Below are 72,089 nucleotides of genomic sequence, written 5' to 3'. Positions count from 1 at the left end.
TGTTTTTTTTTTGGAAAAAAAAAGAAATTAATTGTTTTGAAATCTTTTGCTTCTGGATTCTTTAAGATCTAAAAACTTATTAGTTGTCATATTTCCGTAAAAATACACAAAGTTACTTTTTGTATTTGACCAAATTTTGACATTTTTCAATTTTTCCAAATGGTGAAAATTTAACTTTTTCATCAAGTTTTTGAGAGCATGTGATACTAGTATCACGGTATTTTGTGAAATGGGAAAAAATGCCCCAAAATCAAATGGAATATTCCTTATCCTTCCACTTGTGAATGCGAACGTGTTTATTGGTGGCATAAGCGAAACTACAATTCGACCAACATTCGGCCAAAGTTCAAATTGCCGACGAAAGGAACTGGCCACGATGCAATACAAACTCAACATGGGAGAGGAAAAAGTGCACCTCATCTTGTCTAGACACAAGGACAAGATGCGCAAAATGGTTGCCGAAACCCTAGACAATGGCTGGAGGACGTGGTCGGCTCAAGCTGCCAAATTACAACTATTACAAGCCGATCCCGGGAACAGGAAGAAGCAAGGTCAAGACTTCTTCAAAATAGATGACGCGGCTATACGGTTCAAGAAGAGCTGGCCAATGACATATACGATCTTTTAACGCACCACAGGGAAGAGGTCACCAAGCTGATGGAAGAATATGACAACCAACATATGGCAACTGCAATGGAGCTTGACTCTTATGAGAAGGAACGTTGTCAGCAGACAAGAGAATTGGAGGCAAACAATGACGACGAATTGACTTCGGAAGAATCAGTACCAATAAACCACTCACTCACTCTCTGCCCAAACAGTACCAATAAACCACTCACTCACTCTCTAGAATCTCAGGGAGTGGGGAATCTCATTAACTATGTGTCATAGAGTGTAACTCATATGACACATGAGTTATGTTACAAGACACATTAATAATGTGTCATATAATATAACTCCTATGACACATTAGCTATATTACATAGTGGTGGTGTGTAACTCTCTAGTGTGTATACATACACACTAGGATGGGTTGAGGTTGATTCTCAACACAAAAAATAAATAAAATTACCAATCTCTCTATCTGTATCTATGCCTCGGCTTTTGTAGTTCTCTCTCTCTCTCTCTCTCTGTGTATGAACTAGCGATGCTATGATCTACTCACAGTTCCTTCATGGACATTGATTCATACAATGCATGGATACATATTTATACATATTCACATGCATACATTCATTTATATATATATGTACATGCATGCATACATAATGGACGAAATCTTGTATGTATATATTATATGTACACCGGTAACTATTCATGAATCTGAACATGTGCTCAAATGGATTGTTTCCTTCATCATCACTCGAGGACCTTGCATCTCTATTGAACAAATGCAGACTTGTAGACAGAAATTTGAGCAAAGCCCTGCATTTACATACTCATTTGTGCAAAAGAGGACTTGAAAAGCAGACCTTTGGTCATAAGCTTGTGAGAATGTTTGTTGAATGTGACGGGCTCTTCTATGCATGCCAAGTCTTTCAAAAGCTTGAAAACAACAGAGATAGGTCCTCATGGAATTGGCTCATCACCGGTTATATGGAAAAGGGTTACTACATTCATGGCTTTTCCCTCTATAGAGAAATGCAAAGAAACCAATATTTGAAACTTAGCCCTTACACGTACGTTGCCATGCTTAAGGCTTGCATAGCCCTCAAAGATGTGCAAATGGGTTCTTCTATTCATGCTGAGATATGCAGAATAAGTCTCTCAGAATGTGATATTTTCATTGCTACCACTTTAGTTGATATGTATAGTAAATGTGGTTGTCCTTTGAAAGCAGAAGAGGTGTTCTCTACTCTTCCTTATAGAGATGTGGTCTTATGGACTGTTCTAATAGCAGCACATGTTGAATGTGGTCATGATGAAGAAGCCATTGTTTGTATTCAAACTATGCAAGATGAAGATGTCTCTCCAGATGCTTTTACCTATGTTTGTGGCTTGAGAGCCTGCAGTAGTTTAGGCTCAATAGAGAAAGGGTACGAAATCCATTCACAAATTGTGGTTAAAGGAGTGGAATGTGAACTACTTGTAGCTAATACACTAGTGGACATGTATGTGAAATTTGGATTAATTACCACAGCAAAGGAAATTTTTGACAAGATTCGTGGTAGAAGTGTGGTTTCTTGGAATATACTCCTGGGAGGTTATTTGGACAGTGAATGTGGTGAGAAAGCAATAGATTGTTACAACAAAATGGAAAGTGAAGGAGTTTCGGGGGATGCTATCACCTTTGTTTGTGTCTTGAAAGCTTGTGGAGCAATAGGATCTATGACTGATGCATACCAAACACATGCTGCAATTGTCATTAAAGGGTTAGAAAATGCTTCACTAATTGGGAATACGTTGGTCGATTTCTATGCAAAATGTGGTCTTCTTGCAGATTCAAAACAAGTATTTGAAAAGCTTCCAACCAGAGATAGTGTCTCTTGGAGTGCTTTTTTATCAGGGCTAGCCAATCACGGGTATGGTGAGGATGCTCTCTGCTATCTTGAAACAATGCGATTTCATGGAATCTCTTTGAACTCAGCTACATCGATTTGCATCTTGAAATCTTGTATCAGTGTTGGTGCCACTATCGAGGGCAGAGAAGTTCATGCAAGTATTATCATGAAAGGGCTTGAAAGTGATATTTTAGTTGCTAATGCTTTGGTGGACATGTATTCGAAATTCGGCTGGATGGCAATGGGACAAAAAGTGTTTGATGAAATGGAGAGGAGAGATGTGGTTTCATGGAATGCATTGATTTCAGGCTATGTAGAGCAAGACTGTAGTGAGCAAGTAATGGGTTGCATAGAGGATATGGAGCTCGAGGGCATCTCTGCTGATGCTTTCACACTCGACTGTTGCTTGAAAGCTTGTGGTAGTATTGGAGCCATTGATAATGGCCATAGAATGCATGCTGTAATCGTCAATAAAGGTTTGGATACTGAACACTTTATCCGAACCACATTGGTGGATATGCATGCTAAATGTGGCTTGATATTGGAAGCACAACATTTGTTTGATAGGCTTCCTAATAAGGATATTGTCTCGAGGACTACGCTGTTGGCTGGGTACGCTCAGCTTGGGGATAGTGAAACGGTGTTTGATATCGTTAGGAGCATGATAATTGAACATATCACGCCAAATCTAGTCACATTCCTTAGCATCCTGAATGTATGTAGTCATGGAGGTCTAGTGAACAAGGCTGAGGCATATTTTCAAGCTATCATTGATGTCTATGGTTTTGTTCCAAGCCAAGAACATTATACATGTATGGTTGACGCCCTAGGACGTGCGGGATTGATTGACAAAGCAATAGCAATGATCAGAGATATTCCATCACATCCCGGTATCGTAGCGTGGCACTGTCTCCTAGGTGCTTGTAAAAAGTGGGGTCATCTGGATCATGGGAGGAATGCCTTTGAGGAGGCAGTACGATTGGATGGTAATGCTGGAGCTACTTATGTATGCATGTCTAATATCTATGTGGATACCATTGTAGATGAAAGCAAAGAAGACGGATGAGATCATCCCTGAACCCGAAAAATATGTTCACCTATATGTATGAGATTTGAGAGCAGATGCTCCGATTCCCATGGTGGATAAGGAAATTCCACACGTAAGGTGCAAAAGGCTACCTTACATGTTAATGGAAGGAAGAAGAAGCAAGAGCCCCGCTGTAACTATTTTCCCTAGCAGATGCTGGTTGCTATTAGTCACCCCTCAATGACCGAATTATGGGAACTCCAGGGAAGTTCTGTGTAAGGAGCTGGGTGAATTCATAAGATTAGTTACAAATGCATCTATCTACCCTTTGGAGTTGGGAGTGCTTCTAGGCACTCCCATTTCTGATTCCTTTGCCAAAAGTTCTGACTGACTTTGATCTGCTTCTCGTAGATGGACGCAGGCCCCCCTGACCCCGGCTTGGAAACCAAAAAGTAGCCTGTAATTGAAATCACTCACTAAGCAGTGAATGAAAACGAGATATGATAACCTACATTCACAACATTGGAATGTGTCTACAGGTTTAAGAGAATCACAACTTTTGTTAAAACATCTCGTTTTCTTATTCCTGTTTCATACAAGAGAGTTATCAGAAATATGAATCTTCAGGGATTGGAGGGACAATAACAAGAATTAAGTCCATAATGTTTACTGTAGCATAACATGCATGGCTACACATGTAATTTTTTTATGGGAACTAGATTTTGTGACAATTACTGAGAAGTAATAAATTTCATGAAGCCAATCTTTAAAGAGATTATCTGTTAAAATTCACATGTCGAACGTAATGATTTATAGAATATTGTATTACTAATAAAAGAATAGAGAAGATACAAAGAGCCAGAAACACCAACCCTAATGAAAAACCATGATGCATAAAGATAGATTATACAGGGAAAGAACATAAAGCCTAAAGCATATTAAAAAATACATTTTGTCTCTAGTGTTTATCCTGAAAAGCACGGTTTGTCATTAGGGTTTCTCTAGCTCGCCTTTTGTCTGATTAAAAAGAGATTCCGGACTAACATCAATGTGGCTTGCTATTCTTAACACTCCCCTTTTAAGCATAAATTGATATCATGAAATCATATATAACAGAAATGTTTAACAAGAGCTTTCGTAAAAATGCCAACTACTTGATCTTTGAGTCTTCTTGAAAAACAGCTTCACATGATGGCCTTCAATGATCTTTTGACAAACATGGTGAGAATGAACTTCAATAAGCTCTGTTCTTGCATGAAAAGTAGGATTCTGGGAAAGCCACATTGAGTGAGACAAACGCTTACTTGTAATTCTTTCATTAGTGCAACTTGAGACAAACTTTACTTTGTATTCGTGAGGTTCTTTGATCACCTCACCACCTACCCAATGCGCATCACAAATCATATGAGAATGATCATTGGTACGTAAAAAGCCAACAATTGTATTGTTTGGGGTTCCAGTTTGATGTATCACAAAAACTCTCTTGATTGCCATCAATGTGTTGCTTTAATTTTTAATGGTTTGAGCATGGATGCTGTAGAGTGGCTGTGAAATCCTAAACCCTTGCTTAGTATATTATGGTGGTGACACCCCATGATGCCGCCATCATAGTCACTTCTCTCGGGCCTCGTTTCTTTCTTTCTTTGCATCAGTGATGACACGATTGCAATGGTGGTGGTGTCACACCTTACCCTCACGTACTTCACACACAATAGGGTGCTTGTTACACATGATGGGGTCAAACATTAAATTATGCCTCCGACACAATAATGGTAGAAACTTGCATATAAATGTGATAGGGTGGTTGAAACTTGATGCATATGCATACCGGGGGTTGAACCCCTCACCATTTAGGAATGATTGTATTAGGCTTAATGAAATTGTCGGGTTGTTTAAAATGAAATACAAGTCTCTCTCTCTCTCTCTCTCTTAAACTTTACGAGATTAATGTTTACAAGTCTCCCACAAATTTATCCAAAAATTGATGTATCCAAATTTGGTAATGTTAAGGTGACACTCGGATCAAATAGTACATTAGATTAAATAGAAGACAATAATATGATAATATAGGAACGGAGAAATAAATAACACGAGTATTTACGTGGTTCGGCTAAATTAGCCTACATCCATGGAAAGGAGAGTGATTCCACTATAAGAAAATGTAAGAGAGAGTTCACAACAATTAGAGAAATTGTTCTCTAATTAAACCCAACACCCAAGAAAATAACCTCACAATTCTCTCTAAAATGGTGTTCCCAACTCTCTAATTCTCTCAAATCTCACAAGCCTACAACTCTTGCTGGTCTCTCTCTATCAAATGACTAAGGCTGCCTATATTTATAGCCCTCACTTCACTAACTTTTACATGATAATGATGCATGCATGGACCTTTATATATATTTCATGTAGTTGAGAGACGTGACTTTTCATATACCACAAAAAATAATTCAAGTCATTTAACAAATCTCCACCTTGACTTGAATTTCATAGTAGTTTCACTCCACCTTCAAATAACTTAATTATGGGCAACACCAATCAAATTCAAGCAATGCTTGAACTTGATTCTTGGAAGAGGCTTCGTCAACATGTCTGCGGGATTTTCATGAGTTGAAATATTTTTCACTAAGATATCACCCCGCGAAATAACATCACGAACAAAGTGATACTTGATATCGATGTGCTTAGTTCTTTCATGGAACATCTGATCTTTAGTCAAATGAATGGCACTTTGACTATCACATAAAATGTCGATCTTGTAAAAACAAGAATTGAGCTCCCCAAGTAAGCCTCTTAACCAGATCCCTTCTTTAATCACCTTTGTCATTGCAATGTACTCTGTCTCTGTCGTTGATAACGCAACCACGGGCTGCAACGAAGCTTTCCAGCTAACTGCACTTCCACCCAGAGTGAATACATACCCTGTCAGTGATCTTCTATTATCAAGATCACCAACATAGTCAGAGACAACATAGCCAACTAGAGAACTACTACTCTTGCCAAACTCCAGATAAGCGTCTGAAGTCCCACGCAAATATCTTAGAATCCATTTCACTGCATTCCAATGTGATTTTCCAGGACAAGCCATATATCTGCTGACCACATTCATAGCATGTGAAATATCTGGACGTGTGCAAACCATAGCATACATCATGCTACCAACTGCACTGGAGTAGGGAACTCTTGTCATGTATCTCTTTTCATTATCTGACTTTGGTGATAAAGAAGCTGATAACTTAAAATGCGCCGCAAACGGAGTTGATACTGGTTTAGCATTTTTCATACCAAACCTCTCCAAAACTTTCTCAATATAACTCTTCTGAATTAAATACAGCTTTCCACCTTTACGATCTCTTTCGATTTTCATGCCAAGGATCTTTTTTGCTGCACTAAGATCCTTCATTTCGAACACTTTGTTCAACTGCTTCTTTAATTCTTCAATATCCGACATATTTTTAGCTGCAATCAACATATCATCAACATAAAGAAGTAAATAAATAAATAAACCATCATGAGTCTTCCTGAAATAGACACAACTGTCATAAATAACTGCTTCTTGAGTATCCCCTGCCAACCATGAAGGAATCAAATCGCTTGTACCATTGTCTCGAAGACTGTTTTAAACCGTATAACGATTTCTTCAACAGGCAAACATGATCTTCTTTTCCTTCAACAACAAACCCTTCTGGTTGTTGCATGTAAATGTCTTCTTCAAGTTCACCATGCAAAAATGCAGTTTTTACATCAAGTTGTTCTAACTCCAAATCATGCATAGCAACTAATGCAAGCAAGACACGAATAGAACTATGTTTCACAACAGGTGAGAAAATATCATTAAAATCAACACCTAGTACTTGACTATAGCCTTTAGCTACTTATCGTGCCTTGTACCTTGCTTTCTCCACTCCAGGAATTCCTGCCTTTATTTTGAAGATCCATTTACAGCCAACAATCCTTTGTCTAATTGGTGGCTTCACAAGTACCCAAGTTTCGTTTTTATAAAGAGACTCAATTTCTTCTTGCATAGAAAACAACCACTTGGTGGAATCAACAGAAGAAACGACTTCAGAGTAAGAAGCTGGCTCGCCAATAGAATTTGTTTCTTCTCCAACTGATAAAGCATATGCAACAATATCAGCATATCTTTGTGGTGGTCTAATTTCTCTTCTTGGTCTATCTCTTGCGATACTTCGTTCTTCCTTAGGAGGTGCTTCTTCTACGACATCAGGCTCCTCTTCTACAGATTCAGGAGCAGGTGTTTCAGCCATCACTGGTGGACTTGGAACTTCAAGCTCCACCTGCTTTGATGTACTTCCTGTCTTATATGTATTAGAAGAAAACACAGGCTCCTTTCGAGGATTTAGTAGAGCAGATTCATCAAAAGTAACATCTCTACTAATTACGAATTTAGGTGACTTAGGATCAGGACACCACAACCTATATCCTTTCACCCCAGAAGCATAACCAAGAAAAATACATTTTCTAGCTCGAGGCTCCAATTTCCTTCAATAACATGCATATAAGCAGGACATCCAAATATTCTCAAATTTGAATAATTAGCAGGTTTACCGGACCATACCTCTTCAGGAGTTTTAAAATCAATTGTCGTTGACGGTGAATAATTCACTAGGAAACATGTTGTGGAAACTGCTTCAGCCCAAAAGTGTTTGGACAACCCAGCATTGGAAAGCATACAACGAGCCCTCTCCAAAAGAGTTTTGTTCATACGCTTAGCTACGCCATTCTGCTGCGGTGTTTTAACTACTGTGCGATGTCTGGAAATTCCTTCAGCCTCACAAAACTTGTTAAAATCTCCTCCGCAAAATTCCAAACCATTATCAGTTCAAAGTCTTCTAATCTGCTTTCCCTTCTGCTTCTCGATCAGAATTTTCCACTTCTTGAAAGTATCAAACACATCACTTTTGTGTTTAAGAAAATAAACCTAGACTTTTCTTGAAAAATCATCAGTAAAAGTCAAAAGATATCGAGTTCCTCCTTTCGATGGAACTGGTGCTAGTCCCCACAAATTAGAGTGAATATAATCCAAAGAACCTCTAGTCTTATGGATTCCAGTGCCAAAGCTAAGTCTCTTCTGCTTTGCGAATACACAGTGCTCACAAAAAATCCATCTTTCCTGTACTTTGGCCACAAAGTAGTCCTCATTTTCTCAATAAGGTTAAACCTTTCTCGCTCATATGCCCGAGCCTCATGTGCCATAACTTCATAACATCAGAATCTGACATAGACGATGAAGAAACTGCTACAGAAGCCATCACTGTCGAGTCATGTAATACGTACAAGCTTCCTACTTTTCTAGCCTTCATCACAACCAACGCACCTTTGCTAACTTTTAATACTCCACCTTCAGCTGAGAACTTGCACCCGTTGGCATCAAGGGTGCCCAATGAGATGAGATTCTTCTTCAGATCAGGAACATGCCTCACATCAGTCAATGTTCTGACAATCCCATCAACCATCCGGATCCGTATTGTTCCTATTCCAATAGTTTTGCATGGAGCATTATTCCCCATCAAAACTACTCCTCCATCAATAGACTTGTATGATGAAAACCAGTCCTGATTGGGACACATATGATAAGAACAACCAGTATCCATAATCCACTCATCATTCAGCTTGATTGACTTTTCCATCACAATGAGCACATCAACATCGCCTCCCACTTCAGCAACAATAGCCTTACCTGCATCCTCATTTCTATCTAGTGGAGTATTCTTTTTTCTATGCAACTTATCACAATTCTTGTGAACGTTCCCTAGTTCTTTACAGTGCCAACACACAACAGATCTACTTCTGGATTTAGATCTAGATTTAGGCCTATCTCTATTGTTCCCTTTTCGTTTAGATCTACCCCTTACATATAAACCATGTGCCTGACTATCACTAGTTTGTTCAGTGATATCATGATCAATCTTTTCTTTAGTTTCCAAAGAAAATTTAACATCTTTTAGAGAAATAGTATTTTTCCCATACAACATAGTTTCTCTAAAATGTCTATATGAATGGGGTAACGAACACAACAACAACAATGCCTTATCTTCATCATCAATAGTAACATCGAGATTTTGCAAATCCATGATAATAGATTCAAATTTATCAATATGAGAACTGAGAGATGTACCTTCACTCATCCGTAGTGAATACAAGCATTGTTTCTTATAAAGCTTGTTCGTCAGAGTCTTTTTCAGATAGAGAGACTCCAATTTTTCCCATAGTGCCTTCGTTGTCTTCTTAGAGATTACCTCCCGCAAAACTTCATTTGCCAAAAACAGTTGAATCGCTGAGCGGGCCTTCTCGTCTATATCCTCTCACCTAGTGTCCGTCATACCGTTGGGCCTTACATCTAAAGCCTTCTGAACTTCGTTCTGCACAAGGATTGCGCGCATCCTTACTTGCCAAAGAGAGAAGTTGATTTTTCGATCGAACATCTCGACATCAAATTTTGTTGTCGACATCTTGACTTAACAAGAAAATACCAAAACTAATGTACTAATAACCAGGGCTCTGATACCAATTTGTTAAGGTGACACTCGGATCAAATAGTACATTAGATTAAATAGAAGACAATAATATGATAATATAGGAGCGGAGAAATAAATGACACGAGTATTTACGTGGTTCGGCTAAATTAGCCTATGTCCACGGAAAGGAGAGTGATTCCACTATAAGAAAATGTAAGAGAGAGTTTACAACAATTAGAGAAATTCTTCTCTAATTAAACCCAACACCCAAGAGAATAACCTCACAATTCTCTCTAAGGAATTTTCTCTCTAAAATGGTGTTCCCAACTCTCTAATTCTCTCAAATCTCACAAGCCTACAACTCTTGGTGGTCTCTCTCTATCAAATGACTAAGGTTGCCTATATTTATAGCCCTCACTTCACTAACTTTTGCATGATAATGATGCATGCATGGACCTTTATATATATTTCATGTAGTTGAGAGACGTGACTTTTCATATACCACAAAAAATAATTGAAGTCATTTAACAGGTAACCACGGATTTATTGGACCCACCATGAAACAAGGATAACGACAGAATTGGCTGAGCATGGAGCATGGATTTAGCGTTAAATTGTTGTAATTATGGCGAAACACACGGATTCCAGAACTCACATCTTGCGGATTCCAGTAGGTAACGTTCACGAAGAACGAAACCTCCCACTCCATTCGTCTTCTCCTTCTCTGCGTTTGATGAAGCTTCCTCTTCAATCTCCTATCCTCCTGTCCAGCTCGTCGTCGATGGCAGTCGGCCGTCGGACAGAAACCTTTTGTCCGGTAGGGTAGGGTAGGGTAGGGTAGGGTAGGGTAAGGTAGGGTAGGCCTTGTTCGTTGTCTCCTTGTCGGCATCCACCTGTCCCACTGGTTGTCCCTGTTGTTCAGCGGCCGGCCCTATTCAGGTGGTTGTCCCACTGGTCGTCTTTCTGTTTGGCCCTGTCTTTTCCGGCCACATGTCGTGCTTCGGTTGTCTGTCGACCGTCGATCGTTTCTGTCTGTCAGGCTGCCAACTGTCGGACCGTCTGTCCACCAGCAGTAGTTGTCCAGTCCCCCCCCGACTGTTCGCTTTGCATGTCCAATGGCTATCGAACCACCACCATTCGCCATCCACCGTTGTCTCTGTATGTAGGCGCATCCAATTTGACAATCCACTATCTTTTTTTCTATCTATCTACTTATCCTTCCTCTCTTGATCTTCACAGATCATCTCATTCTCGTTCACTGCATGTATTCTTAGGATGCCTCCTTTCCCTCACTTACACATATTCACTTCTTTTAAATGTTCGAATGGAGTATAAATTTCTACATGATTTCCTTTGATGACAATATAGCAAGAACAACAGAACTTATGGCAGAGGGAATTGGCATCAAAGTGGGATGAGTACCCATCTTTCGCAGGATACTCCATTGTTCGTGTTCATCTTGTCCGCAGAAGCAAATGCTATAGCTTCCCCTTAGCAAGGGGGCGGAACGGTCTCCCGAAGTAGACAAATAGGGTTCAGGAAATGATGTGAATAGATACAATAGGAACAAATGATGAAGTCCTATTGAACTAATAACATTATCCCTTATGTAGATAAATATGGTGTAGAAAACATTGTTGAGATAGATATGGAGAATATACTAGCAAAATGAAAACGTTACACTCTCAAACAAGGAAGGAGGAGAAACAACAGAAATAGGTAAGAAGAATAGAACAAATTCTAGATTATTGGGGCCTAGAAAACAATAATACGGAGAGCCAGTGAGAGAGGAACAAAAGGCGAGCCTGATGATCACAGGCTATGGAGACTCTTAAAGAAAGAAGGAGATGGAAAAGACGAAGAAGAAAAATTGAGGGTAGACCGCTAGATAATTAGAGAGGCTAATGAGAATCGGATTGATTGGGATCTGAAGAAGTTACGTGCTGAAGTATAGACACAACCGGGTCAATGAAAGACAGAAATGAAGGTTTAATGGAAGCTTGAGAATACACAATATGCGGGAGAGGCGGAGAGAGCAGAACATAAACTCTATTACAAAATTAACTCAATACTCTATACATTGAATGTGCTTAGAGAGCACTTTTGTACAAGTCCTTAAAAGGACTAACACAAGTACCATGAGTACTTGAATTCTCATAAATGAGCCCCTACACTAACTCCCAAATATACTCCGTCGCAGAATATCTTTCCAATAGCCTTCCGGCTCCCACCGATCCGGCCTCGCTGATCGGTCTTTGTCCAATTTGGCTTCGGGCTTCTTTAGCTGATCTGGGCCTAATCGATCGGTCCAATCCGATCCGGTTCTCAGCTTCTTCAGCCGATCCAGGCCTAACTAATCGGTCAAATCTGATCCGGTTCTCAACTTCTTCAGCCAATTCGGCCCAGGTTGAGCTTGCTCGCTCAACACTCCCCCATCAAGATCAACTTGAAGTTTTCCTTGAGTCAACATTCGATTCTTCCTATCATCTCCATGCCTTGCTCACACTCCTCTTCCTATTCGGTTCTGCGTTTCTCAACCCCTCTGGTCGTTCGCTTTTCGACCCCTCCGGATCCGCACATCTCGACTCTTTCTGTCGGCTTGTCTGCTCGTAGGGCCCTTGTCAACTCCCTTGTTGTCGTGGTACTGGCGCCCCTCGACCCGTCGGCTTCAGTTGCCTTCTCATCCGCCCAAGCTTTATGTGATTTGGTTTGTCGTCCGAATCGAACTCCTCGACCAAATCGGTTGCCTCCGATTTGTTCTGGCTCTTGTCTGAATCGGCTGTCTCCGATTCGTCCTCCTTTAGGCCGTTGAACACATCTGCCCATGTCTTAGTCATGGCCTTCCCTTGCTATTTGTGGTTTATGCACGTAATCTTTACAGGATGCAACACATTTGCTTCATGATGCATCATTAGATTCCTATGTAAATGTCTGTTTCCTTGACTGAATCCACTTGTATCATCCGACTGGGAGTAGAGCATCTGACCATCAGGTGCATTGCTCCTTTGTCAAACGTGGTTTTCTTCCTCCAATAGAATTGATTGTAGGTCGAAAAAGGAGGGGGAATTCTCCCTTGTTAGGATAGTCGATCTGATTGTCCTAAATCATGGTGCTAATCCGTTGAGGCATATTTGCACCATTTCATCATCATTGATGATGACATTGATCTACCTGAGGGTAGTATAGCTAGTGATCGACATATCCCTCTGTTGTATATTGTTTAACTCCTATTAGAGTTGGAGCTTTTGTGCAGCCGTGTTGGTTGCGAAAATCTTCTTGAGATTACCCCAAGCTTCTTTTGGTGTTTTTGCCTCTCTAATATAGTCAAGCATGTGATCATGAATGTATGATGCAAGGCAATTCAACACACGACTTGCGGCTTGTTCCCAGACTGGATAGTTGGCATGTGTTGGGTTGGGTTGCATTTTGTGAGCTCCCTCAATATAGCTCCAATAACCTTGTCCAGCAAGGTATTGATATATCTTGTCTTCCCTAGATGCAAAGTTTGTCCCATCGATCTTCTCCGTAGGAAAGACTCTTCCCATCTGAGTATTCATGATGTCGATTTCTTCTCTGTTGTTGAACCGGTTCTATTTATCGTCGGTGTGTAGCACAACACAGTTGAATAAGCTAGATCAGAAAACCACACGCTCTGATACCATGTAAAGAAATGAGAGGCGTAAGTGATGTTGTGTAGCGGAGATGAATTGTGTGTGTGCAAGTATACATAAGACAAGTAGAGAGAAAGAAAGATATATTAACGTCTTCTAAGGCCAAAATTGGCCCATCAGACAAATGGTTTACAACAAAAAATGGGATATTTACCCATTCATCGAAAATAAAAAGTAAAAATAAAATTGAGTTTTAAGCTAAATATTCTAGTAAAATAAAATAACAAACATGTTCTACAATGAAAATGATGTTATACTAGGCCTAATTTCCTTTCCATCCAAGTCTCTCGAAGAGAAGCGGGAGGTCAAAGGGTTTCAATGTGGATGTGGCCCGTGGCCCCAATGTAAAATGCACCCCAACCATAGCTTCTAGTCGACGTAGCTCACGTTCCCTTATCTTCTTAATCCTTTCTACTCCGTGTCGACTTGTTTTGAAGCCCAACATCCGAGGGCATTTGGTTGTTCTTTGTGTTTCGGCTTCCTCAAGAGAGAGGCCGAGCGGCGTAAGTGTATCCACCCTCATCGTCTCCCCTTGTTCCTGAAAAATTACACTAGTTACAAGTTGATGAATAGTAAAAGGGTTATGGTTAACACTTTGTAATTTATTCTCCCTATGTTTTTTTAGCTCTAAGATATACCTATCTAGTCTCTTTACATCTGGGGTATCTAATAGTTTGGAGAGGGTGGGAGAGGATCCTAATATGTCTTGGTATTCCACTCGTATCTAGGCATAAGTTGGGCACTTGCATGGGAAGTGATACTCATCCTCTATCTCTATGTGGCACAACCTACATAGCCTTTCCTCCCTAGGGACTCTATTAGCCTAACCATTCTCAATCTCACGTTGGTGAGATGATATCCTAAGTTGTCCAATGGCCACCCTTAGTGCATTTGATAAGAATGTATCTAGATATCTTGGTCGTATAATAAAACCTAACTGAGAGAAGTGCAAGAAGTGTTCCTTATAGTACAACATTTTAGATGGGAGTGGCTCTCGTGGGGTGATCCATTTATATCGAGTGTAAATTTGCCATATTTCTTGGCGTATCACTTTATTATGGTCTTCATGAGATATTAGAGTTTGGTCTGTCCCATGGTTGTACCTAGGGGGGGGGGGGGGGGGGGGGGGTAGGTTATTAATGTCTATGCCGTTTGCAAGTAAACAACTCACCACAGTGTTATACCAAGAGCTAGTGTCTCCAGACGCATGTAGGGATCGAGATGCCTCAAAGGCTTGACAGGATATCCTATCTTGATTGGCTATGTATCCGATGAATAAAAACTACCACTTGAAACAGTGCTTCTACTAACATCGGGGGCAGACTGAACTCTGCTCTAATAATGTCATGTGGTATTGTCGATTTGCATTGGAGTTGACGTGATAACATCATCACCAAAGGTTTCTCTAATTGCGTCCACATGAAAGATGGTAGACCTGGAGCCCATACTATTGATGCATACCAGAGGGAAGGGGTCAATAATGAGTTGAAGAGCCATCCCTTAGTCTGTGGATCTTGAAAGTATGCCTGGTGGCATTGTCTCTCTGAGAGTGAGAGGGATACATATCCTCTCGTTAGCCTATCTTTGGCTTCATGGGTCATCGAGAATTTACCTGAGTGAGCACGAAAAGTGACTCCCGGGTATACATATGATCCAACTACCTCAACTAGTTTATGAGAGAGGATTATGAGAGACTATGTATGAAAGATAAGGACTTTAGTTTTCGTTGGATTCACTACCAGTCCTCCTTGTGTACAAGAGTCATGTAGGGCATTAAGAGGCTTTTGCAGGTCGTGTTTCAACTCCATGAGCAAGACAATGTCGTCTGCGTAGAGTAAGAAACTAACTTGCGTATCCCCAATAGCTACTCCCTTGCCTCCCTTACGAGCAATAAAATCGGTGATCTCATCAATGTAGATACCAAAAAGAATCGGTGATAGGGGGCAACCCTGTTTTACACCAATGGTGCTAGTGAAACAATCGGATAGGCCACCTAGGCATCTTACGCACCTAGAGACTTGCTCATATAGGGCATAAATGGCCCAGATCATGTCATTTGGTATCTCCAAGCTCTTAAGTCTATCAAACAACTTCTCCCTAGGAACTGTGTCAAAGGCTTTGCGGAGAGAGAGAGAGAGAGAGAGAGAGAGAGAGAGACTCAACTTTCAATTACCTGCTATTGTCATTACAATGTTTAGTTACCTACTTTTATAGTTAGGTTAACTGAGTGTTCACACTAGAGATACAACATGGGCAGAGTGGGACTTTTATCCCAACAAACTCCCATGTAAAAAGACTACTCTAGTTTACATACAATGTGTTAGGAAACATGTCCCCCTAGATGGGAAGAGCATGAGCTGGATTGGAGTCCGAAGAACATGAACCGGATGGGAAGAGTGTCGGAGCTAGATGAAGATCAACATGGGCTGGATCGGTTGGATCCGGATCTGAGGTCCGATCGGGAGATGTATCCGGAAGAGGACATATTTGTAAATATGTTTTGGTACGCCTAAGACAGGCCATGTATGTAAATAGCCCATAGTATGTATTAGCATAAATACATCTAGGGCAAATCCTTATGTGTATGATGCAATTGTTGTAACTACTGTACTTGAGAGAGGGAAACAGTGTTTGTGTAACCATCATCAGATGAAAAGGAGCTCAAGATTGTTGCCTTAGTGTCTCCTGTTGTATTCCTTCCCACTATAGTGATCTAGTTTGGAGTTTGCATACTGTCGTGGGCTTTCCCATTTAGGGTTTTCCATGTTAAAATACCAGTGTCTCTGTACTTCGTTCTTGTTTGATGTTTCTTGGTTTTCATGGTTCTTGTGTCTCTCATTTTGTACGTGTTGACCGGTTGTGGCCGACCACATATTCATATCACAATGTGATGGGGTTATCTACCCTGTATGCTTAAATTACACTATAGCCAAACTCATCTTCCGAGTATCCCATGAATATGCATGGTTTCGACTTACTGTCAAGCTTTGACATCTGATCCTTAGCTACATGCATGTACACTAGGCATCCGAACACCCTCAAGTGTCGGTAGGAGACTTCCTTTCTTGTCCACACCCTCTGTGGGACATCACCCTTCAATGGCACTAAGGGAGACCTATTGATGAGATAAACATCTGTATACATCGCCTCAGCCCAATAGGATTTCGGCAATTTAGCATGAGAGAGCATGCTCCTTACTCTCTACAGGATTGTTTGATTCATCCTCTCTACAAGCCCATTCAACTCAGGGGTCTTTGGTATGGTGTATTCAATTCAAATACCTTGAGCTTTGCAGTATTCCTCAAACTGCCCTTTATATTCACCACCATTGTTGGTTCGGACAGCCTTCAACTTCCGACCAAACTTCCATTCACTCTTGCTTGGAACTCCTTGAAGAACGACAATACGTGATCTTTTGACTTTAATACGAAAGCCCACAACTTCTGACTGTAGTCATCGATAAAGGTCACAAAGTACTGTTCACCTCGGTGTGACGGAGCATCTACATAGCACACATCCGTGTGTACTAGTTCCAATGGCCCTTCTCTTCTCCTTGGTGGTCTGAAGTGGAATGTTGCTCTGTTCTGCTTTCCAACTAAGTAGTCGACACACTTCTCTAGGTGCACTCCCTTCTAGTCGAGCAACAAATGCAGTCCCTTCTAGTTAGGCAACATATGCAATCCCTTCTCACTCATGTGACCTAGCCTCTAATGCCATATCTATCTCGTTGAGTCGGCTGTCACATTCACTTTCGAGTTGCACAGTCGGGCTTGCATCATATACAATGTGCCTTCCTTCTGTGCTCGGGACTATAAGATTTCCTCGGCAAAACTTCCACTTGCCATTCTGAAAACTACCATTGTAGCCTTTGTCGTCCAGTCTTCCAAGCGATATCAGATTGAATCTGATATCGGGCACGTGTCGAACATCCTTCAGAGTTAGCCAACACCCCGTCGGCGTCGTCAGGTAGACACTTTCAATTCCTGCTACCTTGCTCTCCCCATTGTTACCCATCTTTACATAACCATCGTCACCGGCTATGTAAGACGAGAAATACTCTCTCGACGGAGTTATTTGGAAGGATGCACCGGAGTCAATCACCCAAGTGCATTCTTCGCTCGCAAGGTTTGCACTTGTCTGTTCACAAATGAACAGTAGTTCTTCATTGCTCGTAGCAATGGCTGAAGTGCCATTTTCATCAGGAATCTTCAGGGGTTCGACACCATTACCGACACTTTTGTCCTTCCTCATGTGTCAGCACTCCTTGTGGAAGTGTCCAGGTTTTCCACAATAGAAACACACGAGCTTAGTTCTAGACTTCGACCTGGCTTGAGACTTTTCTCTTCTTGGTGGACTTCTTTGCCAGTTCCTCCCTCTGCCGATGTGTTGAGTCCAATTTGATTCCGACTGGACTAGAACACCCTTGTCCTTCCTTCTTGCTTCCTCATTCAGGATGCTTGTCTTCACCGCTTGTAAAGACAAGTTCTCTTCTTGACAAGAGGTGTTGAGAGTAACCGCCAGGTTCTCCCAGCTATCCGGCAGTGTGCACATCAGCAAGATGGCCTTCATGGCATCATCGAGGGGAAACTTAATTGCAACAAGTTGATTTACATACCCCATGAATGTGCTCATGTGTTCAACGATGCTCTCACCATCTCTGTATTTCAGTCGTACGATCTTTCTCATCGGTGAGGTTTTATTGAGGGAGTTCTTCCTCTCATATAGACTTGACAACTTCTACCACATCTCATGGGCATTTGTGTCGTTCGCCACATGCTGAAGGACACTTACATCGACGCACGGTCAGATGGTGTCCACCGCCTTTCTGTTAACAAGTTTCCATTCCGACTCTAATACCCCTGTGGGTATTTTTGCTCTATCGATCGGCTTGTACAGGTCTTTGACTATGAGAAAGGCCTCCATCTTTATCTTCAAGTTTGCATAGTTCTGAAAGTTTAGAACTATTATTCCTGGGAAGCCGCTCACACCTCCTTCCATGCTTGCACCTCAAGCTCTGATACTAGTTTGTTGGTCAGAAACGAATTGACAATCCACAAGAAAGGAATGCACTTGAATACACAAATCGAAACACAGAAGAAAATGTGCAAAGATTTTAGGTGGAAACCATAAAAGCAGGACAAAACCACGAAGAACAGAACTTCACTATATATATAGTGGATATACAATGACGGGATTAGAGTACAACACTCTCACTCCGAGTGTATCAGCCACGCAGGGCTCTTGGCGTATGCTCTTACAGAACACGGCTATGGCGCCACTCGCTCACAATCTCTCTTCACGTTCTCACTCTACTCTATCGTTGTCTATAACAGAGGATAACCCATTGTTCTGCCTCACTCTCCAATATTACTAACACTACTTGCCCTAGGTGTATTTATACTTATACCTTGTATGGGCTATTTACAAATGTAGCCACTACTACACAACACTACTATTATTATCTATAATAATAAGTGGCCATCAATCGACCAGAGTGTTTGTTGTCTCGCCGGTCCAACTAATCAACCTAGTCATTGACCATCTGGTTGGCCCGACTGGTTGGTCGCTTCTTCGACCTGGATATCCTTTCTGTCGACTCTCACAATCGACTTTCTCGCAGTCGACTCTTCAACTATCGGTACTCGGCCCGAGCAGTTTGCTCCTCCCACTGGAGGGACATATTCCTAACAATTGGGGCATGCCCCATGTAGATCTCGGTCATCACGCATTGTCGTGGAAATCCGCGCCTACGGGTCGGTCGAACGGGACCACTGGGGTCTTTGACCAAGGAGGATGAATCAGGTGATTTGTGCTTGTAAGGAATCGACCGTCGTTAAGGTTTTCAATCGGGTCGTTCTTGTTGTCGAAGATGCTTGTGTGGGTTGACTGAGAGAGAGAGAGAGAGTGTGTGTGTGTGTGTGTGTGTGTGTGTGTGATATTGAGAAAAATTTTACAACACCACAAAGATATTGTGATCACGTTCGCGTTCACAAGTGGAAGGATTGCGCATTCCACTTGTAGAATCTTCTTAAAACAAAGCAAATACACCCTCTCTACAAAAATTGGATGCACTAGTATCACATGTTCCTCAACTTGATGAGAATTTGCAAATATAAAAATACATGATAGATCTACGAGTGGAGATCATTAGAAATCATGCAAGTTTAGACATGTTGATAAGTTAATGTAGGCATAATAAAGTTCAACTATGGCTCAATATGTCACTACTGTGCGACAAGGGAAACACTAACTTAAAGACTTATATTAATTAGGTAAGTTTTACAAAAATATCAGGTGTACTTGTATCCATACTAATCAAATGAGATATAATTTATACTTTGACCCATACGTGCATGTATGTAATTGTGGAAAATGTAGGATAGTGCACATTAGGATAAGTGATTGGAATAACTAACTTATTAAAGTATTCAATACTTGTATTTAAAGTTGATCTGATCTATTCCTCAGTTTGTTCATATGGGATCAAACCATATGTTTATAATTGGGGACAATGTAAGGCAATGAACTTTAGGATAATGTCGTGGAAATAACAAACCTATTAGGCTTTCATACCTGTATTTAAAATTGATCTACTCTATTGCTTAGGTGATTCACACAAGATCAAACTCCGAACGATAACGCAACTAGAACCATTATCAACACACTACACAATCTAAGCAGCAATGGAATAGAAACATAATAGTTTTAACAATAGAAGACAAAGATCCATAATAACAACATGGACAGTCATGGCAACAATTATAGGGCCATGTTCTGTTAAGGTTAGCTTGGACCAAAATCAGCCTCCATTTAAACTAGTTCATGTTTCTCCATAAGTTTGGTAGTCAGCTATGCACGTGGTGAAACCAATGTCATAAATCTACTAATCAAGTATATAAAAATAAAATTGAAACATATAGAAGATTATAAAGAATAGAATCCACTAGGTAAAACCCAAAATTTGTATTAATAATGTGAAATCTTAACAAATCGTCAGTGTCATATTCTTCAGAGAGTCTATTACATAACAATCAATTCATCAACGCCATTTTCTTCATCATCTTGTGTAGAACTGTCTTCGGCTATACGTGCATTGGTTTCCCCTGTTAGCCGAGCCAACGAAATATCTTCTATAAGCTCATCATCAAGCTCTATTAGCTCCCCCGGTTCGCCGGCTAACGGAGGAATAGGCTCTCGCGAAGCAGGTTGAAACCTTTCTGTATTGGCGAGGTTCTTTGCACCGACCTCCTCATCCTGGTCTGGGCACTCCCACAAAGCCTTAATCCGCATATTAATAAATATAACTTGGTCCTCGTCCTTCTCCAATGCAACTGTATTTCTAAAAAGCTTCAATATATCTTCAATGCACATGCAACAGTGAAGCACGTGACGCATGTGCCAAACGTCCAGATGTGCGTGTTACACGTGCACAGACAAGCACTGGCCTCGATCCGCAAGTGGTGATGGAGGATTTGAAAGGATCGTTCAAGACAATGGAACAACGGAAGGACTAGGGCATGCGAGAAGTATTAAAGATATATTGATAGATTGATACGGACGAGACAAATTCCCAGTTTGAACTTTCGACTTCAAAATTGAGATACAAGACACATACCCAATGAGATAACTAAGATTTATTAATTTTTATTGATTGCATACATTGCCTAATTTCCTTTCCTTCTTATATAGATGCCCCCATGCATATGTGCATGTGAGGGTGTAGTACATGCATACAATGCATGATTGGCATTTGGCGCTCATGCATCACATACAATGCATGATGACCATGTACCTCATCCAAGTTCTCATGTACCAGCGGTTCGTGTGAAAAGTACAATGAAGAAAACAAATTTTAAAGGAAATAACCTAGTCTAATGGTATGTCAATTGCCTCCTATCTTAGAGGTGTAAGGCTCAAACCCTTACTTGCACCTCATTGTATGCGTTAGGCTTATTTTATATATTTGTGTAATGAACACCTAAACACACATTACACGTGCACATTCATGTGTTAACATACACGTCTATGTTAGGATTTCGGTTCCTCCGGATGGGATGATGATGAAGGCCTGGTGAGAACTGGATGATGAGTACCTGGTAAGGAAGACCCGGTGAGAACCGGATGACATAGGCCCGGTGAGAACCTCTCACCGGATGAAGGGACATATATGGACATATGTTTTTGAGAGCCCATTGGGGCTATATCTGTAAATAGTCCTAATGTCATATTAGTATAAATATGACCTAGGGAAAACAGTGTGGATGATGATCAGAGTAGTTCTTGTCATTATTGTGTATAGAGTTATTGGTGTAATTTCTGTACAGAGTGTAAGAGAGAGAGTCAGAGCAATACAAAGTGTGTGTCTCTAATGTAACCGCCGCCATGCGAAGGTTGAGAGCAAGAGGTCGTTGCCTATGTGCTCCCTATTGTATTCCTTGACATAGTGATAGTTTGGAGTCTGTGGGCTCCCGTGGTTTTTCCCTCTCAGGGTTTTCCACATTAACATATTGTGTACCCTCTCTCATATTGTCTGTGTACATGTGCATTTATCCTCATTCTCCATTTCTTATGTGGTTGTGATTCTAACGAAGTGATTGAAGTCTCGGTTGTGGCTGAGCATTATTCCGCGTATTCTTTCAAACTGGTATCAGAGCGAAAGGACACAGAAAATGGAAGATTTGTTGGGAGGCATGTTCAAGCTCACCAACTCCAACTACTTAGTGTGGAAGTCGAAGATGAGGGACATGCTCGTGGTTAAAGATCTTTGGTTGTCGGTTCAATTCGGGGACAAGAAACTGGACAAGATCGATGCCACGACATGGGAGGTGATGCACATGAAGAAAACGGCATACATACGGTGCTTCATCGACATGAGCCTGTACAGCAACTTCAATGAAGAGAGCAAGGCTCATGAGCTCTGGGAGAAGATCGGCATTATGTTTCAAAACAAAAATGTTGTAAATCGGGTTTCGGTATTTCAGAAGCTAGTGAGGTTCCGATACCAAGATGGCTCCAACATGGCGGAGCACATGAATGCCTTCCGGGGGCTGATTCACTAGGCAACATCGTTGGAATTACCTCTTGCCGATAAGGTACTACAATTGCTCCTACTCAGTTCCCTCCCAGATAGCTGGGAGAAGTTAGTTGTCACTTTGGGCAACACCGGGCCGGAAGGAAAACAGTTATCCCTAGCAAGAGTCAAGTCGAGCTTGCTAGATGAGGAGGCACGTCGAAAAGACAAGGATACGAGCTCCAACTCCAAAGCTCTCCTTACCGAATCGGAATGCGGAAGACAAAGAAACCGGAGTCCCCAGAACCGGGAAAACTCGAGGACACGATCAAAGTCAAGGGGAAGGCCCATTTGCTTCTACTGTGGGAAGCTGGGGCACTTCCAAAAGAACTGTCGGCATTTCCGAAAAGACAAGGAGACCAACATTACCGATTCAAAGCGGTCACCGGACTGGAACAGTAAAGACCGGAGAGGACCGGACCGGAAGGGAACAACGGCAATCGCGGCAAGTGAAGAAGAGTTGATGCTCATCACCTAGGAGAGTGAGTTGAACCTTGCTGGCGACGAGAGAACGTGGGTTGTCGATTCCGGAGCGTCGTTCCACCTGACCCCGGACCGGAAATGCTTCTAATCCTACACAACCAGTGAGCACGGTTGTGTCCGGACAGGGAATGAAAGTACATGCCGAATTGTCGGCATAGGAGACATGTGGTTGACAACACCAACCGGATGCAAGTTGTTGTTGAAGGATGTTCCACACGTTCCAGAGGTTCGACTGAACCTGATATCAGTCGGTCGGCTAGATGATGAAGGCTACACTAGTAGCAAAGGGAGCCTGATAGTGGCTCAAGCCCAGAAGGTCAACACACTGTACCTGATGAATGCCCAGTTATGCCCGGAAGAAGTTAATGTTGCATCCGACACTGCCGGTGAGCTGTGGCATAAGAGACTGTGTCACATGAGCGAGAAGGGAATGAGGAGGCTTGCCGATGACAACCTCATTCCGATAAAGGACGTGCATCTTGAGAAGTGCACCGACTACCTGGCCGATAAGCAAAACCGGACCTCCTTCCGATCAAGGCCACCGATGAGACGTAATGCACCACTAGAGTTGGTGCATACTGATGTGTGTCAAGTGGACACAAAGTCACATACCGGATCACAGTACTTCGTGAAGTTCATAGATGACCACGACCGGAAGCTGTGGGCCACACCGCTGAAGACGAAGGATCAGGTGTTATCCTTCTTCAAGGAGCTCCACGCAAGAGTGGAAAGAGAAACCGGCTGGAAGCTGAAGGCGGTTCGAGCAGATAACGGAGGAGAATACCGGGGGCAGCTCAAGGAGTACTGCCGCTTGAAGGGAATCCGGCTCGAATTTACTGTGCCGAAGACGCCAGAACTAAACGGATTGGCCGAGAGGATGAACCAGACCATAATGGAGACGGTTCGGAGTATGCTGGCACATGCCAAGTTACCCAAGACGTTTTGGGCTAAGGTGCTGGCGACAGCGACGTACGTGATAAACAGATCACCCTCAGTGCCCTTGGACGGAGACACACCGCAGAGAGTGTGCACCAGTAAGGAAGTGTCTTACCATCATCTAAAGGTGTTCGGGTGTCTCGCTTACGTGCATATCGCAAAGGACCAAAGAGCAAAGTTGGATCCAAAGTCCTGGCTTTGCATATTCCTCGGATACGGCGATGATGAGTTCGGCTACCGAGTGTGGGATGCGGTCGACAAGAAGATTTTCCGGAGTCGAGATATTATCTTCATGGAAGACAAGACCCTTGCCAACTGGAGTCAGAGAAGAAGATAATGAACTCCGAGTCGACCGGTAAGGATCGGTTTGATGAGATTCGAACCTACCTGGCTAAGAGCCGGTTGCCACTTGAGGAACCGGCCGGTTATGGTGAGATACCGAACTGGTAGAAGAAGAAGAGGAAGAGGAAGCTGAAACCTGAACCGGCGAAGACCCCGAATCGGATTCGGATGAAAAACAAATAGAGGAGCCGGTTACCAAAAGCCAAAGACAGAGATATCCTTTCAGAGAGAGAAGGGCCCCCCAAAGATTTCCGGATGAAGAGCGTGTGTTGCTAACCGATGAAGGGGAGCCGGAAAGCTTCGAAGAAGCGAAGGATTACACCCATAGCCGCAAGTGGTTGAGTGACATGCAGGACGAGATGGATTCCCTGCATGAGAACCACACGTATGAATTGGTGGAGCTGCCGAAAGGAAAGAGGGCACTCTGAAATAAGTGGGTGTACAAGTTGAAACCGGGAGATGCCGGCAACCCCCCAAGGTACAAAGCCAGGATCATGGTAAAGGGGTTCCAACAGAAGAAGGGTGTGGACTTCGACGAGATATTTGCCCCGGTAGTAAAGATGACTTCCATCCGGACGGTGCTAAGCATAGCGGCAAGCATGGACCTTGAGGTAGAGTAGTTAGACATGAAGACGGCGTTCCTCCACGGCGACCTCGAACAGCAAATCTGCATGCAGCAACCAGAGGGATTTGTGAAGAAAGGGAAGGAGCACCTGGTATGCCAGTTGAAGAAGAGCCTCTACAGTTTGAAGCAGGCTCCCCGAAAATGGTACCGGAAGTTCGACTCCTTCATGACTGATCAAGGGTACCACAAGACATAGGCCGATCACTACGTATTTGTGAAGAAGTTCGAAGGTGGAGACTTCCTAATACTCCTCTTGTACGTGGACACATGTTGATCGTCGGACGAGACCAAGTCAAGATACGGATGCTGAAGAAGGGTTTAGGGTTTAGTCAACCGAACTTTCTCAATGAAAGACTTGGGTCTGGCAAGACAGATACTGGGGATGCATATCATCCGGGACCGGTCAAAGAAGTAATTGTGGTTGTCACAGGAGAAGTATGTGACAAAGGTGCTTCAGCGGTTCAATATGTCAGATGCTAAACCAGTCGGATCGACACTCCCGGCAAACTGCAGGTTATCCGGTAAGCAAAGCCCAAAGAAGAAGGTAGAGAAGGCGGATATGATAAAGATACCATATGCCTCTGCCGTCGGGAGCCTAATGTACACAATGGTGTGTACCCGACCGAATATCGGATACGCAGTCGGAGTGGTGAGCCGGTTTATGAGCAATCCCAACAAGGACCACTGGAACGCAGTAAAATGGATACTCCGATACTTGAAAGGCACCTCAAGTATGTGTCTCCGATTTGGCTCCAGTAAACCCCAACTTGACGGTTTCACAAATTCGGATATGTCAGCTGATGTGGATACAAGCCGGTCAACATCCGGATATGTCATGACATATGCAGGGGGAGCTATTTCATGGCAGTCGAGGCTGCAAAAGATGGTTGCGTTGTCAACCACGGAGGCGGAGTACATGGCGGTTGTGGAAGCCGGCAAGGAAATACTATGGATGAAGGACTTCATCGAAGAGCTAGGGATCCGGCAAGAGGAATACCGGCTCTATTGCGACAGTCAAAGTGCCATCCACCTTGCAAAGAACGTTGCCTACCATTCCAAGACGAAGCACATCCAGCGGAGGTAGCACTAGATCCGGGAGCGAGTTGAAGATCAAGAGTTCGTGCTGACGAAGATCCACACAGAGGAGAACGGGTCAGATATGCTGATCAAAGTGCTAACACCCGACAAGTTGGACGCATGCTAGAAGTGGATCGGATTGACGAGGCATCCCATGCTAGAGTGAAGGGGGAATTTGTTAGGATTTCGGTCCCTCCGGATGGGATGATGATGAAGGCCCAGTGAGAACCGGATGATGAGTACCCAGTAGGGAAGACCCGGTGAGAACCGGATGACGCAAGCACCGTGAGAACCTCTCACTAGATGAAGGGACAACATATATGGAGATATGTTTTTGAGAGCCCATTGGGGCTATATCTGTAAATAGTCCTAATGTCATATTAGTATAAATATGACCTAGGGCAAACAGTGTGGATGATGATCAAAGTAGTTCTTGTCATTATTGTGTATAGAGTTATTGGTGTAATTTCTGTACAAAGCGTAAGAGAGAGAGTGAGAGCAATATAGAGTGTGTGTCTCTAATGTAACCACCGCCAGGCGAAGGTTGAGAGCAAGAGGTCGTTGCCTATGTGCTCCCTATTGTATTCCTTGACATAGTGATAGTTTGGAGTCTGTGGGCTCCCGTGGTTTTTCCCTCTCAGGGTTTTCCACATTAACATATTGTGTACCCTCTCTCATATTGTCTGTGTACATGTGCATTTATCCTCATTGCCCATTTCTTCTGTGGTTGTTATTCTAACGAAGTGATTCCACATATTCTTTCAGTCTAACCATCACTCCTTTCATACGTGTGCATATTGCATCTTCTCGATTTCCCTCGTTCCACGCGATTTTCACATTGTTACCGAAAATCTTCATGACATCCACCCCCACCAAACTCCACATCCTCTGGTACGGTGTCGTGTTATTCTACATGTGCAGGGTAAACCAAGGCGGGACCGCGAGGGCCACGAACCGGGGAATAACCGGACAGAGGGAGGAGCGACACGAAACCATGACCAAGCCGTGCACAAAAACACGCAGAGAACTCACAATCAAGATCGAACGATGAATAAGGAAATATATATATGTATAATCGAGATTACAGCCGACTAGCCGGTAAGCGTCAACGTTGTCGCGTTATTATACGCGCATGTGTAGAAGGGACGGGACCACGGGGGTCTCAGACGAGGGAGAAGAGGGATGCCAAGAAAACCTGACACCGGACATGACCCGGTTGCAACTGAACACGAGAGGGAGTGAGAGAGACAAAGGAGAGGGAGAGCGTGTGCGCGTCACCAACTCTTATGCACAGGAAGCAAGGGGTTGTGCTTCCGACACCACTAAAATACACCAATGTGCACAGACAGACAAGAGTATGTATATTACAAGCGAAATAATACAACCCCGGCTTCGAGCCGAACCAAGGATGGTTAAAGCCGCAATCGGCTGCCAAGCCACCGGTCGGGGGAGCTCATGGGTTGTCGTGTCGAGCTGGGTCTTGCATAGGAGACCGAGCAAAAGCAACCCTACAAAGGGGAAAGATACAACCGCGACCACGAGCCGGCCTAGAAAAGAAAACACAAAATGGTATACACCCTTATGACTCAAAATGGGCAACCCTTTCACAAAGGGCGCTCCCTCCCTTTTATAGAACAAGGAGAGGGATGCATTAAAATGTGGGATAAATCTCGACTTACATGGGATTCTCTGTCCCGACTTGACTCCTACTATTCACACATTTTTACAAGGGTAAGTGCACATGGTGCACCCCGCCGATTCTTCCGATATTCCCCGGTTTCTCACCATGGCCCGAAATCTTCATGACATCCGCCCCCACCAAACCGCACATCCACCGATACATGCCAAGTTCAGAGAAGGGTGAGAGATTCCGGCTAGTGAGGGACCGGGCTTCCGTAATCCGCATTCCGGCTGCATGTTGCCCTCGCAGGTCTGAACCGTCGGCTCTATTTCCTTCTCAGCGTTTGCCTCCCGTAGGCTCGTTCGACCTGTCGATAGGTCATTCGCCGCGATCCTGTAGTGCGCGTGCTTCCCCGTTGACCCTTCCCTCAACCGCATGCACGCCTCTCGTTCCTTCGGTTATGCGGTATCCCCCGACTGAGGAACACCTATTGGTAGCTCGCTTGGCCACTTTCTTTTTGCGCTGCTACCACCGGTTTGGAGCCTTCCGCTTACCGTCGTCCCCTCGCCGCCACCTTCCTTCTCCGTGGTCTTACATTGCCGCGTCAGCTCGAACTGTCAAGGTCTCCGGGACCCAATGTGGAGGATCCCTCTCCGGCCATCTACCTTGTTCTGATCTCCATTCTACGTAGCCTGTTTACGCGCGCCTGTGTTCTTGTTCCCGACACCATCGTGTGCCGTCTTCCGCCTTCCTTGCTCGGCACCATCTATGTTGAGCACCGTCCCGTACTCGTGCTTTGCTTTGGCCCTCGATGGCCACATGCACGCCTTTCGTTCTGCTTTCGGGTGTGCCCTTTCCGGCTCGGCACACCGCTCCTTTACCGAGTGTCCCGACAGCTTACCGGAAGATCACCCTTGCCGCGTCCTGGCCCGCATGGCCTCCTTCTTTCACGTAACGCCTTGGTTGGTCAGTGCCTCTGCTGTTGTCACCTTTGTCCCCTTCCCGCCACCTTCCATTACCCTTGGTCTCACATTGCCATGTCGGCCGAACAGCAAGGGTCTCCGGGCAGGTGTGAAGGATCCTTCTGGGGCCTCTGTTTTGTTAGGTCACCGACTCGTGTACCAAGCACGTCTGATCTTTGACTTCCCGACTCTACCGATCGAGTACATATCCGGTTCGTGGCCGCCTTCCCGGCCTCATACTTCCTTTCGCTCTGCTTTCCGTCGTCCGATCACGTTCACCTACCGCCACCGATCTTTCCTATAGGACTCATGCCGACACTCGGACCGACCATCGGATCAGTGTGAGGATCTTCGTGGGACCGCCCTTTCTGCCTTCGGTTGCCCGCCTTGCCGCCACCACCGTTCCTTACTCTAGGTTTCACGTGGGCTCTCGGGCCGACCGCCGAAGTCTCTTGAACTGGTGTGTCTAAGGTCGCAGCTAACCGCTTGCCATTTTCCCGATCTTCGTGTCGTCATCTTCTGTTGGTCACGTTCACCTGCCGCCACTGATCTCTCTTATAGGACTCACGCCGGCACTCAGGCCGACCGCCGGATCGGTGTGAGGATCTCCGTAGACCGCCCTTTCCGCCTTCTGTTGCCTTCGTCCCCTCGCCGCCACCGATCGCCATTCTAGGTCTCACGCCAGCTCTCGAGCCGACCGCCGGAGTCTCTAGAACCAGTGTGAAGGATCCTCCTCGGGCTCTTTGGCACTCGAACCCTTATCTCGGGTCATTTCTCTCTGCATGTCGAGAGGGTGGCTCGCTCCACACCCTCTCCCGTGGTACCGACGTACCGTGTTCCCGGCCTCTTCATAGGCCTGTTCTCTTCCTCCCTTCCAGATCGGTTATCCGGAAGTCCGCTCCGCCCGGTTCTCGTCCGTCATTCTCTGGATTGCCAGGTCCCGTTCTCTTGCCGCCACCGTCAGTATCTTGGTCTTACGTCGGATCCGATGTTGACCTCCAAAATCTCTAGATCCGGTGTGAGATGACCCATAGGACCGGACCGGTCTTCGCTCTCCGCTTCCGTCCCTTGTAATTCTCCCAGACTCGTCGTCGCTCTTCTTGTTGCGTTACCGCCTCCATCTTCCATTTCTTTCGGTCTCACATTGCCACACCGGCCGAACTGCCGAAGTCTCCGGTCAAGATGTGGGGACACTGATTTCGTAACGGCTCCCGCCGACTCATCCGGGGCCATCCACCCTTTTAGTGGTGCCGGTGGATAGCATCCGCTCCATGATCGATCAAGCCCGCCTGGGCTTGATTCTCCAATGTCCGGAGTTTTGGTTCCGATGCCAATCCTGTCGGGCTCGTTCCATACCCTCGATCATCTTCTTCCCGATTCCTGACCTTCGCCCGATCAGTCTTTCTCCCCATGTAAAAGAGGGTGGCTCATTCTGCACCCTCTCCCGTATCGGCACAGTCACGCCGATCCTAGCCCCAGTCGAAAAATCCACGACCGGATCGCGCTCCACCCGAATCAGAATGCCGCGCGGATCGGTCCCCAATCGGGTCGTTTCTTTGTCCCTTCGTTGACCTTCTTGCGGGCCACTTCCCATCCATCTTCACTGGCATCATCTCAGGACTCCTCGATACCGTCATCCATCTCCTCGGTCTCACATGGGCGTAAGGGCCCGAATGCCGAGTTCTCCGGATTTGGTCCCGAGGGCTCTTGTTCGTTCCTTCCCCGTATCGTCTTGCCGGTGATTCTTGGTCTCACGCCACCACCTTCCTCCTCTTGGGACTCACGTGGGCACTCGGGCCCGACTGTCATCGTCTCGGGAGCAAGTGTCGGAAGACGCGAAGAATCGCCCGTCCGTTTTTCGCCCTTGTTCGTAGCGACCGGCTCTTCGTGGTTGGTGGTCATCTCCTTAGCGATCGCGCAAGCCCCACCTGGGCTTGCTTCTCCAATGTCCAGAGTTTTGGGCTGATTTGCCTGAAACCGCCGGTCCCAACGTTCCGATTCTGCGATCGGTATCTCGGCCTCCTCCTCAGTCGTTCTATCTCCACAAGTCGAGAGGGCGTTTTGTTCCGCACCCTCTCCCGTGGCACCGTCATACCGATGTCCTGCCATCTCGTGGGGCAAGTCCACCTCCCTAGCGTCGGCTCGCGGTCTCGATCTTTCCTCTTCCTCAAGCATAGCCTCGAGAGCCGCGTACGCCTCCGCAATCCTGGCCCCGAAGCCGAGCCTTTCCGACTCTCTTTGTCGTTCGGCCTCTTCCCGCTCTGATGGCGCGTCATTGCGCGCCTTTCCCCTAGCCTTCTCGGCCCGCTCGTCATCTAGCCGTTGGCATACCCTTCCAACCTTCGACCAGTCCTCCGTAAGGCCATTCGCTCCGTCCTCATCTTTGAGCTCAATCCCGATGGCCTCCCGTTCCGCTCGGTTGATCGACTTAACGAACAACAGGACTTTGTCTGCCCCCACCAAAACTTGTTCCCGCTTCGGGATCCGAGCAAGCCGTCGCTCGAACTCTCGGAACGCCTTCGTTGCACCCTAGTGGGTCTTCACCGATGCAACCCACTAGTTGAAGCCGCGTCGTCCCCGGCTCTTCCATCGTCCTTCATATGCCTTCAGGAGCGCCTCTTCGAAGGCCACCCACGAACTATGAGCTTCTCAGAGCTCCTTCACTTCCGCGTGCATATGCACGATGACGACCCTACAGAAGAACTTCAGCCTCAACGCCTTGTCTACTCCTCACACCTCCATTTCCGCGTTGTAGGCTTCAAAGTAGTATGGGACCTTGTCCCCGTTGAAACGGCCGACTCTTTCAACCACGCATTCAACAGCTTGTTGCGTCGTCTCTCTTCTTCTTGTTGCTCGTCCAAACTCCCTCATCGCTTCGACAAAAAGTTGTGCGAAGTCGTTTTCTTCCAACTCCATCCTCCCTTGCCGCCCTTCACATCGGGTTCACCAAATATGTCGCGTTACTACGTGCGCGCATGTAGAAGGGGCGGGACCACGGGGGTCTCGAACGAGGGAGAAGAGGGATGCCAAGAAAACCCGACACCGGACACGACCTAGTTGCAACCGAACACGAGAGGGAGGGAGAGAGACAAAGGAGAGGGAGAGCGTGTGTGCATCACCAACTCTTATGCACAGGAAGCAAGGGGTTGTGCTTCCGACACCACTAAAATACACCAATGTGCACAGACAGACAAGAGTATGTATATTACAAGCGAAATAATACAACCCCGGCTTCGAGCCGGACCAAGGTAGGTTAAAGCCGCAGTCGGCTGCCAAGCCGCCGGTCGGGGGAGCTCATGGGTTGTCGCGCCGAGCGGGGTCTTGCACAGGAGACCAAGCAGCAGCAACCCTACAAAGGGGAAAGATACAACCCCGGCCATGAGCCGGCCTAGAAAAGAAAACACAAAATGGTATACCCTTATGACTCAAAATGGGCAACCCTTTCACAAAGGGCGCTCCCTCCCTTTTATAGAACAAGGAGAGGGATGCGTTACAATGTGGGATAAATCCCGACTTACATGGGATTCTCTGTCCCGACTTGACTCCCACTATTCACACGTTTTACAAGGGCAAGTGCACATGGTGCACCCCGCCGATTCTTCCGATATTCCCCGGTTTCTCACCATGGCTCGGAATCTTCACGACAACTCGTTGACACCAACTCACATAATGCACACGGACAACGCGAGATGGGGCCTCTGCCGGAAGCACTCGGGCTTTCCACGAAGCAGAGGCAGCCTCCCAAAACCTGTAGAGAACTATGAAAAGACATAGGAGAAGAGCTCAGTCCCAGTCCAACAGCACTTCTTCTTCGACAACGCGATCCCTCTCTCAGCCTTCTCCCCTCCCTTTTATAGGCCCTCGGGGACAGACCGTTATACCCTGGTTAAATCATCTTTATTTCTGTCACTTCAGACAAAGATACACTACGATTTCCTAAACAATAAATGCGTACTACCTAGTATCCTCACATCAACCGAATTGCTCCTAAGTATGTACAAGTTATTAAATAACGTGCCCACACGTAAGGGCTAATTCATGCGCATATTTCCCTGATTCCTCCTAGGGGCAATTTTCTCCACAACAACGGGCCAAGAAGTGAGTGTGAGATTTCGGCTACGGTGATCGATCAATTTCCTCCATGTCCTCATCAACCTCGCTCACATTTGTGGGTCCTGTCATACTATCTTCATTGTTGAGGTCATCTAGGTTAGGACCCTCATCTTGTCTTTTCTTGAATATCTTTGTTGGGATTTCGGTCCCTTTCGGATGGGATGGTCGGATATCGGAGATGAATGCCGACAAGCCCGGTTTCGGTTTCGGATCCGGATGACGAAGACCCCGGCTTCGGTGCCGGATGAAGAATGTACCCGGAGAGCGATCCGGATGTAGGAACATATCCGTGAATATGTTCGCTATGGGCCCCTGAGGCTATAGTTGTAAATAGCCCAAAGTCATATAAGTATAAATATGACTTAGGGCAAACAGTTTTACTGTTGCTTCTCATTTTTCTGTTTTTCCACTCAAGAGGAGTGAAGTGTGAGCAGCCGTGAGAGAGAGAGAGAGAGATAGAGCGCGAGAGAGGAAGAGGTAGACGCCTCTGTGTATTTCCGCCGCCTGTGGCGAGGACAGCGAGCTCAAGGTCGTCGCCTTGTAGCTCGCCATTGTATACTTCTCTGTATAGTGTTGATTTGGAGTCTTGTACTCCCGTGGTTTTTCCCGTCTAGGGTTTTCCACGTTAATCCCTGTGTACCCGCGTTTTGTTTCTCTTTGTGGTTCCTATTTTCTGCTCCATCGATTCGCGCTTACTCGGTTGTGGCCGAGTGGTGAAGGTGAATAGAAGCGTCTATTCCCAATAAACTGGTATCAGAGCGAACTGCTGCAGAAAATGGAAGGCGGCGGCAGCGGGCAGCCGGGGATGATGGTGCTGAATGCACAGAATTACGCCGACTGGAAGATCAAGATGGAGGATCTTCTGATTGTTCGGGACCTGTACGAACCGATTGACAGGTCGGAAATACCGAAGGGGGTACTTGAGTCGGAGTGGAAGCTCCTGAACCGGAAAGCCGTAGCGACGATCCGACAATATGTCGATGTAAGCGTCCTACAACATGTGGCGAACGACACCAACGCATATGAGATGTGGAAGAAGCTGTCGGGCCTCTACGAGAGGAAGAATGCGCTGAACCGGACCTCCCTGATGAGGAAGATTGTGAATCTCAAGTACCGGGACGGCGAGAGTATGGTGGAACACGTAAGCACGTTCATGGGATTCGTGAACTAGCTTGCGGCGATCAAGTTCCCACTGGAGGATGCAATGCAAGCCATCATTCTGATGTGTACATTGCCGGAAAGCTGGGAAAACTTGGTGGTAACTCTCAGCACCTCCTGCACCGAAGATAACTTGTCCCTACAAACGGTAAAGACAAGTATTTTGAACGAAGAAGCGCGTCGGAGAGATAAGGAACCGGCCTCCGACCCGAAGATGTTGTTTACCGAATCGGATCGGGGAAGACAATGGAACCGGAGTCCGCAAAGACGGGAGAAGTCGGGGACCCGGTCGCAGTCAAGAGGAAGGCCCACATGCTTCCACTGTGGGAAGCCGGGGCACTTCCGAAAGAATTGTCGGCATTACCGAAAAGACAATGGAACCGACAACACCGATTCGAAGAAGTCACCGGAGAGAAACGGTGCATACCGGGGAGCCACGGACCGGAATGGTTCGGATCGGCGAGGACAGGACCGGAAAGGAACAACGGCACTCGCGGCAAGTGAAGAGGAGATCATGCTCATCACCGAAGAAGGTGAACTAAACATTGCCGGCGATGAGACGACCTGGGTGGTCGATTCCGGAGCATCGTTCCACCTGACCCCGGAGAGAAGATACTTCTCATCCTACACAGCCGGCGAGCATGGCTGTGTTCGGATGGGAAACGAAGGTACGTGCCGGATTGCCGGTATAGGAGACGTGTGGTTGACAACCCCGACCGGATGCAAAATGCTGCTGAAGAATGTCTGACACGTTCCGGAGGTCCGACTGAACCTGATTTCGGCCGGGAGGCTAGATGATGAAGGCTACACGGGTAGCATCCGGAACGGTGCCATGAAGTTCAGCAAGGGGAGCTTGATAGTGGCTCGGGCCCGGAAGGTCAACACACTGTACCTGATGAATGCCTGGTTATGTCCGGAAGAGCTGAATGTGGCAGCCGACACTGCCGGTGAGCTGTGGCACAAAAGACTGTGCCACATGAGTGAGAAGGGGATGAAGAGGCTTGCAGAAGACAACCTTATTCCAGTGAAGCATGTGCACCTGGAGAAGTGCACTGATTGCCTGGCCGGTAAGCAGAACCGAACCTCCTTCCACTCAAGGCCACCGACGAGACGTAGCGCACCATTGGAGTTGGTGCACACTGATGTGTGTCAGGTAGAAACGAAGTCACATGGCGGAGCCCAGTACTTCGTAACATTCATTGATGATCACAGCCGGAAGCTGTGGACGGCACCGTTGAAGACAAAGGACCAAGTGTTGTGCGTCTTCAAAGAACTCCACGCGAGAGTGGAAAGGGAATCCGGCAAGAAGCTGAAAGCGATACGAGCGGATAACGGAGGGGAATACCGGGGGCAGTTCCAGGAGTACTATCGCTCGAAGGGAATCCGACTCGAGTTTACTGTGCCGAAGACGCCGGAACTGAACGGGCTGGCCGAGAGGATGAACCGGACCATAATGGAGAGGGTTCGGAGTATGCTGGCACATGCGAAATTACCCAAGGGGTTTTGGGCTGAGGCAATGTCGACGGCGACATACGTGATAAACAGATCACCCTCAGTACCTTTGGACGGAGACACGCCGCAGAAAGTGTGGACCGGTAAGGAAGTGTCCTACCGGCATCTGAAGGTGTTCGGGTGTCTCGCATACGTGCATGTGGCAAAGGACCGGAGAGGAAAGCTAGATCCAAAGACCCGGCCATGCATATTCCTCGGTTACGGCGACGACGAGTTCGGCTACCGAGTATGGGACCCGGTCGACAAGAAGATATTCAGGAGTCGAGACATCATCTTCATGGAGGACAAGACACTCGCCGACTGGGAGTCGGAGAAGAAGATGAAGAGCTCCAAGTCGACCGGTGAGGATAAACTCTGCGAGGAGCAGTCCCGACCGGCAAGGGACCGGTTAGCACTCGAGGATCCGGCCGAAGACGGTGAAGAAACCGAACCGGCCGAAGAAGACGAAAATGATACCGGAACCGGCCCCGATCCCGAAATGGATTCGGATGAAGAAGAATCGGAAGAACCGGTTACCGAAGCTCCGGAACGGAGATATCCTCTAAGAGAGAGAAGGGCCCCCCGGAGATTTCCGGAACCAGAGCACGTGCTGCTAACCGACGAGGGGGAGCCGGAGAGCTTTGAAGAAGCAAAGCATGACACCCAGAGCCGCAGGTGGTTGAGTGCCATGCAGGACGAGATGGATTCCCTGCATGAGAACCACACATATGAACTTGTGGAGTTGCCGAAAGGAAAGCGGGCACTTCGAAACAAGTGGGTGTTCAAGCTGAAACCGGGAGATGCCGGAAACCCCCCGAGATACAAAGCCAGGATCGTGGTGAAGGGGTTTCAGCAGAAGAAGGGCGTCGACTTCGACGAGATATTTGCCCCGGTAGTGAAGATGACCTCCATCCGGACGGTGCTGAGCATAGCGGCAAGCATGGACCTCGAGGTAGAACAGATGGACGTGAAGACGGCATTCCTTCACGGTGACCTCGAAGAAGAGATCTACATGCAGCAACCGGAAGGATTCGAGATGAAAGGGAAGGAGCACTTGGTATGCCGGTTGAAGAAGAGCCTTTACGGACTGAAGCAGGCTCCCCGGCAATGGTACCGGAAGTTCGACTCCTTCATGACCGACGAAGGGTACCTCAAAACGCAGTCCGACCACTGCGTGTTTGTGAAGAAATTCGAAGGAGGAGACTTTCTAATACTCCTCCTGTACGTGGACGACATGTTGATCGTCGGACGGAACCAGGTCAAGATACGGATGCTGAAGAAGGCTCTTCACCGAACCTTCTCAATGAAGGACCTGGGTCCGGCGAGGCAAATACGACCCGGAAGAGGATCGGATTGGAGAGACATCCCATGCCGAAGTGAAGGGGGAGTTTGTTGGGATTTCGGTCCCTTTCGGATGGGATGGTCGGATATCGGAGATGAATGCCGACAAGCCCGGTTTCGGTTTCGGATCCGGATGACGAAGACCCCGGCTTCGGTGCCGGATGAAGAATGTACCCGGAGAGCGATCCGGATGCAGGAACATATCCGTGAATATGTTCGCTATGGGCCCCTGAGGCTATAGTTGTAAATAGCCCAAAGTCATATAAGTATAAATATGACTTAGGGCAAACAGTTTTACTGTTGCTTCTCATTTTTCTGTTTTTCCACTCAAGAGGAGTGAAGTGTGAGCAGCCGTGAGAGAGAGAGAGAGAGATAGAGCGCGAGAGAGGAAGAGGTAGACGCCTCTGTGTATTTCCGCCGCCTGTGGCGAGGACAGCGAGCTCAAGGTCGTCGCCTTGTAGCTCGCCATTGTATACTTCTCTGTATAGTGTTGATTTGGAGTCTTGTACTCCCGTGGTTTTTCCCGTCTAGGGTTTTCCACGTTAATCCCTGTGTACCCGCGTTTTGTTTCTCTTTGTGGTTCCTATTTTCTGCTCCATCGATTCGCGCTTACTCGGTTGTGGCCGAGTGGTGAAGGTGAATAGAAGCGTCTATTCCCAACAATCTTTACTCTTTTCCCCGCAATGGGTATGGCCAACCTTGATCCGTCTAGCTCCGCGAGGTGGTAGGTGGCATTGTCATTGGCACTCATCACCACATACAGTCTGAACCACCTTCTTGTGAACTTCCTTGTCGTCCTGTGTTGGTTGTCCAGGCTGTTGTCGTAGACCAATACCCAATCTCCTTCTTCGATCTTCTTGGGATGTAGTCGGTGTGTCTTATCAAACCGAATTTTATTCTTCACGCGGGTTGTCTCCATTATCTTTCGCGCGTTCTCTAGGTCTTCGGGTCTTCTTTCGAGTTGCCTCATTCGTGCCACCAATAATTCTTCCCGGCTCATCTCATTCTCCCATGGTATTGCTACCCATGAGGCGATCGTCCTCTTGATGGGCATTACTGGTTTCTGTCCATACATGAGCTTTGCTAGCATATAGCCTGTCACGGAACTGTGCGTAGTTCTATCGGCCCACAATGCATAGGGCAATAATCGCAGCCAATTCCCAACTTGACCATCGCATGCTCGTATGATGGCTTTGACTATCGGCCGATGACCTCACTCGATCTTCCCATTTGCTTCCGGATTATAGGCAGTTGTGAGGGAGAGGTTTATGCCTAGTCGCTCGAAGAGGTCCATTGCTTCGTGTGCATCTAGCTCCCCTCGGCTAGCCACTATCTTTCCCACACATCTATATCGGCAGACGACCTCTTCGAGTAGAAATTTGCATACAGCTGTCGTCGTCTTATTTGCTAAGGCTCGTCCTTCTACCTGGTTTGTCAAGTCTTCCCTCGCTAGTACCAAGTACTTCATCTGTCCCACTCCCATTGGCATCAAGACCAGATCCGCCATCCATTTAAAGTGTATGGTGAGTGGGTATGTTGGTAGCAACCCATCACGGTGACATACGTTCGAATGTACTTGACAACTTTCGCATGTGGACACGAAATGTAGTACACCTTTATACATGCTCGGCCACCAGTACTTTTCCTTTAGCTTTTCAAATGGTGCCCACGTTCCTCTATGACCTGCCCATGGACTTTCATGGAATTCAGACATCAACGTTGTTTGGTCATCTTTCTTCACCACTACTCATCGTGGCATCCATGTCCTTCTCATTGGATGCCGCAAGAGGAATCCTCCCTTCAGAAAGTACTGGTAAGCTTTCTTTCGTATTTGTAGAGCCACCTCCTTCGTCCATGAAGCATCTGCCATCATCGTTCTCAAGAATCTGTCGATTAGTAACCACTCCCCTTCATACTCATTCTCGTTGAAAGCGTGGAGGGTTGGCGTGTCTCTGTCTTCTGCTGACAGTCGGGCTGCCTTGAAGAAGTCTAGGGCGACGTCTTCATCTTCCGAAACCATGTCACCTTCATCCTCAAATTTTTCTCTTGACAACATGTCGGTCATCGTATTTATCTTCCCAGCAATGTGGCGGATCTCTGGGTTCAAAGACTTGATATACGTGATCCACCTCAGCATAGCTAGATCTGGTGTCGCACATCCGGAGATCATCCCAAGGATTGGGAGGCAATCCGTTTCAATTACCACCTCCGACCCGATCAAGTAGTCGTTGTCTACCTTCACCGCAGACACAATACCCCAGAGTTTCCGCTTTACTTGGGCGTATCCTCGTTGTTGTTCGCTAAGGACCTTTGCTCCGAACCAGATGGCGTACCGTGTGCTATCTTCTCCTTCTTGGTTGATGACCCATCCAATTCCCGTTGGATTCGTATCTACCGTGATGTAGATGGGCATCCCTTCTTTGTAGACGACTTTCCTTAAAGCTGGTGCTGCCACTAATAGCCCTTTTAATCTCTTCATCGCCTCTGTGTGTATCGGTTCCCATTTGAATTTTCTCCCTTTTTTCAGTAAGCTATACAAGGGTTCAGCCAGATGAGCATAGTGCAGAATCCAAATGTGGTAGAACGCACATGCTCCTAAGAATCTTCGGACCTCTGTCTGTGTTCCACATTCCTCTCGCATCTCTTGAATAGCATTCACCTTCTCAAGAGAGGGTTTTCGTCCGTATGGTCCACAAAGATGTCCCACCACTAGGATCTCGCGTTCGCCTCTAGTCTTTCTAGCACTCTTCAACAGTCTTTAATATGGTTTGAGACAAATCTTCGACATCCATCTTGATCTAAAGACTCGTCCTTCTCTTATTTGGGGCACCCCTTTATAGGGATATCATCGAGGAAAGGCATTGTAATATCTGGGATGCAGTCTCTTAGTACTTTGTTCATGGCATTCATCATGTGGGCCACCAAGTTAGTTGCCCCTTGCGGTAATGTACACATCCTTACTAGCCCGATGGGAGTCCGCATCATTGTGATGTCTCTACTATCCAAAGTCAATTTAAATTGGTCGTATCCAGAATACAAGTCTCCAATCGAGTAAATCGACCTTCCTGCAAAAGCTCCAACAAACTCATCAACTCTAGGTCCAATACCAACATTACGAATGGTGACCTTGTTTACCAGTTGCAGATCTTGGATAAATCGAAGCGCTCCATTCTTTTTCGGCACTGTGAACCACCTATTTGAATAAGGTGCATTAGATGGCTCAAGGATTCCCATTCTAATATTTTCTTTTAACAGCACCAACAATCTTGGAATGTGAGCTCTTGGAACGGGAATTGAGGCACATCTAATATAATTGATGCACCCTAGAATGCAATAATCGAACGAATGTGTCCCATTTTTAAGTAATCCTCAAATTCAAAATAGGACATTGGTGGTATTCGGCGAGATGGTGGAGGTGGATTGAATGAAGCAATTTGGTTGTTTTTAGGAGTGATGATGTTGAGGGGGCCGAAGCACATCATGAAGGGAGAGTGAATAAGTTGTGGGGATCGAAGCAAATGGGGTGAGAGGTGGAGATTAGTATAGTACATTTCATTTTCATGGTCTGTTTTTTTTCTCCCCAACAGTTTTTACAAATGTTGGAATCAGTTCAGATCTGTTTGCAACTGTTTATGTTGGGATGGTGAATCTTCTTACAGCTCCACACCTGACACATATGATTGGAAAGAGGGAGGACATGGAATATCATGTGAAATATAAGTTTTCTATGGAGGTCTGTTCTAAGAGCCCGAAATTTTGTTTTCTGCAGCAGATCACTGGAATCAATGTTGTGTTTTATGGTTGTTTTTTTCCCAACAGTTTTTACAAATGCTAGAATCAGTTCAGATATACTGGTGGAGATGAAACAATATTATGTACTATTTGTATACTGCCTCCGGGCTTTTTATTAATACCAATGGAGCATATGTTTTATGGTGAAAAAAAAAACCTCAAATTCAAAATTGATATCATCTTCTTTGGATTGACTAAGTTAGTATGAAGGAATAGAAATAGATGAGATCGACATTATGGTCATCATTACGAGTATACATTTATCTAAGTGGTAGTTCTCTAGAAAAAAACATCCCAAAACATTGATAAGACTACCAAACAATCTTTTGGTCCTATGGAACAAGAATGCATGAGAAAAGTCTTGTACACACTAAAAAGTGTTATCAAAATCAAACATGAATTATAATTAAAACTTAGTGATAAGTTTGCTCAAATGATGCAAATCATTGAACCTTAGTGAGGTTGACAATATTCGAAAGTTACTCAAATGTTTGTATAAACCTCAAGAATTCAAGATTGAACAAAGATCTAGAGACATGGCCTTTTTCTCGTAATGCTTTTGTTAGAGTTTGTGGCATTAATCTCTAGTGTGATCCTTCTTTTCTATATGCACATAGAAGATCAAGTCTCGAGAGTCATTTCGAAGAATTTATTGGGTGTCTTATGTTTCCCAATGAGTCGTGACTAATTAGCCACATGAACTAAGGGCTATTATGGTTCTTCCTCAAAGTTTGTTTATAACCAAGTAAAATCTCAACTTCATCTTCAAGGTTTTTTCAATATCCTTATTGTGTATTGTCCACAAGGCAATTATAGTTCATGTTCAAATGCAATATAATAACAAACAATTTTGGAACTATCAAAATCGGGATGTTGTTCGAAATTAGAATCACATCTAATGAATCCAAGTGCTAAAATCTTCTTCAATTCTTTTCGTCCTATCTCTTGACTAAGGCTTCATAACATTAGACTATTCACCATGCATTTTCCCTACTAAGTGGGTATCATCCACACATGAATCAAATGAAACTCAACAGTTTCCTTGGGTGTTTAAAATGTAGAAACACAACAAATGAGAAATGTATGACATTGCTATATATATGTGAATATGTTGCATCAAGAATAGAAATAGAGGTGCTAACCTATATGCCATCTCCAATCAAGAGGATCTCATGACCAAGTCATTGATGTAAACCATTGTGATGTACTTACACATTAGTTGGCAAATTTTAGGCAATTATTGTAACAAATTAGATAATATTTGAACTATGCCCAACAAACAATATTTAAGATATTATCTCATATTGATACCCCTCTAGACATATGAGACAAGTTTCAAGAATCATGGTACTATGGTAACACTAAAGTGTTTTAACAACCACTGGGGTGACATATAATGTCTTTACCTAATCTCTACATCGAACATTTATGGCAGCTCCTTAAGGCTCAACATGTTGTCTTATGTCCTAGAGTCATTGTTCACACACACAATTACATGAATAAAATGCAATCATTGTGCCCACGAAACTAGTTTCAACTCTTTAACTGATACAACCAAAGGATATGCATATATTTCCAAAGAAATACCTATCGAATACAACATTAGAGTATATTGTTGTGTTACAAATTCCGATCAAGAACATTCTAAGACATGTTCAACAACAGAGTATTATTATATCACAATCACATGTACAATAAAATGTCAAATTCAAATAGAATATCACCATATATACATGAAACTTTTGAAAAAAATCAAATGGCTCACGACAATATGTGCGTGAATAGTTTGCTGCTTGTGTCCTCTTTAATAAAATAAATTTGGGAAATAACAAAATAAATTTGTTTTCCCAGCATCTACGTTTGAGTCATTTGAGCTAGAAAACTGATTTGATTAACCTTGGGTTGGCCAAGTGTGAAACGAGTTTGCCCTTGACTACAAAATACTTGTTTTTCCAAAAAAATCAAATAACATGGGCAAAGACTGAACACAAGATATAAGATCTAAGGAACCTATTTGGTCAACCCCATAGTCACACAAGTGGGAAAGGAAGATTTATGCATGTGTGGTACTCTATTTTATAGTGTCCCGATATTACGCTTATAAACTAGGAAATCACATTTGGAAAATAAGTATTTAAACATTCTTAAATCCATTTATTCTTTATAAAACTATTTTAAATAAGATAATAACCACCACTCCATTGTGTCACAAAACTAATATCGAGTACATCTCGCTCTCCCCTTTGCTATCACGTCTCCGTACCCTTTAGAGCGTATAGAATCCTCCAACATGTCACCAAACAAAATATCGGTCAGGGGCTCTACAAAAATAGGATTACTATTGCTGCTGCTTCTTCCTATAATAAGAGTTAGGGTGTACGTAAAGTTTAGGAAATGTCGGCTTAACGTTTTGCAAACTCAGAGGCGGCTCAAGTAACAAGAGTCAAAGAATGTATATGATACTAACCGTACATTTTTTTTGTTGGTGACTCAGTGCGCGCTGTTAACCGCTTCATCCACGATTGGTCTATGGTTCAAATCCAGCTTCCACAGATGAAGCGGGGAGATTTACCCATTTCCATCTGTTGGTTTTATTTGTTGGCTTTTCTAAAGTATTATTACAAAACACAAGTCATATGAATATTTGGTTCAACCCATAGACGCACTAGTGGAAAACGAAGATTTATGTATGTGCGGTGCTCTATTTTATAACGCCCTCATATTATGTGTATAAAACTAGAAAATCACATATAGAAACTAAATAAGCATTTAAATATTTTTAAATCCATTTATTCCTGATAAACCTATTTAATTAAAACCATAACCACCACTCTATTGGGGCAAAAAACTAACATTCAAGTACTACAAGAAAATATGAAATGTCGGAGAAATGATCAAGGTTCTTTTGCTATTTAAAAATATTGTGAGAGGACCAAGGAGATTGATTTCATTATGACCTGATATCAACCTCGACATTTTAATTGTTTTTTATATCCTCCAGTTTCATCCTTTACATTTATTGGTCTTTCTCAACAAATATATATAAGTAATTTAATATGTTACACACCTCAGAAAGGCGACAATAAAAAGTAACCGAGTATTTTCTAGCAATCCCAACTAAAAATATATACTCAAAAACAGATATACCATGAGAATTTCGTATACCTAAACATCATTGTTAGTTTTGATCAATTGAAACACCAACTTTGACATGGGTTAAACAAAGCCACCACCCATCCATAACCATAATCACCTTGCTTTCAATTGGAGAAGTTCAAGTGTTGTCCTTCTTCGAAAATACCCCATGTCCCTCTGCATGGGTAAATCGATTATAAATTGAGAAAAACTAAAATATGCTATCAAGACAGAAAGAATCATTTGATCAATATTTTATGTTCCTATTCGTCAGTTAATTGTCATCAATATTTATACCATATTACTAATATGTCCTTTAAAAATGTGTCTAAAGCTCGAGTCATCTTCTATATGCAGCAGGTTGTGATTTACATATTATGTTTTTGAATTAAAAATGGACGAAGCATTCATAAAAGATACTAACTAAATAACACGTTGTGTCAAGTTAAAATCAGAATATAGAAAAGAAAAACAACCTTGTGAACTAGAACAACTAGAACGTAAGGGTGCAAAAATAGAAAATATATAAATATGAAAATAATTTCCCAAAACTCGATAGGCTTATAACCAATAGTCCTTCACATATGGAAATGGATACAAACAAAAGTATGTCTAGAGAAGAAGGCTTCAATTTCTTAAGGAGACTAACTTACTTGGCTAAATTTTAACTCGTTGCCCCGGCTATAAAAATCCGCATATTTGATCATGAACATACCACAGTCGCAACTGACAATGGAAATTTAATGAGGAAATTGACTATTGAGTTCAACCACATAAAATTAACATTTAAATAAAATAAAAAATTTATGCTAAGCTAAAAATACTTGCAGAAAGTTATGCTAAGCTTCTTTTCTTTTTCTTCAAGCATACTGCGAGAGAAAGCAAAAATTACCCATTAAATTGTTCGGGTATGTCTGTGGGGCAATCCAGCTCCCAACTGTTTGAATCCAAATCCTCATTTAGTTTGTCTTTTGCTTCATCTTTCAAATACCGGGCCTATGAACATGAGAAATAAAATTGAAGGAAAATTAATAACAATCATAGCAAGCCTTCCCATTCTAGTTATCTTCATGAAAGACGATTTTATTTCAGCCCTGCAAAAATTGTGATAAGATTTTTCAATCACTTAGTACCACATTTCATTACCGACTCTCCACATTAAAAAAGAAAATTAATGAAAGGTGTCCTCATATTTAGAACACAGGCTTAAAAATAATATGATCCTATACCTTAAATTCCTAGTAGAACTTCAAGCTTAAGAGAACAAAAACATGCAAAAAATAAATAATCAAAAATTATCAATTTTGCTTCAAATCTCAAATTCATGAGAAAGAAGTGATGCTCACAAGAACATGTAGAGCATTTGCATCATGCCCCTTGAGGGAGTCAAGATATTGAATTTTCTTTTCACGTAGATTGATAACTGCCAAGCACCAATGGACGTCTTTATGTATGGGAATGAAAATCTGCAAGATAAAGAAGTATTAGCAATCCAAGTAATAACATAAGCAGCCATTAGGAAATTTCTAAAGTAAAAATTCGGCCTTGTAGAAAATCCATGTTGTCGATATACTTCTGAATTGGAGGATGGTTAAAGGTTTAGGGACATGTTATCAAAACCTTGACAAATATCGTGTTGTTCTAAATATCTTAGTGAGAGGATTCCATAACACCAATAACCCCTTCAATTTGAATTGTGGTGTGAAACAATAATTTCTCTAAAATGCAGATCCAAGAATACGTCAACAGTACCACAACAGAAGTCTGTTATTGGTTGAGAAAAAAACATTTGATAATATTCTAAATGCTTAAAAGACCCCAAATTCAATTTCCTTTGTTTCCATTTCAAAATTAAACCCTTTGTATTAGAAGAAGAAATAGAAAAAGAAACCTTGTCACATTGCAGTAGACTGTAACCAAGCCTATTTGTTGTTGTCCACCTTCTAACCGCTTTATAGTTATAAGAGTGTGCATCTTTATAAAGCTGCAGAAAGATTTCATAGCAGTAAGTCAAGATAACGGTTGAACCCACATCCTGTATTTTTCAGTATGGAAGTGTATTAAGGTGCCCAATAACCTTGTTGTAAAAAAATGTGTTGAAAAAGTGGCATTTCATGAATGATTTCGGCTCTCGAAGTTCTCTCTCCTTTAGCAGCTCTAGATACAAATTGATAACCTAGGTAGATCGAAAGTTCAATGAAAACCTACAGTTTTATATAGCTCCTCAAAAACATTTCGATAAAAATATGTTGCTCGCTTTTAATTCTATATACAAATTGAAGACAAATCACAGTTTTGTTTGAACTAATCAAATAAAGTTCCATCAGGGAACATATACTTTCTTTTCAAGTTTAGACATAAATTGATGACCTAAAATATGCTTCTTTTTTTGTCTTCAAAACTGTTTGATGAAAATATATATATTCTTTTCAACACTAGATTTCAACCTTTTCAAATAAAGTTTGATGAAGATCAAATTTTATTTTTATTGTAGATACCAATAAATGATCGAAATTAGGCTCTTCAAACTCTTCAAGTAAAAGTTGGATGAAAAATAATCATGTCTAAGTTTGATTATAAAACTAACTGTCTACACAAACTACACTTAGCCAATTTTGCTAGACTTACGTCATCATTCAGCCAAGCTCCAGGCTGCAAACATTGAATAGCTCCGCTGGTTAGGTCAATGTTCGATCGTTCATGCTGCACAAGCACTTCATGCCTGTAGAAAGAACAAAAAAGGATTCATTCAGCTTAAGTTATTCCAGGCAACAACACGAGATGATCTAATGGATACCATACCTATTGGATCCATTCAATGCATGAGAAACTGTTTCTTCTTCTTCTTTTGTTAGGGGTGTAAAAGCAATAGCCTTCGAATTAGTAAACAAGATAGTTCATACTTGGTGAAATCCAGTGGTTAAAATTAATGAAATATCAATGGTTAGTAAAGTCAATGGTAAAAAATATAAAATACCTCCTCCTCTTTCTCTTTTTCCTTCTCTTCCTCCTTCTTTGTCTCTTCAGAAGGTTTGTCCTTGATCGTAAGCTTCTCCAAGGCAGCCCTTGTCTCTTGAAAAGCTTTAAGCAAATATTCTTCAGACAGAATTTTTGCCTCTATGTTTAAGATAGTTTTGTCTCGGGCTTGAGCCTTTGTAAGCAACTTCTTCCACGTAGGGACACCATCTGTCGTACAAGGAGTGATAATTCCCAGAGCCTTTCGAATGGGAACACATTGTAATGATGATGCTCCTGGATGGTAGTGTTGTTGACCATCATGGCCTTGCTCTTTCTCTTGCCCTTGCCCCTGGCCTTGTTCAGAATGACTTTCACCTTTATCTTGATCATGCCCTTGCTCAGTATGACCATGACCTTGACCTTGACCCTGATCCTGACCCTGTTGTTGACCTTGACCATGTTGATGACCACACTCCTCACTTGATGTTAGGGTTGATGACACTCGCATTGCAGATAATTCTGCTGCCACGCGAGGGGACAACTGCTTCCTCCATGACACGCTCTCCAGTCCTCTATCCAGAGTACCTTTTCTTCCTCTGAAAAGAGCAATCCACTGAGACGGAGAAAAGCACTGTCCTCCCTGCTGCTGATGATTCTTTTTAATGTTCTTTGTCACCGAGAAATTAAAGAAAGGGTTATGGGACCTCTTCCTGCTCTGGGTGCTGTTATTACCACGTTCACAAAGTTGAAGAAGTGATCTCTTCTTTCTCTCACTCTGATGTTCATTTTCAAGAAACCCTATGAGTCCAGGGGAAGACGATTCTACAGCCGTCTGGCGGTGGCCAAAGTCCATGCCATCTACGTCAGGATTTTCACTCAGGGAAATAGAGAGAAATAGAGAGAAGCGATTGCAGATCGATCGCATTCCTCATTGGGTTCCTGCTTAAAAGCCTTAATGAAAGGAGGGAGGTACTTACTCTTACTCTCTCTCTCTCTCTCTCTCTCTCTCTCTCTAGTTCGGATATGGCTTCTTCAAGGTTTCTCTGTCTTCTGTGGAATCCCTTGATGGATGGATGGATGGATGTGTTTCGTGTTACGATGGCTGCTCTCTGCTCACTGCTCTTCAGCTTCAGTGGGTGTTTGTTGTTTCTTGCTCTCCAATTTTAGGTTTAAAGGATCTCTATACATATATCTCTATCTGCCTGCCTGCCTGCCTCTTTCTTCTTCTTTCTTACTAACACACACACACACACACACACACACACAGCCTCTCAACCTCAACCTCCTTGAGAGAGAGAGAGAGAGAGAGTGGATGTAGTACTAGTACTAGTAGCTCATCACTAGTTGGTATGGTTGCCAGGTCGGGTCAGTGTTCTCATGGGTTCAACCCCCCCCCCCCCCCTACATTCCAAGATGTAGCGAAATACGAGATATCTACGAAGTAATAGAGAGGTATGAAAATTGGGTTTTGAACCCAACATACAATGCTAATAATGTAAACGACTTACCACTAGGGTAAGCTAATTATAATTTTGTTTTTTTATTTTAAAAAATACAGGAAGAAAAGCGATGATGTCCCAATGATAGTGTTAAAACATGTTTCTAATGTAACTTTGTCCTCACAACTCTGATTTTGTGATTTTTGGCTCGTTGTGAAGCTCATTCAGAGAGATTTCCAAGTAGTAAAATTGTTGTCGTCTCAAGTTACTTGTGTCAATCTCTATTAGGATGTTTGACATGACAACACGAAGTGGATTGATGACTGTTCGATGGATGTGGTTGTAATGACGGTTGTGAAAGTTACATACAACAAAAACGTATTGATTCTACAGACCATGAGAAAACATCGTATCTTTGTAGTTCTTGGTGAAAGATGTTTTTGGGGATGATTATGATGATGATAGTCGTCGTGATTTTGTTAAGGCTTTGCTTTTTGATTTTATGGAAAAAAAAATGAGAAAGATGTTAAGGATTGTGTAGAAGAGGATGTTGTAGAGGTGATAATGGAGATCATGTCCACGTTAGTAACTTTTGACAGGTTTTATGATCATGGTGTTAATTTGTATTTCTTTGGTATCATGGATTAAGCAGTGGTTGATTTCACTCGTAAGGCCTAATTGTGTTAAGGATGTGTACGTGGGTCCAAGAGATTTTCAATGATGTAGTTTTCCAATCGTCGGAGCACCGTACTGCTTTGATGGCAAAGGTACCAATCTTTTTTAATAGAAGATACTTAGTGCATGTGATGGAATGGGTTATGGCGGTGGACTATAAAGATTTATTAAAACAACAATATCCAATTGGGGTGACTGTTGATTGTAGTAACTCATTCTTTCGGGAATCACTACCAGATTTGATGTCTCAAATTGGTAAAGTTTTGGTTGCTACTCATGCTAATTGTTTGAACAAATGTAGATTTTGTATGTTATGGGACACGAGATGTAAACTTCTAGGATGGATGAGTATAGATACATCTCAATTTGGTGGATCTTTCATTTTAAGCTTTAGTGGGAGACTTTTCGCATGACATTGTTTAAAATATGGTCAATTGGTGGGGCATTATTATGGCTGAATGCCAATATCATGGTGAACCACCCACGGAAATTTATGTCAAAGGGAAAAATAAGGAAGATGTTGAGAAGAATATTGTCATCTCAACGATTGATATGGTCATGGATGAGGGAACATCTTGTGGGTTAAAGCGAGATTCTAAAGTTCATGGTCATGTCCAAGGTGTTTGGGAGGATAATGGAGTATGTTGTTGTGAAGATTTCCAGCCATAAGTAGAAAAGAGAGTCGGACGTGCGTGAACGGATGCAACACGAATGAGGCTTTATGTACATAGAACATTGTAAATAACATAGGACCATAGTATGAACCATACGTACCATATGTGCATTCGCATTCGCGAATGGTTCAATCATTCGCCTAAGAAAAACACCCTCAAAGAATGATAAATACCATACTTTTGTATTAACTATTTTTTATGAAGTAAATAAACCTAAAAAATGGAAAAAAACAAAAAAAAAAACATTAAAAAATGGGAAAAAAACAAAAAAAAAATGCAAGAATGTCTGAATAACATTCACATTCATTTTCCAACGTAGGAAAACGAATGTTATGCTAGACGGACACGATTTTTACGTACTATGCATAGGACTAATAAGTACTAGGCAGTGTGATTTAGATGGGTACTTTAATGTCCCACAAAACTAGAGGAATAAGCATGTGTAGGGAGGAAAATGAGGGGAAGGATCATTGACAAAATCGGTTGTCCTTAGCTGTTGATGTAACACTAACCCCCTCTCCTTGGAACTATAAAAGGGGAGGGGAAAACCGTTAAGAGGGGACCATCGTTTAGGAGGTGGAAGCTCTGTCGGATTGAAGAATCGATTGCTCGTTTCTTGCTTTCGGTCTGTCGCTCGTTGTACTGTGAGGCCTCAGTTCGCGTTGGAAGCCCGTGTGCTCCCGACCAAAGGCTCACTAGGGTCTGCGTGCGTGTGTGTGTGCATGTGGAGAGCTCGAAGCTTTGTTGTCGGCTGAGTCTGGTGGTATTTTCTATTATTTTAAGTTAATCCATTATTTTGTGGTTCCCAGATCCCCTAGGTCTTTCGGTCTCTATTCGTATCCTCATCTCAATTCCCTTCCTCCTGCCCGCATAACTGAGCGTTTGAGCCTGTGTGCTCATCGTCCGGTATCCATCGACGGGTCCGGAACAGCGTATGTGCCTAAGCTCGTGTGCTCATCGTCTGGTATCTAGCAACGGGTCAGGAACAACGTACACGCCTAAGCTCGTGTGCTCATTGTCCAACATTTGGTGACTAGTCCGGATCGTTTACATGTTGACCCATGTACCGATGAAGTTATCCGAATAATCATTTCACACATACACTCTCTCTGTATCTCTACCGGCTCCTTCATTCAAGACCCTGGTGGTCCCGCCCCGTTTCGACACATACACGCGGAAAATTGTGACATCTTTGGTGAACAAGACGTGAAAGGGGGCAACAAAAGAGTCAAGATGAGGGGAACTGAGCTCGTGGAAGCAATGATGGTGGATGTCAACTGCCTAGTGAATGCTTGAGAGAGTGCGAGTGGCCTCGATAGGGCCATAGAGATGATAGTCGGCATGATAGGCCATTTTAATGGAAAGGACATCACAAGCTACCTAGAGTCCTACAAGGCCGAAATGATAATGAGGGACATCCCAGAGGACAAACGACTAGCCAGATTCCCACGGGTCATAATGCCGAGCATCCACACGGAAGTGCTCGAGGTCCAAGTAGTTTGTTGGAATTGGTTGGAGTTCAAGGGATGGCTCCTCGAAAGATACAGATTCAACGACTTGCTTTGGTTGGGCTCCCCGGCAAAGGATGGAACACATCGGTGCTTCTCTAGGAGTTTGAGAAGTGATTTGCATGCCTTTTGGCACTGGACCGGACTGTGCTCGATACGAGCAAGGTCCTGCTATTCATCAAGTTGGTCGAGCTGCTTGATGGGGAAAAGGTAGGTCTTCTATTGGAGATTGTGGAGATTATCAAGAAGAGGTTTGAGGAGATTCTGACTCGGTTAGATGAGACAAGAAGATGCCTCGAGTCAGGCTCGGTTCCAACCAACATGGTCGAGGGACCATCCGGTGGCGTAGCTCTGGAAGAGATGACAAAGATGGTATGAAATCTGAAAATCGCACACGCTCGAAGAGATGGCGAGGGTCAGTTGCGTGATCGGCGCCCGTCGAATGACCTCAGGTGCATGTGGTGCGACGACGTCGGCCATATCTAGAGGGATTGCGCTGACTTCGTAGAGGCGCTTAAGAATAACGCGATGTACCTTGGAATGACCAGGTACACGCGATCGAGATGTTGAGGCCCCTGGAAATAAACACCAATAGGGACGAAATGAAAAGGTTGGTGGAGGAGGCTGTGACGCGGCACGTAGAGACTATCCATTACTCAATGTTGGCTGACATTCAAGTCGGCGAAGAGAATGGCACCGGTTCCGGAACCGATACCGGTTTTTGGTTGGTGGTGCTTGAAGGCTTCTCCGGGAAGAAGCTAAGGAAGAGGGGACCGCGCGGAGAGGCAGGTCCATGAGGTCACCAGATAGGGCGATCCGGTAGAAGAAAGCATCGGCTTCGTGGAGGCCATGCCAGAACTACGAAATTATGGTGGAAGACAAACGGGTTGGAAATGCCAGTCCTTTGAATCGGTACGACACCTCGAGTGGCCCAAGGAAGACTGATGTCGGTTTGGCTGACCGACAGGAGAAGGAGAAGATGAAGTTCCCGAGCTTCCGGGTGAGCTTTGAGATTGAGAAGACAACAAACTTGCAGAAGGTCTTAGAGGAGTGGATCCTCGACAACCAGGTGGAGCTCTCATTATGAGAAGTATTAAGAATTGCGAAGAAAGAGTTCCATGACTCAATCATCGACCTAGTGAAGAGGAAGTGCCTCTCGACGAAGCCTGAAAACGAGAAGTCGGTTGAGGTAAAAGTGGCACATATTGATGAAGTGGATGTAGAAGACGAATATGCCGGCAACCACTACCTAAAGCCACATTGGGCGAGAGCGACAACGGAGACGGTGGTCTAGATCAGTGATGTGCAGGAGCCGGCGGTGGCGCTAATCGACCACGGATTGGAGATCAACATGATATCGATGGAATTTTACAAGAAGGGTAAGTGGCTGATTAACATGAAACACGACTGGAAAATATGTCGGCGACCCGTGCCACAGAGGAGCTTCATGGGGCAATGCCCGAACGTCAGGGTAAGGGTCGGAGACGTCGAGATCGACCAACACTTCTTTGTGTAGGAGTCGTCGTCTTACCCGGTTATACTCAACGAGCCATACATCATAGTGGCTCGGATAGAGACAACGGTGCTAGACAACGGTTTGGCGTACGGGAGGGTAAAGAGCCAGGATGGTTGACACTCCATCCAAATTTTGACGGTTTGGCCGAACCATGAGCAAAATCAAGACTCTCTCGGTAGAGAAGGTTGAGAGGATTTTTAGAGATGGCTATCAAGGTGTGGGGCTGCGATAGTTTGGACAGACACCGGAAACCCCACACTCGTACAATAGGTAGAAATTTTTGTCTCACCGAAAATGGAGGATGTAGAGTAGTCGACGTTGTTGGCCGAGAAAAACGACAAGTCGAAAGGCATTTGAAGGAGTGTGAAGCTGCAAAGAATTGGATATGATTCTGTGCAATGGAAGAGATGTGTGTGTGTGTGTGTGTGTGTGTGTGTGTGTTTGTGCTTGTGGAAAGAGGAGAGGAGAGGAGAGAAACACAAGATAGATGAATGAGAGAAATGAAGTACTCAAGAAGATGTATATTAACAAGGAGAATACCAATTACAAAAAATTTAGCATTACAAGGAGCAACAACCAACTCTCTATGAAATAGGAGGAGGGTGCTTTATATAAGGTCACCCTCTTGTTGCCGAATATTGTTATCCGAGTTGACGACCAACTGTTCCTCGGTCGGTTTGGATGGAGCCGAACTGGGCTCATACCATGATGCCGATTCGTCAAAGACTACGCCACGACTTACCCGAACTGCTCGGATCAAAGGGTTGAAGCACTTGTATCCCTTTTTCTCGGGCGAGTATCCCACGAGGATACATTTCTCCAACTTTGTTGTCATTGTTCGTTCGTGATGCATACATTTGCAATGGTTCCGACAACTTTGAGGTGCGAAAGGATTGGCTTCCTTACAACAAAGAGCTCGTATGGAGTTAGCTCATGCATTCCATTAGTGGTGCATTGATTCATGAGATAGACGGCCGTGGATGCCGCTTCAGCCCAATAGAAAGTCGGCATGTGCTTCTGTAAAAGAATAGCGTGTGCGGAAGCGTATGTGAAACACAGAGTACATAGTTCGGAGGAATAAGATAGTTTGGTAAAACATAGAAAACGCAGAGATGGAGAGGGAGAGGGAGAGACAGAGAGAGAGAGAGAGAGCAGACAACAAGAAACTCGAATTCAAAATAGTGACTCTCTGTGTACATACACCGTGCTCAGTGAGCACCTTTTATATAAGCCCTGACAATCGGGCTGACACAAGTAATGACAGTACTTGACGCTCATAAATGAGCCGCTACACTCACTCCCAAAATTATTCCTTTCGAGGAATATCTTTCTAACGGCCTCACGGTGTTCGCACCGTTACGGTTTACGTTATGTGTAATGTTTTACACACCCAATCTACGCACTGGGTTACGCACCGTGTTACGCACCAACGTTGAGCTTGTCACTCAACACTCCCCCTCAAGCTCAACTTGAGGTTCCGTCTGCTCTTCCAGATCTACGCTCCGGTTCCTTTTGGCTTCACGCCTCGCTCGCGCTCCTTGACCCTTTTGATTCTGTGCGCTTCAACCCTTTGGTTGGCTTGTTTGTTTGTTCGGCCCTTCTCAACTCCCTTTCTGTCGCGGTGTCGGTGCGTCCTTTGCTTCCCTTTTCTCTGCATGACCTTCAATTGATTCAGTGTATCTGAATCGAACATTCCGATTGAATCGAACACTTCCAATTCAATTCCGCTCTCATCCGAATTGGCTGTCTCCAATTCGTCTCCTGTCTTTAGGCCTTTGACAACTTCCGATCACGTCTTCGTCTTGGCCTTATCTCCCGCTGATTCGGCTGTCTTCGACTCTTCCCTACGATTGCGACCCTTGCTCTCTTCTTCGACTTCTTCAGCCGGTCCGAAATCGAATTCTTCATCCGATTCCTCATCACCGTCACTTTCGTTGTGATGAACACCCCCGAGCCTTTCACGCCCTTGTTCCTGTTCTTCCTTTCTCCCCCCCAAGGTCGGTGTGTCGAGGTGACACAACTCTAGCTCACCTGAGAAATGCTGTAACTTGTTGAGACCAAGAGGCTTGGTGAAGATTTCGGCAACCTGCCGATCCGTCGGAACATACGCTAGTTCGACTTCTCCTGAAAGGACCCGATCGCGGACAAAATGGTAATGCACCTCAAATGCTTGGTCTGGGTGTGGAACACGGGGTTTTTCGCAAGGTGGATACTGCTAAGGTTTTCACAAAAGATTGTTGTCAGATCAGACACCTCTACATGTAGATCCCGTAATAGCCGTTTTAGCCAAATGACTTCGCACGTAGCGATAGTCGCCCCTCGATACTCGGCCTCCGTGCTTGACAGTGCTACTATTGGCTGCTTCTTACTGCTCCACGCAATCGCCACACTTCCTAGAGAGAATGCGTATCCGGATGTGGATCTATAATCGTGGGCGTTTCCGGCCCAATCGACATCTGTGTAGCCGACTAACTATTCGGCTATGCCTGCCCGATAAAACAACGCCATGTCTTTCGTGCCGCTGACATAACATAGTATTTGTTGCGCGCACTGAAAGTGTTCGGGCATAGGCTGCAACATGAATTGACTGATTAGGCCGACTGGATAACTAAGATCCGGCCGAGTAATCGTTAGATAGATAAGGCTTTCGACAATCTGTCGGAACCGTTTCGGGTTGCACGCCTTCCCTGAATCTCGGCAAAGCTTTGCGTTTCTATCTAGAGAGGTCAAGATGGGTTTACAGTTTGCCATCCCGAACTTGAAGAACATATTCAGCGCGTAATGACGCTGGCTGAGCAATATGCCCTCGGGGGTACGGATCACTTCGATCCCAAGGAAGTAATGAAGGTCTCCGAGATCCTTCATTTCAAAAGATGCTGCAAGCTGAGACTTCACGCGAAGGATTTTGTCAAGGTCGGCACCGGCGATGACTAAATCATCAACATACAAGAGTAGGCTGACCGGTCCATATTGACCTTGCCGAACAAATAGAGAAGAGTCTGATTTCGACAGCGCAAACCCCATCCTACGCAATTGTTGCGTAATCTTTGCTTTCCAAGCTCGCGTGGCTTGCTTTAGTCCGTATAAGGACTTCTTCAATCGGCAAACTGCCGAGGTGTTTTGTTTGGATAGAAATCTGGGGGGCTATACCATGTACACCTGCTCCTCAAGATCACCATGCAGGAACACGTTCTTTACATCCATCTGATGTAAGTGCCACCCCCTTTGCCGCTGCTACGTCTAGTAGAACTTGCATGGTAGTCATCTTCGCGATAGGCGCGAAGGTCTCATCATAGTCCACACCGTGCTTCTACGCGTAGCCTTTCGCTACTAAACGGGCCTTGTAGCGGCTGACAGAGCCATCGGTGTTGTATTTCACCTTATACACCCATCTGCATCCGATTGGCTTTACACCCTTCGGTGCGTCAACTAGGTCCCATGTTTCATTCTCCGATAATGTGCGCATCTCTTCCTCCACTACGGCACGCCAGGTCGCGTCTTTCACCGCTTCTACGTAGCTCTCCAGCTCACGCACTTCCGCCACTCGCATCATGTACGCGTAATGGTGTGCCATGTACTCATTATACCCGTATCTCTTTACGGGGTTCTTCAGGCGGGTAGATCGGCGTAATTCGTGATTACCCGATTTCACGACCTTTTCGGCTACTGTCGACTTCTTCTGTGGAGGTTCCTTTTCAGTTTGCTCGTAGTCAGACTCGCTCCGATCTTACTCTGAACTACCAAAGTTGTATTCCGGCATTTTCTTCTTGCCCTTCTCCTTGCGTGTAAACCGTCTCCTCGGTTCTTTACGCGGGGACATCATGACTGAGTCTCCACTACTCGCCGTCTCTTCAATAGGTTGGCCATTTTGGCTCAACCCCTCATTCGACCCACTAAGTTGAAATGAGATCGGAGTCTCTCTCTTAGAGCTCTGATTTCCTCATCATGTAGAGGCATCTCAACCACGCTGACTTCTTCCTCAAAATCCGAAATGGAGTCTTGAGGTACTGGAGGTGAAGGCAAGTACCACGAAGCGGACTCGTCGAACACAACGTCGCGGCTTATGCGTACTTCCTTTGTTTGAGGGTTATAACACTTATACCCTTTCTGCTCATCTGAATAGCCGACCAAGATACATTTCTTAGCTTTAGCATCCAGTTTCCTCCTTTTCTCCTTCGGCATGTGCACATACGCGATGCTGCCGAAAATCCTCAAGTGTGCCAAGTTCGGCGTTTTCCCGAAATATAGCTCATGTGGCGACACTCCTCCATTAGCAGAAGTCCGATTCTGCAGGTAGACAGTCGTCTTCACAACTTTAGCCCAATAGAATTTTGGCATATGCTTCTCTTCAAGCATTGCCATGGCCGCTTCTTCAATTGTCCGATTCTTCCGCTCGACCACGTCGTTCTGCTGTGGCGTGTATCTACACGAGAATTCACGTCGAATTCCCTCCTTCTGTAGATAACTTGTGAACTGGTCAGAGAAGTACTCCTTCCCGCAATTGGACTATAGGCATTTGATCTTATGCCGTGTTTCCCTTTCCGCAAGGCTCTTCACCTTCAGGAAACATGCGAAGACTTCGCTCTTCTTCACGATTGTGCATACCCACGTGTGCCGAGTGAAGTCATCGATGAAGGTGACAAAGTAACGGCTTCCACTGAGACTCACGTTTTGTGTCGGACCCCACACATCCGAATGGATCAAATCTAGCGGACTTCGACTACGATTACGTTCATTGGGGAATGGAAGTCGGTGTTGTTTTCCCATCTGACAGGCTTCACAGACTTGGCCATTACGGCCCCGAAATTTCGGCAAGCCGAAAACAATGTTCTTCGTCTTCATCTCACAAAGCTGTGGGAAATTTACGTGGCCAAACCGCTTGTGCCACAGGTCGATATCCGATTCAACCGTTTGTCCTTTCACGTACAACGCGGTGCCGGCTTGATTAGTGTCGAGGATAAACATCCTCCCTTCATGACGCCCTTGTGTGATCACTTTGCCTTCCTCTTCTATCAAGCAGCCGAGGTGCGTGAATCGAAATTGCATACCTTGGTTGACGATCTGTCTGACCGACACAAGGTTCTTGGTTATTGTCGGGACGTGCAATACGTTCATGAGTTTCCCTTTCTGCCCGATGTGGCTGAGGGGAACTTCTCCGACATGTTCGATGGTATGCGGAGTGTCGTCTCCCGTTTCGACCACTCCTTGTGATTCCGGCTTCTCCAAGTACGAGAACCATTCCTCGTGACTCATCATATGATTTGACGCTCCGGAATCAAACTACCACACCTCGCTCAATTTCGAGGTGTTCACGGCCATAGAATTGGCCTCATGCTTCATTACGAAGGCTGGGCCCGATTTGTTTTCAGCTCGTTCAAAGCCTTCTGCGTAGTGTGATCTCTGACGCCTGTCTACATTTTTCCGGCTCGATCTAGCTTTGTCCGAATCGGCTCTCTTTTTCCAGCACTCACTCTCCTTGTGGCCCTTTTTGCCACAGTACCGGCATTCCGACGCGGCCTTCTCTTGCCGGCTTCCGGCGCCGCCAAGACCCCCCCCCCAGCTTGTGGAGGGTTCGGAATTGCTATTGACACATCAATTATGCCGCTTGTTCTGCTCTTGCCGGCTGCCTCCATTGCGCGCCGATCCACCTTGTCCACCACGACCACGGGGCCTATCTTCCTCCGTGTACAACATCTTGCTGTCGGTGTGCATACTCGTCGAAGCACCCGTGTGATTTTCCTCCACGAGCAACATTGACTGAAGCTCGAAGAACGAAGGCGTATTCTCCCTCGTACAAACCGCCGTTCGGAAGGCTCCGAACCTGGACGCTAGCCCACCAAGGCAAACCTGCCCCATTTCATCTTCCTAAATGTTCACATTGACGAAAGCGAGAGCATCGTAGATTTCCTTGATTCGGGATGTGTAATCAGCCACAGACAGATCTTTCTGTCGGACATTGCTGAGCTCCTGCCTGAGTTGCAGCTTCTTGGCTATTGTGCTTGTGGCGAAAATCCTTTTGAGATTCGGCCACGTGTCCTTTGGTGTCTTAGCATCCCGAATATAGCTCAATAGCTGGTCGCTCACACAGGATGCAAAGCAGTAGAGAACTCTGCTTGCCGTTTGTTCCCAAGCCGGAAAATCTATGTGTGTCGAATTGGGTGCTACATCATTAGCTCCTTCGACATAACTCCAGTAGCCATGGCCAAGTAGGTACTGGTGCATCTTGTACGACCAAGACGCGTAGTTGCTCCTGTCCAGCTTCTCGGTCGGTAGCGAGCTTCCCATACCTCTGTCCATATTGCTATCTTTTTCTTTTCCGAACAAAAATGGAAGAACAACTTCAACTCTGTTTTGTCGCAAGCTTTTCTTGTCGACGGCAGAGGACTTCAACCCTCGTGCTCTAATACCATGTAAAAGAATAGCGTGTGTGAAAGCGTATGTGAAACACACAGTACATAGTTCGGAGGAATAAGACAGTTCAGTAAAACACAGAAAACGCAGAGATGGAGATGGAGATGGAGAGGGAGAGATAGAGAGAGAGAGAGCAGACAACAAGAAACTCGAATTCAAAATAGTGACTCTCTGTGTACATACATCGTGCTCAGTGAGCACCTTTTATACAAGCCCTAACAATCGGGCTGACACAAGTACTGACAATACTTGACGCTCATAAATGAGCCGCTACACTCACACCCAAAAATATTCCTTTCGAAGAATATCTTTCTAACGGCCTCGCGGTGTTCGCACCGTTACGGCTTACATTATGCGTAATGTTTTACGCATCCAGTCTACGCACTGGGTTACGCACCGTGTTACGCACAAACATTGAGCTTGTCACTCAACAGCTTCTCATGCATCATGGCACGTGCTACCTCGAGTATGTGTCGATTCTTTCTTTCGGCTACTCCATTTTGTTGTGGTGTGTGTCGGCACAAAAATTCTCTCCAAATGGATTCACCTTGGAGGTAGGAGATGAATTCATCAGAGAAGTACTCATTTCCTCTATCCATTCGTAGGCATCGAATATGCCAACCCGTTTCTTTCTCCACTTGGCCCTTGAGCTTATGGAAGTGGGAGAGCACTTCACTCTTCTTCTTCATCGGGAAGATCCACATGTAGCGGGAGTAGTCATCGATAAAGTTGACTTGGCCCTTGAGGTTTTGGAAGTGGGAGAGCACTTCACTCTTCTTCTTCATCGGGAAGATCCACATGTAGCGGGAGTAGTCATCGATAAAGTTGACTTGGCCCTTGAGGTTTTGGAAGTGGGAGAGCACTTCACTCTTCTTCTTCATCGGGAAGATCCACGTGTAGCGGGAGTAGTCATCGATAAAGTTGACTTGGCCCTTGAGGTTTTGGAAGTGGGAGAGCACTTCACTCTTCTTCTTCATCGGGAAGATCCACGTGTAGCGGGAGTAGTCATCGATAAAGTTGACTTGGCCCTTGGAGGTTTTGGAAGTGGGAGAGCACTTCACTCTTCTTCTTCATCGGGAAGATCCACGTGTAGCGGGAGTAGTCATCGATAAAGTTGACTTGGCCCTTGAGGTTTTGGAAGTGGGAGAGCACTTCACTCTTCTTCTTCATCGGGAAGATCCACGTGTAGCGGGAGTAGTCATCAATAAAGGTGACGTAGTACCGGCACCCTCCGATCGTTGGTATTTGAACCGGTCCCATACATCTGAGTGGATGACATCAAGGAGGCCTTTGCTTATGTATCTGTCCTTTGGAAATGGAAGTCGATGTTGTTTTTCGAGTTGACATGCTTCACACACTCGGTCGACGCTGTCAAGATTCGAACTCTTGACATGACCATGTTATAATAAAGTATTATGGGTTAACCAACATATCTAGTATACAATTATGTATATAATTGGTCCTTGTTGTTTTGGCTAGCATCATGTGCATAGTTGCTCCCTTGTAGTATTTACACTTGGCACATGCATGCATACCTAGATGCTCTATTGTGGATTCACATGTGTGCAACAAGTATGCATGCCGTGTAGTATAAATAGTTGAATTCACCTTGACAGAATTCAAGGTGAACAACACCAGTTACGGAGTCTTTCAATTAATACTATCCATCCATTTGGTTATCTTCTTTCTTGTCTCTTGAGCTTATGATCTATCTGTGACAGTTTGTTCACCGTCCCATGCTCATAGCTCTCCCTCTCATAAGCCATACCTATGTCTGACTTAGCGAGTGACTTAAGACAGATAATGGTAGCCTTACAACAACTCCAACTTGAAAATGACGCTCTTCGAAATTCTTTACAAGAACTTCAAGTCAGTACCTCCCTATCCTCACAATCCCCAAAGCCTAGTCTCCCACCGCAACCTAGCCTAGAGCCCGATCTTATACCAACATCTGGCCTAGCTTCTTCGCATTTCCTTGAGCCTAAGGTTAGCCTCCCAGAAAAATTTGATGGAACGAGGTCGCGTTTCTGAGGGTTCATCAACCAAATTCGACTTATCATTCGGCTACAACCTCAACATTATGTAGATGGTCTTCGACAAGTCGGCCTTGTGGGCACCCTTCTCTCTGGTCCGGCCCAAGCTTGGTTTGCACCATTGGTAGAAACTTCATCACCCTCTATTGGAGGACTTTCCTGCCTTCCTCGCCGAGTTAGAGGCCACATTTGGAGAGACGGACCGACGACGTACAACCCTTAACAAGCTTTATGCACTCAACAAGGTTCGCGTGCAACTTCTGTCTATGCTTCAGAATTTCGAGAATTAGCATGCGACGTCAATTGGGATGATCAAACTTTAGTTGATCACTTTCGGCGGGGCCTTCGAAGCAATGTCAAGAATCTTCTCTTGAACTTTCCAGAGCCCACCTCGTTATCCCATGCGATTTCACAAGCAGTCCATTGTGACAATCGTCTTTTCGAATTTCGCCAGGAAGAGCGTCGGACTTGGGTTCCACCTCATTCATTTCCACGACACGCCCCAGTCGTACACCCCTAGGTATCCCTCCTACCGACTGCGTCACGCTCCCCTACTTTGGCAGATGCTCCCGTCCCCATGGAAATTGATCAAGCCCGATTTCGGCCATTGACTGATGCCGAACGACAATTTCGGCGGGCTAATGGCTTGTGCATGTATTGTGGTGCCTTTGGTCATGTCGTTCGCCATTGTCCTAGGAGTAATCGCCCACAATTCCATCGGGCTAACGGACCCCAACATCCGGAAAACGACATCGTTCGGTTGCAATAGGAGCCATGCAACTAGACATCTCTCGTCACCCACATTCTCTTGGTTCCATTGCCGGACCGTCAGGAAATTTCACATTGGAGGTATGGCTTTTGTTTAACTCTAGTTCCATTTAGTTTGTTGCTTTACTTGATTCTAGGGCATCTTCTTGGTTCATCGACGTCGCGTTCGCCCAAGCTCATGGCGTACCCGTCGTTTTCCTCTCAAAACCCATTCCCGTTGAAGCCATCGACGGGCGTGTCCTCTCGTCAGGCGCAATTACTCAAGCTATGATCCCATTAGGGCTTCGTGTGGGCTCACACCAGGAGGAGCTCACCTTTTACCTCATCGCATCTCCTCGACATTCTATCGTCTTAGGACTAACGTGGTTGGAGGCGCACAATCCAATAGTGGATTGGTGCAACCGCCAATTACATTTAGCAAGCCAGGATGCTCGTGCAAAACTATGAAAGTCAATTCAGTTTCCCATCCTTCGGAGAAGGTCAATTCCGACTTGGCTACCCCACCATCGGTCCAAGATGGGGTTGTTTGTGGCGCCATTTCTAACACACTCCATGTTATTCCTGACAAATACCAACACTTCTCCGACGTATTTGAAAAATGTAATGCTGATCGTTTGCCCGAACACCGGCTCTACGACTGTCCGATTGATCTTCAAGAAGGTGCGTGTCCACCCTTTGGTCCTCTATATGTGTTGTCTACACCAGAGCTGAAGGCCCTTCGTGTGTATCTCGATGAGAACCTTGAGAAAGGATTTATTCAACCTTCTAAGTCGCCGGCCGGGGCCCCCATTTTATCCGTGAAGAAGAAGGACGGCTCTCTACGCTTATGCGTCGACTACCGAGGTCTCAACAAACTCATTGTGCTCAACCACTATCTGCTCCCTCTGATCCCTGAACTCCTTGATCGACTCCGAGTTGCGTGTGCCTTCTCCAAAGTTGATATGTGTGGAGTGTACAATCTGGTACGCATCAAGCCAAGGGACGAATGGAAAACCGCATTCTGAACACGGTATGGGCATTTCGAATACAAGGTAATGCCTTTTGGTCTTACTAACGCCCCAACAGTTTTTCAACATATGATGAACGATATATTCCGGGAATATCTCGATCATTTTGTTGTCATTTACCTCGATGATATTCTCATTTTCTCGCCAAACATGGAGGAGCACACTCACCAAGTCCGATTAGTTCTTGCCAAACTTCGCGAGCATGGCCTTTATGCCAAAGGCGAGAAATGTGAGTTCGACCGTACCTCGATCGAATTTCTGGGCTACATCATCTCGCCCACTGGCGTCACCATGGATATGAAGAAGGTCCTTGTCATTCGGACGTGGGTGACTCCAAGGTGACTTAAAGATGTGCAATCCTTCCTTGGCTTCGCGAATTTTTACCGTCGCTTCATCAAGGGGTTTTCCACCCAACCACAACCTCTTATCGCCCTCACCTGTAAAGGTACTCCTTTTTTATGGACCTCGGAGGCACAAAATGCATTCGACTCACTCAAACACGCATTCATCACTGCCCCGGTGCTGCTACATGCCTACGCTACAAAACCCTTCCAAGTCGAAACCGATGCCTCTGACTTCGCCATTGGCGCCATCTTATCCTAGGCAGATGACACCAACCTAATGCACCTAGTGGCTTACTACTCCCGGAAATTCACGGCCTCCGAAATCAATTATCCCATATACGACAAGGAGCTTGCTACTATCATTGCTGCCTTTGAAGAATGACGACCCTACTTGGCCACCGCACAACATCGTGTCCAGGCAGTGATTGATCATAAAAATTTAGTTTATTTTTCTAGCACTCGTACTTTGAATCGAAGCCAAGCCCGTTGGTCAACATTTCTCGTCGACTACGATTTTGAGATCGTATTTCAACCTGGTGGCCAACATGGGAAGGTTGATGCCCTTTCTCGTTGAGCTGACCTTGCACTCTGCCCTAGGGATGCTGCTTATGCTCAAGAATCTAGACGTTTGCTGAACAATTGCATCTTTTTGCCACTTATATGTTGCAGGATGATTCATTACTCCAACAGATCACCGATGCAATTTTGAATGTTTTGCATAGAAAGAGTTGTTACGCAACTTTTGGAAAACAAATCGAACATGTTGAACATGATCTTGCATGGTACGGCTATATATCAAAATATCATCCAAGAAGACGACAACAAAATCACTGAGTTGATCTTGGAAAACGTTATTCATCGCTTGTTGGAATGTGGCTGGAGCATTAGTCAACCCGAAAGGCATGACTAAAAACTCATAATGGCCATAGCACGTACGAAAAGCGGTTTTAGGAATATCATCCTCAGCAATGCAAATCTGATGTTAACCTGTTCGTAAGTCAATTTTCGTAAAATATCGAGCCCCATGCAAATGATCAATCAAATCATCGGCACGAGGTAACGGATATGCCTTTTTAATTGTCATTTTATTCAAACAACGATAATTGATACACATTCGCCATGAACCTTCCTTCATCTTTACTAATAGAACTGGCGCACCCCAAGGTGATTTATTATACCTAATGTGGCCCATACTCAAGTATTCCTTAAGTTGTTTTGCGATCTCATCCTCTTCTAATCGACCAAGTCGGTAAGGTGGAATGCTCACAGGAGCAGCACGGGGGATGAGTTCAATTTGATGGTCCACATTACGTTTTGGTGGTAAAGTAAGCGGCAATTCGTTAGGAAACACCTCTTGAAAATAGTCTAAAATAGAGTTGAGTAATCATTGTTCATAATGTGGTAATGGTGTGGCGTCAATATTAAAATAATAAAATTGAAGCGTAGGAGCAATTACACACGAATAAATTAATGAACTAGATACTCACTTAAAGATTTAGAAGACACAAGTGAATGAGAAGGAAGTTTGGAACATTGAATAAAATGTTTACAATTATTAAGTTCAAATGTGATTGAGTGATTAACCCAATCAATGGACAAAGAAGGGTTTTTATTAGAAAACCAAGGGTATCCTAAAATGACATTTGCGGATTGTAGTTTCATAACATGAAAGTTTAGCTTCTCCAAATAGGTATCTATTTGAATTGGCAGTTGATGAACAATGCCACTAATGTATTGAACGCTTCCATTTTCCATGTGAACTTGATAGATATGATCACTTGCATTTATGTGGAATTCCATTTGCTGCACAAAGTGATCATTAAGAAAATTGTGAGAACTACCGGAATCAAACAAGAAATGTGCTTGTGTTCCATTGATATACCCAATTGCTTGGAGTAAATCATTAGGTCCAAGTAAATGTGAAGGAAAAGTTCATTCACATGAACTTAAGTGGTTGGTATGAACTTCAACAACATCAAAAGACTCACCTGTGTGACTCATAGATTTGCCTTGAGGAGGGGTGTTCATTGACTTCCTCTCAAGACGACAACAAGTATCCTTTGTGTGGCCCCGCTTCTTGCAATATGCATAGAAGAGGTTAGGTTTCTTGGAGTCGCGGTCAAGAGTGTCATTGGATTGCTTACATTTCCCAATGAACTTCACATTCGGAGTTTTGGCGAACACAAATTTATTGTGGTCTTTCTTGGAAGTCCTATGGTACCGAAGTACAATGTTGACGACTTCCTCAAAAGTTGTGGGGTCCTTGTCCTGGACAATCCAATGGTAATCCCCATTAGGAATACCATTCAAAAAGCAAGCAACAAACCATTTCTCACCCGTAAGTCCCGATTTTTGGATATGGTTCTGAGCATGATGCACATAATCCTCGAGAGAGGTAAATGGCTTACTCGACAACGTGAGCAAGTGTTGCGCTTGTTCAGTTTAAGAAGGTGGCTGCAAAAACTATTTCTTAAAAACATCAACGAAACCTTCCCAAGTTGTAGGTAAGTTCTTTGCAGTCCTTAGGCCGCACTAGCAAGCAGCAACTCGGCCACCTAACTCACAACCGACATAACCAATTTTTACAACATCGGGCGTGGGGTGGAGCTCAAAGTGAGACTCCCAACGACCAAGCCAAGTGCTAATGGCCTCGGTTCTTTCTTTCTTATCTCCCTTGAATGGCGTCACTACGAAAGAAGGCTCACCTTCTTTCTTGGACTCAATAGTCAATTCTTGGAATTTCTTTTCCAATGCCATATTGACCTTCCTCATTTCGGCCAATTGATGCAAGGTAGTAGTGAGCAATTGCTCAATAGTGATCTCAGCTTGTGTGCGAGATGCAGATTGGAGTTGAGAGGTCTCTGTCAGAGAGATTGCTCCAACAACATTCAAAACTTGTTCCATGATGCAAGTTGTGGTTATGCAATATAAATGAGGAGGTTTAGAAAATACACAAGCAAAATGAATGCTTGAAATTTTGATTGGAAGAACTTTACCAAGAAAGCATCTCACGTCTTTACCCCTCTAGACATATGAGATGTGATTCGAGATCCGATAACTATGGTAACACTATGGTGTTTTAAAAACCATGGGGACAAACATAGCTAAGATGTCTTTCTTGGATCTCTATCTTGAGTAATCATGGCGGCTCCCCCAGGCTCAACCATAGTTCCAACATCTATGTAATTTCCTAGTAAGCCTTATATTAAAATGCCAACCCAACATGTATTGATATGGTCGAGAAAGTGTATTACATGAAAAAACAAGTGCACTCGCAAGTAATATTCTAGTATTGCAAGTAACAAGCAAATGTGATGATAAAAATGATAAAATAAGGCACTGCCCATTAGAGGCAAGTAGTGACGAAAACAAGGGTCAAAAAACCCATGTGCTACCTACTAAGAAAACAATGTCACAAATAAATGGATGTTGCGAGGTATGCACATATACATCCAAATATGGTGGTTGTAATTTGCACAATTGTGACATAAGCCACAAATTGATCCAAATGGTGGTGGTATTGTGCGCAAAGATGTAGTACTCAAATTTATGAGTAAAATATCAATAGGGAAACTCATATGATTTCACTTGAGTTCTAAGGCTCAATAATATGAGTTAAACCTAGATGACCCGTTGGAAATAATCGTTCAAAAAGCGGCATGATGCCCAGTCAATACGAAAGATAGTCTACACGTAAGCGTTACATCATAGGTAAACGCACATAAATACTTTAAACATGAAAAGAAAGGGGGGAAAGGAGAATTAATTGTGGGTGAGTAAACAATAATTACGAGATAATCATATAAGTGAAAGGACAATTTGTGGAATTAGAAATTAATTAGAATAATAAGCAATTAGGTGTATGGAACATTAAGCATGCCTTAAGGTACGAAACCCTAGAGTAGTCGACATGCACCTCCTCAAGACCACCACATCTCCCTAGAATCGGCCAAGTGATGGCTCAATAAAGAGTAAAGTGACATAGGTAAGTGACATATACCTCATCAAGGCCATAACATCCCATAGAATCGGCCAAGTGATGGCTCAATAGAGAGTAGAGTAGCATAGGTAGGCGACATACACCTTGTCATGGCCACAATATCCCATAGACTTGGCCAAGTGATGGCTCAATAGAGGGAAGAGTGGCATACTCAACATCATATGCAACAGGGTCATGAGGTGAGCGTGTGCGATTAGGGAAAACATGCTCGACCCAATGCACACCAATAATTAATATCGTAAGAGAAGGCTCAAGAGAGGGGGGCATAGGAGATACATCGCAATATACAAAAGGGCCATGAGTTGAGCGTGTGCGATTAGTGCAAACACGCTCGGCCCGATGCACAATAATAATTAAAATCGTATCATGCTAGAAAGAAGAAAGAAAAGAAAAGAAAACGTAATACAAATTTGATTCGACCAACAAGAACACATCATAGAAAGAAGAGAGATCGAGAAAGAAGAATACCAGGTTTAGAGTGTTGTTTTGATCTTGAGAAGAGCATCATGAGCCTTGTTAGATCCCCATCGCTCATATGCAAAAAATATCAAAACAACAACAAAAAATTGTTAGCAAAAGCTCTGATACCACTGTTAAGAGTCTATTACTAATCAATAGACCAAAGTAAAGTAAAAGAAGGAAAATAGATTGGCTATGATCTAGACATAGCCAACCTACCACCGACGTCCCCTACCGCCGGATATTAGGATGACTAATACCTTGGAAGAGATAAACACGATTGTCGAGACGAAAGCCTAGCCCGCACCACCGGTGTCTAAGACAACAACCTTCCAATGTAATGTGCTTATGAGGGTAGCTAAGCCTCATATTTATACCTTTTCCTAGGCCCCTTGAAGAGATGTGCCTTTTTAAAAGGGTCTCCATTCATTGGTTTCCTAAATCATGATAGTGCATGCACCTATCATTCCTTCTATCCAATCACATTAGCCCCTTTTTAACATTAGTGAACATACCCTTAACTAATGTAAATATTAGTGACCTACCCTCACCAACGTTATGTGTACATAACGCATCTTTTCTCATATCCTTGAAGACAACCATCCAAGCAATAGCTTTACCTATTGCAAACTTGACAGTTCTTTATGCTGAGTTTGTGGATGACACTACTCTTTATATTCATGGAGATGTTATTAATCTTGATCGGGTATAGAATGTTTTGTAGATTTTTCCAAATGCTACTGGACCCTCTCTCAATTGGAATAAATCTGTAGGCCCTTGGGCCAATGATGAACCATGCCTAGTGTGGTATCTAGGCCCTGCATTCCGTTGGCTTAATCATGGGGAGCCCATTCGTTAGTTAGGTTGTCTTGTTGGTATAAATTTACCATCTGGGGTGATGTTATCACCATTGGTGTTATCAATCATGTGTAAGTTAGTTTATTGGGACTCTCAGCACCTATCCTTTGCAGGTCGGGTTGTGATTGCAAATTCAGTGTTGTTGGCCTCAATGTGGTTTATCGCATCAGTTTGGTTGTTCTCTAGGTCAGAAATCATGAAAGTTCAAACCCTCATACGCAACTTCCTCTAGGGTGGAAAAAATGGGTCTCGTGTAGTGGCCAAGGTGGCATGGTGTCACAGATGAACAATTGGAAGACAAAGAGATGGGTAAGTTGATGAGATAGAGAGATGGAGAAGTTGATGACAATGAGTGAGAATATTTATTCCATGACTGGTGTTGATCTCCTTGATGTTAACAAGGGAGATCAACCCTTTTTATACATATAGTGATGCATGATAAGCATGCTCATGCCAAGTCATACATACTATAATAACAAGCATAGTGATTCTTGCATGCCAAGTCTTACATACTTAGTCTTACATACTAAGTCGTACATACTAATTCTTACATACTCAGTCTTTATACAAAGGTTTAAAGTCTAAAGTCTATCTAGGAGAAATATAAATATAAATATAAATATAAATATAAATAAATAAATAAATAAATAAATAAATAAATAAATATATAAGGACCTAAGGCTCAAATTCGACTCGATGTTCATGATATTATCCTCCCCTTAAGCGTTGACTTCAAGAAGGTGCGGGTTTGTGAGGATATCTGAGATGAAAATCATGAATTAGGGATTGCGATGAAAGATAATGTCATTCGATAAACCGTTAAGGCGCACAATACTTGTTAATAATAGATTTGTTGTCTCTATCCCTGAAATTGTCTTAGAAAATGGAATAAAATGTGCCATCTTTGTGAATCTATCAACCACCACCAATATTGAATTGAATCCATCAATGTCTGGAAGGTTAGTGATAAAGTCTGTCGAGATGGAGGCCCATGGCCTATCTAGATTTGGCAAAGGTTGAAGTAGACCATAGGGACAATGATGTACTACTTTGGCATGGGCACATGTATCACATGTTTTCACGAATTCTTTAACAAGTTTCCAAGGTTGTGGCCACCAATAACTTCTAGATATTGTTGTGACCGTAGCATCGTGACAAGGAGTGCGAGCGAACTAGCACAACTATTGAGATGATATGGGAAGAGTAAGAAAATTTGATTTTGTTGATCGTACGATCATCGACAAGGAGTGTGAATGGTGTGTCATCGGTGCATGGCTTAGAGAGCATTAGAGAGAGAGATTAAAACTTGATAACTTTTAATTACTATAGGGATTAAAACTTAAATATAACTAAAAAAATCTAATAATATAGTGAGAAAGGAAGAGAGGGCTAGTCATTAAGTATTAATTAAAAAGACTAAAACAAATGTTACTGACATGTTAAGAGAGAGAGAGAGAGAGAGAGAGAGAGAGAGAGAGAGAGAGAGAGTGACTGAGTGATTAAGAGCAAAACTATTGCTAATTATCATTAAGATTGGTAAAGAAATTACATGGGGATATGGTCATGAGCAAACTAGTTTCGCCCCCTACGGGGCTCATCAGTGCTAAAATGACCATTAGGGATGGATAGCTTTATATAAGGAGTTTTAGGAGAGGCTTTAGGGGGTGGGGGTGTGTGCTTGTGGATATGATTTGAAAAGGGGAAGATTTGGAGAAGAAGGAAAACGATATTATGGGCTTTAATGTGACAAGGGGGAGATTTTGGTAAGGAAAAAGAGCTTATAATGTAAAAGAGGGATAAAAAGAAAAGAGAGAGTTAGGATATAAAATGTAAAAGGAGGGGAAATATTAAAAGGGGAGTTAAGAGAGAGGGGGAAATAAAGAAAATATGTAGGCATGCCAAACGGGATAGTAAACAGTTTCAGCACGCCATACATCCCGCTGTCGCGTTGTTACGCGTGTGCGTGGAGAAAGGCGGGACCACGGGGGTCTTGGACTAGGGAGTGATGGAGCGTAGGAAGTCGTGCTTCACCGTTTCCGGGGGGGATCCTAGAAGAACACCGGAAGCGACCGAAGGGAGAGAGAGAAAGAGAGGGAGCGCGCGCTTAACACCGACTCACGCACACACACGCACACACACACACATGCCGACCCGACTCACGCCCTTATGTACAGGAAACGCAGGAAAGGGGAAGCACCCGACACCAACAGAGACGCGAATATACACAGACAGACGCAACGTATATATATATATATATAAAAGGAAGAATACATTCCCGGCGTCGAGCCGGACCAAGGTAGGTTACAGCAGTCGTCTGTTGTCAAGCCGCCATCGGGGAGCTCTCGGCTCGTCGTGCCGAGCGGGGTCTTGCACAGGAGGCCGAGCCAAAGCAAACCCTAAGCAAAACACGAAGGGGAGAAGAAGAAGAAGAAGAAGAAGAAACGTAGCTAACCCTAAATCTAACGGTATACCCTCTAACGCAAAATGGGCAACCCTTTCACAAAGGCCGCTCCCTTCCTTTTATAGAACAAGGAGAGGGATGCGTTACAATGTGGGATAAATCCCGACTTACATGGGATCTTCTGTCCCGACTTGACTACTCTTCGGCTCCATAAAGGCGCCCTCGTTATTCACACTAAATGTACAAGGGCGAGCACACACGCTGCACCCCGTCGATGTAGCCAATGTTTCCCGGTTTCCGCCTCTGGCCGAAATTCTTCACGACATCCGCCCCCACCTAACTGCACGTCCACCGGTACGTGCCAAATCTGGTTGAAGGGTGAGAGATTTCGGCCGATGAGAAACCGGTCTTCCGTAATCCGCATCCCGGCTCGTTGCCGGTTTGATCCGTCGGCTTCGGTTCTTCCTTCGCGCTTACCTCCCCGTAGGCTCGTTCGACCCGTCGATGGGTCCTCCACCGCGATCTCCGTAGTACGCGTACTTCCGTTGGCCCTTGTTCGGCCCTATGCACGCCCCGCTCCCCGCCGTATGCCCGATGTTCTCCGTTGAGCATTCGTGTTGTCCTGATTGCCGTCCCATGTTGTTTCGCATTGCCTTCGTCCTCTCGCCGCCACCTTCCTTCTCCATGGTCTTACATCGTCGCGTCGGCTCGAACCGCCATGGTCTCCGGAACGGTGTGGAGGATCCTCCTCGGCCTTCTACGCGCTACCTCCGAACCGCGCAACCCATCTCCGTGCTCGCCTTTCCGCTCCGGCACCTCCGTGTGCCACATTCACTCGTCCGTTGTTTGGCACTGGCTGTGCCATACTCCAGTTCATTGCACGCCTTGTCGGCCCGTTTCCCGACCAGATTGCGCATCGCCACTCACCCGCATACTGGTGTCCTCCGTACCCGAGGAATACCCCACTTGGCCCTTCCCGTCTTCGTGCTGCTGCAACAGGTCCTGAGTCTTCCGCTTGCCGTCGTCCCCTCGCCCCCACAAGCTTGTCACCCCGGGCTTGCCGTGTCAGTCTTCGCTACTTCGACGGAGCTACCGAGATCTACGAAGCGAGTGTGGAGGATCCTCCTCCGGCCTCTCTTGCCATCCCCTGACTCCGACCCTGTGCAGTCCACTAGGCACCCGTCACCTCGTTCCCGGCACCTCCCTTGTGCCGTCTT

At 44.5% G+C, this 72,089-nt stretch overlaps 2 protein-coding genes across 4 annotated transcripts; one reads left to right on the top strand and one right to left on the bottom strand.

Moving 5' to 3' along the window:
* The first annotated feature begins 1,329 nt into the window (after positions 1 to 1,329).
* LOC147869134 (pentatricopeptide repeat-containing protein At3g57430, chloroplastic-like) lies at positions 1,330 to 3,567 on the top strand. Its single transcript, XM_087318885.1, has one exon. The coding sequence runs from the start codon at positions 1,330 to 1,332 to the stop codon at positions 3,565 to 3,567; it is 2,238 nt and encodes a 745-aa protein (XP_087175011.1).
* A 39,999-nt stretch (positions 3,568 to 43,566) lies between these two features.
* Positions 43,567 to 47,682, bottom strand: LOC147869133 (uncharacterized). Of its 3 annotated transcripts, XM_087326683.1 has the most exons (9): positions 46,799 to 47,680; positions 46,624 to 46,694; positions 46,450 to 46,543; positions 45,899 to 45,997; positions 45,713 to 45,805; positions 45,168 to 45,287; positions 44,714 to 44,817; positions 44,475 to 44,547; positions 43,567 to 43,998 (listed from the first exon to the last, which is right to left on the bottom strand). In XM_087326683.1, exons 1-9 carry the CDS (start codon positions 47,630 to 47,632, stop codon positions 43,936 to 43,938), a joined length of 1,551 nt encoding a protein of 516 aa, XP_087182809.1. In that variant the 5' UTR covers positions 47,633 to 47,680; the 3' UTR covers positions 43,567 to 43,935. The 3 variants fall into 3 exon arrangements, with proteins under 3 accessions (XP_087182809.1, XP_087182816.1, XP_087182822.1); XM_087326690.1 differs by lacking the exon at positions 45,899 to 45,997 and having other exon boundaries at positions 46,799 to 47,681; XM_087326696.1 differs by lacking the exons at positions 45,713 to 45,805; positions 45,899 to 45,997 and having other exon boundaries at positions 46,799 to 47,682.
* Positions 47,683 to 72,089: the final 24,407 nt, after the last annotated feature.

The sequence above is a fragment of the Azolla caroliniana genome, unplaced genomic scaffold (assembly GCF_043228905.1).
Source record: "Azolla caroliniana isolate FFs.n. ecotype wild unplaced genomic scaffold, voAzoCaro1.0.p SCAF_1, whole genome shotgun sequence".
Lineage (NCBI taxonomy): Eukaryota > Viridiplantae > Streptophyta > Polypodiopsida > Salviniales > Salviniaceae > Azolla > Azolla caroliniana.
Note: the sequence above shows the minus strand (reverse complement) of the source record. Positions and strands in the feature narration are given on the sequence as shown.

Excerpts from the sequence above, each read along its gene's own strand:
- LOC147869133 (XM_087326683.1), bottom strand. The coding sequence starts at position 47,632 with ATGGACTTTGGCCACCGCCAGACGGCTGTAGAATCGTCTTCCCCTGGA. Across the intron at positions 45,288-45,712 it reads GTCTACTGCAATGTGACAAG|ATTTTCATTCCCATACATAA; the intron begins GTTTCTTTTTCT and ends TTTATCTTGCAG. Across the intron at positions 44,548-44,713 it reads ATACCCGAACAATTTAATGG|TTGCGACTGTGGTATGTTCA; the intron begins GTAATTTTTGCT and ends TTCCATTGTCAG.
- LOC147869134 (XM_087318885.1), top strand. The coding sequence starts at position 1,330 with ATGTGCTCAAATGGATTGTTTCCTTCATCATCACTCGAGGACCTTGCA.